At 40.4% G+C, this 72,089-nt stretch overlaps 2 protein-coding genes and 1 pseudogene across 2 annotated transcripts; 1 reads left to right on the top strand and 2 right to left on the bottom strand.

Annotated features, from left to right (window-relative positions):
* The first annotated feature begins 28,137 nt into the window (after positions 1-28,137).
* On the top strand, positions 28,138-31,142 carry LOC121974985 (probable inactive purple acid phosphatase 2). The gene is made up of 2 exons (XM_042526311.1): positions 28,138-28,913; positions 29,626-31,142. Exons 1-2 carry the CDS (start codon positions 28,206-28,208, stop codon positions 30,931-30,933), a joined length of 2,016 nt encoding a protein of 671 aa, XP_042382245.1. The 5' UTR covers positions 28,138-28,205; the 3' UTR covers positions 30,934-31,142.
* Positions 31,143-34,050: 2,908 nt separating this feature from the next.
* LOC121974984 lies at positions 34,051-53,088 on the bottom strand. Its single transcript, XM_042526310.1, has 13 exons — positions 52,791-53,088; positions 52,665-52,703; positions 52,482-52,586; positions 51,610-51,705; positions 51,378-51,496; positions 50,133-50,234; positions 49,312-49,431; positions 49,162-49,227; positions 46,404-46,470; positions 45,512-45,565; positions 45,195-45,278; positions 34,857-34,892; positions 34,051-34,674 (listed from the first exon to the last, which is right to left on the bottom strand). The coding sequence occupies exons 1-13, from the start codon at positions 52,878-52,880 to the stop codon at positions 34,558-34,560; spliced, it is 1,095 nt and encodes a 364-aa protein (XP_042382244.1). The 5' UTR covers positions 52,881-53,088; the 3' UTR covers positions 34,051-34,557.
* A 17,438-nt stretch (positions 53,089-70,526) lies between these two features.
* Positions 70,527-70,705, bottom strand: LOC121978819 (annotated as a pseudogene).
* Between the last annotated feature and the right edge of the window lie 1,384 nt (positions 70,706-72,089).

Genomic DNA, 72,089 nt, shown 5'->3' with positions numbered 1-72,089 from the left:
CAAAAATGTGTTAAATTTAATATACCCAAACCATAATGTTCAATTAAGGGGGAGTAATAAATTCAGAGAAAGATAAATTAAGGGAGAGTAATAAATTAAGGGAATATCAAATTTAGGAGGAGGTTCAAATTTTTAATATACTTAAAAAATTATGTCAGGTTGAGGGGGAGAATTAATGGTTTTCATACTTATTTTCCCTTTATTTTGAAATTAGTTTTTGGAAAATATTTTCTTAAAAATATTTTCAATGTGTTTGAAAAATCTAACTTATTTTTGCAAATCTAATTTGATAAACCTATATTTGAAAACTAACTCATATAAAACTAAGTTGTTTTTAAGAATTGAATCCAACTTAGTTTTGAAAATTGATTTTGAAAATTAGATTTTACTTAGTTTTGAAAATTTGATCTTTCAAACATGTTTTGAAAAAGTAATAAAATTAGTTTTGAAATTTGGAACTTACAAAGTTAGGTTTGAAAATTAGTTTTATTTTTGAACTCTAAACCTTTTCAAACCTAATTTTGAAATGCATACTTTTTAAACTTAGTTTTGAAAAATAAATTTTATCTGGGTTTGTAACTTAGATGTTTCATTTTAAAAATTATATTCTACTTAGTTTTCAAAACATATTTTTGGAAATATTTAAAACAAATTTGGGTTTGAAAATAGATTTTACTTAGTTGGATTTTACAAACTAAGTCTTGAGAAACAAAATTTTATTTAGTTTTGAAAACTTGATTTGAAAATTGGACTTAACCCTAATTTTTTTTTTGTAAAAATTCTATATTTGAAAATTATGTTTTCAATTTGCAAAACTCATTTCGGAATTTTAAGTTAAAATTACAAATTTTAAAGATAACTATTTTTTGAAAAAGATAAAAGCTTAAGTTATCTTTCTATATTTCTAGCTTAAAATCTTCCAAGATAATCTGACTTACAGTTCTAGATTTCCTTGTATTTTTTATTCTATGATGATTTTTTGATGAATGTCAAAGGGGGAGGCTTAAGTGATTTAAATTAGTTAAACAACCAACAAAAATAACAAAATTTAAAAGCTAACTTAACAACCTTATGCTTGTTTTTACTTGCATATTTGTTACTAACTTAACTAGGTTGTCATTGCATCAAAAAGGGGGAGATTGTTGGTGCGGTTAGCACTAACGGTGTAACTCAAGTTTTGATGAATGAAAAAAATAGGTTAAGTTAGTTTCGTTGTTATCTAACACTCTGACCAAGTGTGAAGGAGAAGCCTAGACATGTCGATGGGATGACCTGATGTCTGGCACGAAGCTCAGCTAGGTCGACGGGTCGACCGGATAGCTGGCACAAAGTCCAAATGGGTCGACGGGCTGACCGGACGTTTGACACGAAGTCCAACTAGGTCGACGGGCTGACCGAATAGCTAGCACGAAGTCTAGATGGGTCGAAGGGTTGACCGGACGTCTGACAGGTAAGTGAAGGTAAGTTACTGGAGGGGAGTGACTGTGAGGACGTATTCCCGGGAAGGGAACATTAGGCGTCGATCCGACTTAGATCTATTTTGGATATCTAAGTCGAGATCGTGACTAGATTCTGGTCTCGAGGAGACGAAATCTAATTAATATTTTATTTGATGATAAACTGTGCTAACATTCTGTAACAACCCAAATTCTCTTATCACGAGTCCTAATAATGCTTATAAATACTTAGAAATGCTTTTGAAATATTCTAGAGATTTTTAGAAATTGTTAGAGTATTTTTATAGAATTTTTGGAGGTCGTTTGGTATTTTTACCAAAAGAAACAAAGTTGAGGCAAAAAGAGGTTAGGCCGAGGATTGAACCGGAAACCTCTATTTAAGCAAAGTCTTAAGTTGTTTCGAATGACCAAGAACCCAGCAGGGTCGTGCTGATCAAATGACGGGCGAAAGTAAACTTAAGCGGTAGTAGATAACAGAAATATCTTAAGTATAAAGAGGGATAAGTTAAGAGAGAAGTTTAGGTTTTATTCTCTCGTGACTTAAACTTCTCCTCCCCCAAGTTCGTGCGGCGTCCCCTGCTTGGGCGAAAACCAAAGAGGAAGCTAGGGCTTCTCTCCGGCGACCGACCCAGGGTGATCTCCGAGAGCCTTCCACACCATCGCGATCACCTTATCGAGGAGAACGCGTAGACGTGAAGAAGTTGCCAAAATTTGCAAGTCTCTGAAACCCTAGAAGCCGATTTTCGGTTGTAAGTCCAAGAGCAAAGGTAAGCGTTACTCACCTGCAGTAAGGGTAGTTTCGAACTTCGATTTTCTTTTCTTTACTTTCGGATTATGTTGTACAGAATTGAGGTTGATAGGGATTTAGTTTTCCTCCTTGGCTTTCGGAATATGCTGTACAGAATTGAGGTTGTTAGAGGGTTAAGAGTAGTTCCGAGATTTGCCTTCTCCTTATCATCTCTGTTGTAGCATGCTTGAAGAATTCTGCCGCTCTATAAAAAAAAAGCAAAAAAAACCTAGGATCTGTTTGTATGTGGAAAATAGGTGTTCTATTAAACTAATTAGAGGATTATGAGTAGCTATAATAAAGAGAGGCCAAGGTCTTGATGGGATCCCCAAATTCCAGAATTTGGGATCAGCAGCACGCCAAGTGCTCAAAGAAATGCCGAGGCATTTCGTGTTAAGAGTATTAACAAATAATGAGTATTTTATTTTAAGAGTCTAGTACCCGACTTTCGAGGTTGTCGTTAAACAAATCCAGGTGACCGATTCCGAGGTCTTGGCCCTGGTAAGACCAAGGTCTTCACCCTCGTAGGACTGGCGGCTCGCCACCCCAGCCTCTATTGTTGAGACCGAAAAATAGCTAGAGGGGGGGCGGGTGAATAGCTCGTCGCGTGCTAGGTGCTCGTCGTTGCTTGTTTCTTCAGAGATATGCAGCGGAAATACAAGAAACAAAAACACGCAACGCTAACAAGGATGGTTTACTTGGTATCCACCTCACAAGAGGTGACTAGTCCAAGGATCCATACCTACTCACGCACCCTCCACTATGAAACACTCCTTTATGGTAACTACCAAAGGTGGAGAAGCCCTACAAGACTCTCAATACAAGAAGAAAGGGAAAGGTGATGGAATACAAGCTCAAGCTTACAATGAGTACAAAAGACCTAACCCTAGCTTCTTCTTCTTGCTTGTGATCCGCCTCTTGACTTGGAAGAACCTCCAAGAACCTTCAAGAACTGGCGATCTGGAGCTTAGTGAGAGCTGTGGAGTTGCTGGTGAAGATCGTGATTGAACAGTAGAAGTTCTGCCGAAGAAGACGCACGCCAACGACCTTTATCTGCGCCAACGGTCGGATCCCGATCGATTGGATTGCTCCCAATCGATCGGGGAGGCTTTGGATCGATCCACGGATCGATCCAGAGTGCCTCTGTGCTCTGGAAATTCGCCTGGATCGATCGGCTGATCGATCCAGGGCTTATCGCGACATACAACACCTTCCCAATCGATCCACTGATCGATTGGGACCTCTGGATCGATCGGATGATCGATCCAGAGGCATTCTGTGCGCTCGCGACTTTCTCCCAATCAATCCACTGATCGATTGGGACGAAGGTTTCTCGCAGAGACACCCCAATCGATCCACTGATCGATTTGGCTCCAGCCAATCGATCAGCTGATAGATTCGGCTTCTGGTTTTTGCCCAAAACCAAGTCCCAAGCCTCCCAAAAAAATATCCAGTCAACCTTGACATGTTGGTCCATCATGCCTAGCATCCGGTCACCCTTGACCTGCTAGGACTCCCTCACCAAGTGTCCGGTCAACCCCTTTGACCCACTTGGACTTTTCTTCATCTTGCCAAGTATCCGGTCACTACCTTGACATACTTGGACTTTCACCAGATGTCTGGTCAACCTTGACCCATCTGGATCTCTCCGTGCCAAGTATCCAGTCAATCCTTTGACCTACTTGGACTTTCACCAGATGTCTGGTCAACCTTGACCCATCTGGATTTCCCCGTGCCTGGCTTCACTCACCAGGACTTCCAATCTGCCTAGCTTCACTCACTAGGGCTTCTCTTCTGCCTGGCTTCACTCACCAGGTCTTTCACCTAGCTTCACTCACTAGGATTTTCACCTGGCTTCACTCACCAGGACTTTCACCTAGCTTCACTCACTAGGATTTTCACCTGGCTTCACTCACTAGGATTTTCTTCTGCCTAGCTTCACTCCCCAGGACTTTCACCTAGCTTCACTTACTAGGATTTTCATCACTGCCTAGCTTCACTCACTAGGTCTTTTCTTATGCCTAACATCCCAGTTAGGACTTCCCAGTCAAGTATCTGATCATCCTTGACCTACTTGACTCTTCTTCAATCAACCTTGTATTGTCAAACATCGAAACTCAAACCAAGACTCAAGCTTGGTTAACCAGGTCAACCTTGACCTGAGGGATGTTGCACCAACAATCTCCCCCTTTTTGATGTTTGACAATACCAACATCATCACTTACAATACCACATGTAAGTTAGGCTAATCCCATAGCCTAAACCTTCTTCATGTCACTAGGTAATGAATACATAAGTTAAACCCTTCATTCTCCCCCTAAGAGGGCAAACTCCCTCTAGGTAATGAAAGTCTAACTTACTCCCTTTCATTCTCCCCCTATTGGCACACATCAAACCATGCCCCATTTTTGGGCACACATCAACAAATTCACTTGTTGAAAACTCTCCCCCTGAAGAGTTGCTCATCGTTGTTCACAACTTCACTCGTTGTGATCAACACGATAATGAAGGTCCCATACCCTTCATTATCCTTAACCCTACATTCTCCCCCAATGTAGGCAAATGACCATCCTTGAGTATTATCCACTTGAAACCACTTGAACAATGAGGATATCCACTCCCCATTAAAGTTCAAACGCTCAACCTTGAGCATGTTCTTAACGGAAGGTTAACCACCTTCCAAGGTTCATGAAAAATAATTTTCATGTCTTTAAAGAGTCCCTCCCCCTAAAGACATGGTGGTAACTTCTGTCATTGCACCAACAATGACTTGGAATCCCTAAAACTTTAGGAAACCCAATTTTAGAAGTTTTGAGGTTCAAATATTCAAAATTTGAAACAAACCTCAACCTAAACTTCAACTTAGCCTTCCTTAACCAATCCATCCATGTTTTCCACATGAAAACACCCTTTTTATGTATACAAATGTATTTTCAGGGGTTTAGAATGGTTACCTAGACTAAAATAGATTCAAAAATGCTGAAATCAGGCCTTCCCAGCCAAACTCAGCAACTTGGATCGATTGGAGTTGGGTTCCAATCGATTGAACCTTTCTGAATCGATCCACTGATCGATTCAGGAGGACTGGATCGATCGGTGGATCGATCCAGGAAGCTTCTGTTCGCGAGAATCTTGCTCTCAATCGATCGCCCGATCGATTGAGACCCTTCAATCGATCGGGTGATCGATTGAGGTCTGATAGTTGCTGAAATTCACTTTCTGTGAATTTCAGAAGCCCCTAGAAAAATCTACAAAATTCCAAAAATCGTAAAAATTTATGTAGACATTATTTAGGGTATATACTATTAAGGGAAAAATAGTTTTCTAAGGAAATACTTCATATTTTCAAAGATTGACACAAACTTGAAACCTTGCAAAAACTTTAGTGTTTTCTTCAAGTTTGTGTCTAACTATTCAATGGTGATTACTCTCAAAAGATAGCCTTCACCAAGGTTTTCCAAAATTATTTTAAAAACATTTTCAAAACCAATATCCCACCATATTCCTTGGGCTTAATGCACATGACTTGTACATTAGCTTTCCCAATGATGGGAAAACACATAACTATGTGTTTTGATGAACTTAAAACTCAAAAGAATGCACTAAATCAATATCTTGAGTTTTGTTCATCATCCTAACATCTCACTTGTATCTAATGTGCACTAAAACACATACAAGTCATCTTATTGGTCTTTGTGAGATGTAAAGTTTTGTTTTTGCCCTAATCTAGGGATCATGCATATCTATCTGTTGGTGCGGGGAGTATCCGACGATCGAACCTGAGTTTTGATAATGGCAAAGGATTCAAAGTTAAGGTTTGTGGTGATCTAACGTGCTGAATAAGTGTTTCAGGAAAGTCCTAGCTGCGGTTAGGCAAAGGAAAAATCCTAAGGGGTGGTAACCTTAGGTCCTAGGGGGCGGTAACCCTAGGTGGAGGAAAACCCTAAGGGGCGGCAACCTTAGGTCCTAGGGGGCGGTAACCCTAGGTGGAGGAAAACCCTAAGGGGCGGCAACCTTAGGTCCTAGGGGGTGGTAACCCTAGGTGAGGGAAAATCCTAAGGGGCGGCAACCTTAGGTCCTAGGGGGTGGTAACCCTAGGTGGAGAAAAACCCTAGGGGGCGGTAACCCTAGGTCCTAGGGGGTGGTAACCCTAGGCAGAAAGTCCAGTCGGTCTGGCATCAGGTAATCTCTCCTGAGGGGAGTAGGTGAGGACGCGTTCCCCGTAGAGGGAACAGTAGGCGTCGGGTCGACCTAGGGTTTCCGGTTGGGAATCCGAAGTCAGACTCGGACAGTCCGAAGACTGTCAGTTATTCCTTACTGTGTTTTATCAGATTCTAACACTGTCTTACAGGGTATTTTCTCAGACTAACCTTATTTTACAGGTGAGGAACCTGTTGGAAAAAGGAGGTCCGGGCGCCCGGGACCAAACTTTATCTCCTGTGCGACTTCACCACGTGGAGCAACCTAGTTAGCTGGCCACGTTACACTCCAGGCGCCCGGAAAGGCCCCAGGCGCCCGGAACCTCATATAAAAGGAGGGTTGAGGTGCAGCTTTAACAACAACACATTCTAAGCTTTCTTCTGTGAAGTGCTGCCAACGAGACGACCTTGAAGTGCTACTACTCGACGTCGACAACCCGAAGCTCAGACTCTTCAATCTTTTGTTGTCGGTATTAGTTTACTTATTGCATTAATTGTAATTCAAATTGTAATCTTTCCGATATATAGTTGTTGCCCACCGAAAGCGGTCAAGGACCGCGGGCCTTCGAGTAGGAGTCGCCATAGGCTCCGAACGAAGTAAAACACCTGCGTCTCTGTGTGTTTGATTTTACTTTCCGCTGCATTTCTATTCTGTGTTTTAAATCGTTAAAATAGCCACGAGCGCTATTCACCCCCCCCCCCCCCTTCTAGCGCTTTCGATCCATCACTATCTAGGCATTTTGTGGATATTGAACATCCACTTAGGATGTTACTTGTTAATACCACTTGTTGACAACACTTGTTGAAAACACTTATTGATAAATACCATTTGTCCTTCCTTTTAAGGAATTAAACATAATGCATGATAATGTTATGGCATACATCAAAATGAAATAGCTTTCAAAAGAAGGATTCCTATAATTACATGATGTATGTATGACATAACATGGTATTTTTATATTTTCCATAATAAGTCATGAAAAAAAATACAAAACTAAATATGGTGTCATGGCATGTGATGGGCAAACATAACATGACAAGGTTTAGCATAAATAAAATTACCTAGATTACCTATCTAAGTATCCTTAATCTTAGCTAACTTAAAAATTAAACCTAGATTGCCCAAAAGTGCTTCAAGAAAATGCCAAAACCTATATTGGCATTTCTAATTCTCTTGATTAATTTTTGCCAATTGAAATTAAGCGTATTCCTCAAATATTGGAAAATTTCACTTTTCCACAAGAGTAGCACTTTAAATTAAGGCTTAGCTTGCCTTTAATTTCCTAAGAACATACCAAAATCCCAACTTGGTAGTTCTTATGTTTTCTCAAATTTTGCCAATTTAAAATAAAATCAATACTTCTCCAATTTGGCACATTTTACTCATTCAAAGAGTAAATCATAAATCCATTTCATTTTTAAAGGTTAATAATAACCTTGAAAATGCTCCTTGAGTGTCAATTTCTTCAAAGTTGGGTTAACTACCATTCTTCTTAGAGTTGACACTCTCTAGCCCATCTATGGGGTAGAGAAGATGCTCCTAGGAACCCAAAACATATTGGTGCTCCTTGGATGCTCTAGGTATTCATTAGGGATAACTTCCCTAGATACCTTCCTAGTGACCTTGTTTGGCTTCTTAGAAGCCTTGGTCACTTTTTCTAGGTCAACTCTAGGGATTGCTTCCCTTGTGACCTTGTTTGTGACTTTCTTAGACTTCTTAGAAGCTTTAGTCACATTTATTGCAAAAATACTCTTAGGGATGACCTCCCTAGTATTTTTGACTTGACCACTAGACCTAGGGTTGGTTCCATAGCTATATGGAACCCTATGGTACGAAATTTCATCCTTCTTAGCCTTAGGTTTGTATCCCAAACCTCTATGGCCATTGGATGACTTTGATACTCCTAGACCTAGATTTTTGCTCTTGGACCCTTGTGTCATATTTGTGATTTTTCTAAGGGTCTTCTCTAAATTATCAAGTCTTGACCTCAAGACTTGATTTTCCTTCCATAATTCTTCAACCTTAGGTTTTTCACTACAACCTTGATTTTTCTTCTTTTTAGGCAAATACCTAGAATCCCTAGGGTTCTTGCCTAAATTTCTATCTACCTTTCTAAACATAAGTTGAGAGGTTTTAGCATGATAAGCTATATGTTTTTCATTAATGCTATCATGCTTCCTATTTTCATGGTAAATAGCATTGAAGTGATATAAATTTGACCTAGCATGATTTTTACCATTATGCAAGGGAATAGGCTCAATAAAAGATACCTTCTTTTTTACCTTGGAGGCTCCCCCTTGAGCCTTGACCGTCTTCTTCCTCTTAGAGCATTGACTTTCGTAATGCCCCTTTTGATTGCAAGAGAAGCATATAATATGCTCCTTACTCTTCTTTGTTCCGGGGACAGTCTCCTTGAGCTTTTCCTTGCCCTTTTGTGCCACTTGGCCCTTTTTCTTGGCCAATTTAGGGCACTTGCTCTTGTAGTGCCCTTTTTCCCTACACTTAAAGCAAATAATATGATCTTTATTATTTATTGAGATGTTTATACCTTTTTGTATAGGGTTGGCACTTTCTTCTTTGGATCCGGAGGTAGAAGCTTCCTCTTGATCCGATAATGATGCTCCTCCATTTGATTTTGCTTGACTTGTGGAGATGGAAATCTCTTATTCCTCTTCTTCTCTTGACCCGGATGTAGAAGCTTCTCCTTCTTCTTGATCCGACATCACCAAGGATTGCTCCCCCTCAATCCTAGAGGTGGAGGCTTCATCATCTTGTACATGGAACAAGGAGTATGCGGTTGTTCCCTTCATTGCATTCCCTCGAAGATGAAGCTTCTTCTTGGACTTCTTCTTCGGAAGTTGAGCATCTCTCAATCTCGGAGTCCTCCTCTTGGTCTTGCTCCAATGAGTCACCTTCTTTGGATTCCTCTTGATTCGGTACAGTGGAGGGGATCTCATGTATCTTTGCCAACTTGCTCCAAAGCTCCTTGGCGTCTTCAAACTCTCCAATTTGAGCCAAAATGTTGCTTGGTAATAAATTGACCAAAAACTTGGTCACTTTATCGTTTGCCTTGCTCCTTTGAACTTGCTCTTGACTCCATTTGCTTTTCTTGAGATGCTTGCCCTTGGAGTTTGTTGGAGCTTCAAATCCTTCCATGAGAGCAAACCATTGCTCTATCTCCATCATCAAAAAAATTTCGATTCTTGATCTCCAAGAATCGAAGCTTGTGGATGTGTACGGTGGAGCCACCCTTGTGTCAAATCCAAGTCCATCTTGGAATTGCATCTTGAAGTTGAGCCTTTTGATGAAGTCTTCGACTTGTAGAATTTCTTCAACTTCTTCACCCTCTAGCTTTGCTTGTTTTGTTTGCCCCTTCCGGCGATGATTCCGGTGAAGAGCGACCTCGCTCTGATACCACTTGTTGGGACCGAAAAGTAGCTAGAGGGGGAGTGAATAGCTCGTCGCGTGCTAGGTGCTCGTCTTGCTTGTTTCTTCAGAGATATGCAGTGAAAATACAAAAAACAAAAACACGCAACGCTAACAAGGATGGTTTACTTGGTATCCACCTCACAAGAGGTGACTAGTCCAAGGAACACCTACTCACGCACCCTCCACTATGAAACACTCCTTTATGGTAACTACCAAAGGCGGAGAAGCCCTACAAGACTCTCAATACAAGAAGAAAGGGAAAGGTAATGGAATACAAGCTCAAGCTTACAATGAGTACAAAAGACCTAACCCTAGCTTCTTCTTCTTGCTTTTGATCCGCCTCTTGACTTGGAAGAACCTCCAAGAACCTTCAAGAACTGGCGATCTGGAGCTTAGTGAGAGCTGTGGAGTTGCTCGTGAAGATCGTGATTGAACAGTAGAAGTTCTGCCGAAGAAGACGCACGCCAACTGCCTTTATCTGTGCCAACGGTCGGATCCCGATCGATTGGATTGCTCCCAATCGATCGGGGAGGCTTTGGATCGATCCACGGATCGATCCAGAGCGCCTCTGTGCTCTGGAAATTCGCCTGGATCGATCGGCTGATCGATCCAGGGCTTATCGCGACATACAGCACCTTCCCAATCGATCCACTGATCGATTGGGACCTCTGGATCGATCGGATGATCGATCCAGAGGCATTCTGTGCGCTCGCGACTTCCTCCCAATCGATCCACTGATCGATTGGGACGAAGGCTTCTCGCAGAGACACCCCAATCGATCCACTGATCGATTTGGCTCCAGCCAATCGATCAGCTGATCGATTCGGCTTCTGGTTTTTGCCCAAAACCAAGTCCCAAGCCTCCCAAACAAATATCAGGTCAACCTTGACATGTTGGTCCATCATGCCTAGCATCCGGTCACCCTTGACCTGCTAGGACTCCCTCACCAAGTGTCCGGTCAACCCCTTTGACCCACTTGGACTTTTCTTCATCTTGCCAAGTATCCGGTCACTACCTTGACATACTTGGACTTTCACCAGATGTCTAGTCAACCTTGACCCATCTGGATCTCTCCGTGCCAAGTATCCAGTCAATACTTTGACCTACTTGGATTTTCACCAGATGTCTGGTCAACCTTGACCCATCTGGATTTTCCCGTGCCTGGCTTCACTCACCAGGACTTCCAATCTGCCTAGCTTCACTCACTAGGACTTCTCTTCTGCCTGGCTTCACTCACCAGGTCTTTCACCTAGCTTCACTCACTAGGATTTTCACCTGGCTTCACTCACTAGGATTTTCTTCTGCCTAGCTTCACTCACCAGGACTTTCACCTAGCTTTACTTACTAGGAGTTTCCTCACTGCCTAGCTTCACTCACTAGGTCTTTCCTTCTGCCTAACATCCCAGTTAGGACTTCCCAGTCAAGTATCTGGTCATCCTTGACCTACTTGACTCTTCTTCAATCAACCTTGTATTGTCAAACATCGAAACTCAAATCAAGACTCAAGCTTGGTCAACCAGGTCAACCTTGACCTGAGGAATGTTGCACCAACATCTATTAGGGAGCGCGCTTTGGTACTACGCCTGGGCCCAAGAGGATAATTTATTATTATTTTGAAGTATAAAAGTATAAGCTTTGAACAAATGAAATAAACTTTACATAGGTTTCTAACTCCGACAAGTTTTAGTTTCGGTTTGTGCTATGCAATGGGTATGAACAACTTTAATTATGGGAGCGTTCAGTTAGATTTTTAGTAGCTTATTTAGACATGAAGTGTTGATTCCTGTGGAACTCTTTAGTAGGAACAACTGGTGTGTTCACCATGCTGTTAGACCCTTTTTTTTTGTTAATTCTTTAACGTGCAGATTTTTGTTAAGCATTGTGTGCAAATTTTTGTTAAATATTGCAGTGCAGATTTTTGTTAAGCATTGTGTGCAGGTTTTTGTTAAGTAATGCAGTGCAGGTTTTTGTTAATTCTTTAACGTACATATTTTTGTTAAGCATTGTGTGCAGATTTTTGTTAAGCATTGTGTGCAGATTTTTGTTAAGTAATGCAGTGCAGGTTTTTGTTAAATATTGCAGTGCAGATTTTTGTTAAGCATTATGTGCCGATTTTTGTTAAGTATTGTAGTGCAGATTTTATTACGCATTGCAGTGCAAGTTTTCATTAAGTATTACAGTACAGATTTTTATCTAGCATTTCAGTGCAGATTATCATTAAGCATTTCAGTTCCAGATTTTATTTTAGCATTTAGTTTTTAGTTCTGTTATATATATATAATTTCCTCTTATTGCAGATAAAGGAAAAGGAAAGCTATAGTGAAAGAAGGCGACAAGGAAGTGTGAGATGGATGTGTGATGTCTGGACTATGGAAGCCTTGGGACATTTCGCTAAAAGTTATTAAGATGCTATCTTTGGAGTGTTAGGAAAACTTTAGATAGATTAATTCCCTTTTTGCATTGTTGGAATTCTTTTGTATTGCTAGTTTTGTTCATAGAACTCTCTCGTTTAAATTGCTATACACATTAGCCCCATTATTTGAGTTGTATAGCTGTAGTATGCATGTGCAGATTTGTATTCAGTTGCTCTCTTTGGTTTTTTTATCAGAGTATTGAGATGAACTATCTACATCTTTATGTTTCAGCTACTACTTAATTGCATGCCTAATCAATATTTAGCAAATTTCTGAAAGTTCTAAGTATTATTATCAACATGTGAGTAACACTAGTTTAGTAAAGTTTATAGTTAAGTAACGACCACTCCCACAGACTAGTAGGAGGAGGGTGGGGTCGTTACACATTCTATTTTGCAGGATATATATTTTCCTCGGACTAACGTTTTCTTGCAGGAAGAAAACCGCTGGAAAACAAGGGTCCGGGCACCCGGAGGTCCGAGCGCCCGGAGGTGAATTTTATCCCCAAACATCACTTCATCGCATGGAGATCCCTAGTTGGCTCGGCTACGTCATATTCAGGGCTCCCGAAAGGATCCAGGCGCCCCGAACCTCCTATATATGGAGGGTAGAGGCTGGAGTCACAACAACAACTCAAGATCAACTCTTCTGTGCTCCTGCGACGCTGCGAAGGCTCTCCGACAAAGTGTTATTTCTGTTCCTGTCTTTTCTTATTGTCGGCTTCTTTTTATTCACTAATTAATTCCTGTACTTAAATTGTAATAACTGTTCAAATTATTAGTGATTATCCGTCGAAAGCACCCTTGCGTGTGAGCCTTGGAGTAGGAGTCGCCAAAGGCTCCGAACCAAGTAAATCTTTGTGTTTGCTTTGGCTTACTTATTTTTCAATGCTTACTCTCAAATCTTTTTTTAATCTCTATTCACCCCCCCCCTCTAGTTAAACTCACGATCTAACAAATGGCCCCTTGAGGAGCTCATAAGGATTGTCATGTAAACCCTGTAGGTGGACTTAGTCCGACATGACAATGAAGTTGAGTGGTATTACTCTTGGAGCTAGATATTAATTAAGTGAGTTGTCAGTAACTCATTTAATTAATGGACATTCGATATCTTAAACACATGGAGATTAATGCACTCATGATAAGAAGGAGCCCATAATGTAATATGAGATTGGTGCGGTAGTTCAATAATAACTCTTTAGTGGTATGAGTTATTATTGATGAACTTGAGTTAGGTGTTTGGGTCGAACATAGGAAGCTCAAGCTCATTGGGAGGTCAAGACCAATTCCTCCTCTCGGTCCCTGTTGTAGCCTCTATAAAGCCTCGCATTCACCCGTTTTGTTTTTCCTTCTTACCCAAATGAGGGGCCAGCCACATCCTTGCTTGGTGCCCAAGCAAGGGGTCGGCCAAGCCCTCTTGGTGCCCAAGATGTGGGTCAGCCAAGCCATACTTGGTGCCCAAGCATGGGTCGACCATTCAAGAAGAGAAAAGGAAGTTTGTTGAAAACAAAATTTTGTTAAAATCTTTCCTTTTATAGCTTTCTATAATGGATTAAAAGAGAGATTTTAATTTTGTTAAAATCTTTTCTTTTTTGTAGTTATCTACAATGGTTAAAAGAGATATTTTAATTTTGTTAAAATCTTTCCTTTTTTGTAGTTATCTACAATGGTTAGGAGGGAGATTTTAATTTTGTTAAAATCTTTCCTTTTTTGTAACCAGCCATTATAGGAATAAAAGGAAGATTTTGTTTAAAATAAAATTTTGTTATAATCTTTCCTTTTATAACTATTTACAATGGTTTAAAAGAGAGATTTTAATTTTGTTAAAATCTTTCCTTTTTGTAACCATTTATAATAGCAAATAAAAGGAAATTTTATTAAAACTTTCCTTATTAGCCGCTAGCAAAGATTATAAAAGAGGAGGAGGGGGCGCTCCTTAAAAACAACCTAAGGCTCCTCTTCTAATTTCTTGTGGCCGGCTCTTCCCTCTTTTCCCTTTCCTCTTCATAAGGGTCGGCAACACTTGGAGAAGGACCTTCACCTTGTGGTCGGTTGCTTGGAGGAGAAGAAGAAGGAGGAGGAGGCCTCTTCACTTTGTATTCTTTGGTGGCCGAAAGCTTGGAAAAGAAGGAGAAGGTCGGACGTCTTCGTCTTGGTAGATCGTCGCCCACACGATGTCCAAGAGGAGGAGAGGAATACAGCAGAAGATCAAAAGGTCTTTAGATACAAAGAAAGGTATAACTAGTTCTTTATTCCGCACCTCAACTAGTTTAGTTTTTCTTTGTATGGATCTTGAAATTCCAACACAAGGCTAGCGATTTTGTGTTTCAATCTTGTACTTCGATTGAGGTCTCTTTAGTTAAACCTAGGATTTACTGTGAGGAGTTTAAATATTTAATTTCTTTGAAAGGCTTGGTCTAAGAAGTGGTGGATGATCCTATAACCAAGAAGGTCGAGTGCCTCGCCAATGACCTGAAAGTCAATCCTTGAAATAAATATTTAATCAACTTCTGTAATATGGTTTAACTTCTGAAGAACTCATGGATTGAACTTGGATTAATAATGTTAAGTTTTGTTTTGTAATCTAAGTTTAACCTTTTGAAGAACACATGAGTTGAACTTGGATTAATAATGTTAAGTTTCGTTTGCAATCCAAGTTTAACTTTTGAAGAACACATGGGTTGCTAGGAAAAGTTCTGTACTTGTATAAATTTTTGTACAGGGGAAACAGAACGGATTCCAAGTAGCACCCAACAGAGTCGTGGGCTTAGGTGCATCTGGGGGATCAAGGCTAAGGAAGAGGGTTTCAAAGGAAACTCCGGAAAGGATGAGTGTGAGTGAATGTAAGGTACCAGACGACTAGTAGTAAAACCAGTCGACTAGTCTAAATTCACAAAAGCACAGTATGGTCTGTGCTCGACGGTTGTGAAGACTAGTCGACTGGTAATGACATCAGTCAACTGGTAGATATCCGTTAACAGGATCACGGATTCTGCAGAGTCCCGTTGGCTGTGTCCAACGGTTACACCAGTCGACTGGTGCAGACCAGTCGACTGGTGCCGAGATGAGTTAGTTTGTTGTTCAACTCTCTCCTCTTATTTATAGGAAGCTTGGGGCATTGAAGGTGGTTACTGGTTTAATTGAAACTCTCCTAGTCTTTGCCTCCAAGCTTCCAAGGCCTACTCTCTTCCTCCTCAACCTAAACTTCATCTTGTAAAGAGGAAGAGAGCTTTGTGAGAGGTTTGTTCCACTGAGAAGGAGAAAACTCTAGCCGGAGATTGCGGGGGACTAATCCACTGAAGGATTAAGGGATTGTCCACCTCAAGGAAAAGCTGTGGAGTAGGAGCAAGCAATCTCTGAACCACGTTACATCGAGCTTGTTAGTGTTTGTGTTCTTTCTTTATTGTTTTCATTATTTTAGTATATTCCGCTATACACTAACCTTCTTGTAAAGAAGTAATCGACTTTGGGGTGACCTAGCCTATTCAACACCCCTTCTAGCCGACCACAAGATCTCCAACAAGTGGTATCAGAGCGAGAAATGCCCTTCAACAGACTAATCCTTGAGAAGAGTACTTCATCAAAATAGCCGGTTCAAGCATCCATCCACCCATATTTGAAGGAGAATTCTCTTGCTGGAAAAAGAGAATGGAGGTATTTTTCGATATCGATTTTGATATTATGCTAATTATGGAAAACAGTGTCGAGATACCTAGGGATGAAAACAACATGATAATCAACAAAGCAAGATGGAACAAGAAGCAAAAGGAAGTGCACTTAGCAAATTCAAAGGCCTTGCATCATCTACTAAACGTTCTTCCTCAATAAGAAATAACAAGGATTGGAAACTATATAAGTGCCAAGAATTTGTGGTAAAAACTAGTAGAGCTTCATGAAGGCATATTGGAAGCAAAGTTGGCAAGAAGAGATCTCCTCCGAACTCAACTCAACAATGTGAAACTTGGAAAAGGAGATAAGGTATCTATACTTCATTCTAAAATTAAGAAAATTTTGAATGGACTAACAAGTGTAGGTGAGAGTCTCTCCAACCATGACAAAATAATGAAAGCCATCAATGCTTTCCCAAGAACCACAACTTGGAGTCCAATTGTAGATTCATTCTACATCTCAAGGGATCTAGAGAAATCTTCTCTAGATGAATTCTTCTCAACAATAGAGCTCCACGAAACTAGAGTTGAAGGGCTAGATGGAGAAGCCCATAGATCAAAAGGAGTAGCACTTATGACAAACAAGGAAAAAGGAAAGAAGAAGAAATATCCATCTCCACCATCTTTCGATTATGAGGAGTCAAGTGCTTCAATGGATAGCGATCAAGAGGCATATATGGTAAGGAAGATAAGAAAAGCGTTTAAGAATTTTAATTCTAACAAATCACATGCTAGGAGGAGTTCAAAGGGCAAGAGTAGAAGAAGGAAGGTAAAGTGCTACAATTGCTAAGGAGAAGGACACATAAGAGATGAATGCCCTCTCTTGAAGAAGAAGGAAGGAAAGAAGAAGGAAGAGGAGGAGAAGACAAAAGAAAAAGGGAAGAAGGTAAAAAGTCTATTCGTAACATGGGATGATCCATCATCATCGGAGGAAGAAGAGCACCATGTATCCCACTTTGCTCTAATAGGAATTGATGGCATTGCATCCACTTCATCCGAAAGAGAAGAAGAAAGGAGCTTAAGTGAAGAAGAAGGGAGCTTAAGTGAAGGGGGAAGTCAAACTTCGGATTCAGATGTCTCGATAAGTGAGGTACACAATCTTCCTCCTCATGTTTTAATTAAAATTATTTCAAGTATAAATGAAGATTTGTTTAAAGCAAAAAAGGAAAAACAAGTCTTTGAAACATGATATTAGCATGCTTGAGGAAAAATTAGAATCCATGTCCTCTAAGGTTGATAACTCTAATATGCATGCATCTAGTTTAAATGATTCATGTTTGGAAGAAGAAAATAGGAAATTAAGGGAAAAGGTAGAATACTTTAGCAAAGCTCTTGAAAAATTTGAAATTGGCTCTAAAACCCTAAATATGATTATTGAGAGCCAAAGGACAAGTTTCAATAAAAAGGTTTTAGGATATAAGAAATCCAACAATGAAAAATCCTATCATTGTCTAATTGCTAGGGGCAATCAAAGACAAAGACCATATATAGGAAATGAATCCCTAAGGAGTACTTAGTTAACCCAATTAAGAAGAACTTCTATTGGGTGTCAAAATCAATCCTCAAGGGTTAGAGGATTTTGGGTTAGTCAACCATGAAAGTCATAATTCAAAATTTTCTATCTGGTTGACTTTAGACTTAAAGGGGGAGCACTTAGCCTTGATAGAAATTCATGATAAAGAAGGCTAAATAGAGGTTACCTTTATTTCATCTCACAAGGACTTACATCGTATTTCTAAACATAGATGTGAGATGATAGGATGATACTAATAATTCACTTATGCTTATAGCATTTTGATGAGTTATGAAATGTATCAAACTTTAGTAATCATAAACCAACTATGGGGAAAGTAAATGTTTAATTAATGGACATCTTGCCATACATCATAGTTGGATATTTCAAAATTTCTGAAAACAATTCTATGTTCTATTACAATGGTATAGCTATTTTGAAACATATGATTGCAAAACTAGGTTTCAAATTGATACACAATTGCATATTTTCAAAAATTTTGAGATTAGGTCAAATTTTAAAAATATATTAAATTTTCATGAAAACATATTTTTTTTTAGTTAAAGGACATTAAAAGAAATATATTTTCAAAATTTCATGATTTTTTGAATTCTTTAAAAAAATTTATGCATTTCTGAAGTTGTCTTCAGAATACTGAAATTCGAACTGTATGTGTACCAGTCGACTGGTACATGTTTTCCAGCACTTTCAGAAGCTGGTCTTTGTTAACTTACGCTAAAATTTGATGTCATGGTTATGTAATTGTTTGGTATAATCTTTTTGATGGTGTCAAAGGGGGAGAAATGGGAAAATTTAAGTTAGAAACTTAATTCTCCATATTTGTGCAAAACTTGAAAATTGAATGATAAAGCATATGTTAAGGGGGAGCTTGGATGTTATGCTTCATAGTTTTACTATGCTTGTAATTTTCAAAGTTGGTATTTATGCCTAACTTAAACATATTACCACACATCAAAAAGGGGGAGATTGTTGGTGTACTCGACCTAGGATTGATCGGTACAATTATGGTTTTGATGTGTATGTCAAAGAGTTTAAGTTAGACTTTCATATATATTTGATATGTGTTTGAGTCATGCAGGACTTGGTGAAACACATGAGAAACTTGGTGTGGCCGAGTTTGGGAAGCTCATCCTAAGCTTGGATCCTTGAGTCGGTGAAGGATGGTGTGGAAGACATCCGAGGGACCGCCAGACTAGGAGCAACAGAGTGGAGCCGAGGGAAGAGGACTTCAAGGCAACGTGAAAGATGGTACGGAGAGGAGCCACGGGCTCAGGTGCATCTGAGAGACGAAAGCCGAGGAAGAGGGCTTCAAAGCAACTCCAGAAAGGATGAGTATGAGTGAATGTAAGGTACTAGTCGATTGGTACTAGGACCAGTCGACTGGTCCAAATTCACGAAAGTACAGTATGGTTCAATGCTCGACGGTTGCGAAGATGACACCAGTCGATTGGTAGATAGCTGTTAGTAGAATCATGGATTCTGCAGAGTGTCGTTGGCTGTGTCCAATAGCTACATCAGTCGACTGGTGCATGGACCAGTCGACTGGTGTCAAGATGAGTTGATTTGTTGTTCAACTCTCTCCTCTTATTTATAGGAAGCTTGGGGCATTGAAGAAGGTTACTGATTTGATTGAAACTCTCCTAGTCATTACCTCCAAGCTTCCAAAGCCTACTCTCTTCCTCCTCAACCTAAACTTCATTATGTAAATAGGAAGAGAGCTTTGTCAGAGGTTTGCTCCACCGAGAAGGAGAAAGCTCTAGTCGGATATTGCCAGGGACTAATCCACCGAAGGATTAAGGGATCACCCACCTTAAGGACAAGCCGTGGAGTATGAGCAAGCAATCTTGAAACCATGTTACATCGAGCTTGTTAGCATTTGTGTTCTTTCTTTATTGTTTTCATTGTTTTAGTATATTCCACTACGCACTAATCTTCTTGTAGAGAAGCAATCGATTTTAGAGTAACCTAGCCTATTTAATTAACCCTCCTTCTAGCTAACCATAAGATCCCCGAACAGTAGTCACTATTCCAAAGGCTAGTAGCCGCCCGTGATTTACCTCCTCCGTGTTGGCCTTGGGACGGGTTGGCGGGGGCGCTGGGGGCGAGCGTATTCATTTTTTTTTTTTTTTGTCACAATAAGATCCCCAACAGACCTTATATAGGTGTAGAAGGTCTCTTCCCCTTCATTGATGAAGGAAGGTGAATGGATTGGAAGAGGAAGAGGAGGGTACACCTTCTCACCTTCCTAACTCTAACATTTCATGTACCTATTCTTTGTGAATATATATGCATATGTAATATAAACGTTGATTCATCTTACTTATCTATCCTTGAGTTGGATATAAGTTTAAAAAGTTGGAGAAACTAACAAATAAACCATCTTCAAATTGATGATTCAGAAATATTTATATTTTCATCTTAACTATTTTTTTTTGTATGTTTTTTTTATGATGCAAGAAAAGAAGAAGAAAATCAAGAAAAAAAAATAGAGGAACTATGTTACATGTTATGGGATTTATATATGTTACATTGTCTAATTTGACTGGAACAATATATGTGATGAGTGTTGAATTTTGTTTCAAAAAAAAATTATTTTCTTTTGAAAATTCAAATTATTTCTTTGTTTTTGGTAATGCATATGTGTATGCATTTAGTCCCACATTGCTAAGCAAAGAAGGTTGGAACGACCTTATATATGGAGTCATTCCATCCTTGCTTAGCAAAGTTGGGTGGACCTACACGCATGTGCGAGTCAAGCCCAAATCAAATGGGTTTGGGGGGTTCGAGCCGGAAATCCATAAACCGGGCGCGACGCACGCGATTATCGCGCGCAAGGGGGGTGCAAATCCCCAACTCGTGGGCCTCGCACTTGTAGGCGGCCCGGTCCGTTTTTGCCAATCTATGGTATGGTTCGGTCTGAACCAAACTAGTTGGTTTGATTCTCCGGTTCTGTTCGTTTTTTGCTAGCCTTCGGACTCAGAAGGCGAAGCGACACTCCCGCATGAGGAAAGGACGCAGGAGGCGAAACAGCGACGCATTTGTTCGCTGGCGAAGTAGTGCTTCGATTCTCTTCATAGTGAATAAAAGGGGAGGCGTTGTGCCTCTCTTAATTACTCAAGCTATTCCTACTTTCTTCTCCTCTCTTCTCTGCGATCTGAGTTCTTTTCTGGTTCCCGAGTTTTATAGTCCTGAGGCTTGGTCTGTGCGATCTGAGGTTGGGTTCAAGTGTGACGATCGTTTTGGAGTGCACCTACGATCGTCACGAGTGGTTGTCGGATCTTGGGAAGATTTTTCCGGAGAGCCTTTGCACCGTGGGGCGGCGATAAATTCTCTAAGGACAGTCGGCAGGCCGACGCTTCAACCCCGGATAACTATTTTCTAACCCTGCTCTTTTATTTATCTGTTTATTGCATGCTAGCTGTTTTTGTGCAAATACATTACTGTATTATTGCTTGTAGAATACAACATTCTTAGAGAATTTATCGCCTAGCATCGATAGACATGATGAACGATAGGGTAACGAGACCTGATGAGGCTAGTGCCAGACTCGAGAGATTTTTCAGGCAAAACTTCAGACGTTGGCAACAACGGATGAAATTTTGGCTTACTACGCTAGGGCTATTCTCCGTTATAGAAACAGACCCTCCTTCACCTAATGAAGAGGAACCTGCCCGTAGTGCTGCCCTAGAGAGGTCTAAGCAAAGGGATTATCTCTGTCATGGGAGAATCCTGTCTGCCCTCTCAGACGTACTATTTGATGTGTACTGCTCAACATCTTCGGCTAAAGAGTTGTGGAAATCTTTGGATAAAAAAATATAACTCCGAAGATTCTGGATTAGAAAAGTACACTGTGGCAAAATTCCTAAACTTCAAAATGGTTGAAGGCAAATCAGTGGTCGAGCAAACACATGAATTCCAAGTTCAAATTCATGGTCTTGCTGAAGGAGATATGCCATTACCCAAAAAATTTCAGGTCTTGTCTATCATCAAAAAATTGCCTCAGAGTTGGGAAGATTTTGGCATGACTCTTAAACATCGGAGAGGTAAAATCTCTCTAGAAGATTTGATGATTGCCTTAAATATCGAAGAAAAACATCGAAAGCAACATAAAAATGATGATACAAGAATGCCTATGGACTTATTCCAAAGGCAAATGTAGTAGTCTCATCTGACAAGAAGAAATTCAAAAATCAGAAAATGAAGAACAAGATGAAACCCAAGCCAAAGGTTCAAAAGAAAAATGGAACCAAGCCGTGCTGGGCATGTGGGCAAATTGGACATTATGCCAAATTCTACCCTAAGAAGAAAAACCAAAGCAATACGTCCAACACCAAGACACAAGTAAATGTCGTGACTGCTAGTGACGACACCAGCAATAGGTTTGTTACCTTCAAACCCGAACTAAACTTGATCTATCAACCTAATGAATGGTTAGTTGATACAGGTGCTAATGTGCAATGTTGTGCTGATCGCTCTGCCTTCCTTACTTGTCAGGTAATTGAAGGCACTTCCGTGACCATGGGGAACCATTATGCAGTCAGGGTATTTGGGATAGGACAAGTTGACCTGAGGTTCACCTCTGGAAAAGTCCTGTCACTGCATGAGGTGCATCATGTTCTAGCGGTCCGTCGGAATTTGATTAGTCGGTCAAAGTTAGTCCATGCTGGTTATGAGCTGAACTTTAAATGTAATAAAGTTGTAATATTACATTTAGGAACCTTTATTGGAAAAGGTTACCTTAATGAAGGTTTATTTAAACTCAATGTAGAAAATGCTACCTTAAATAAATCTACTGATATTGGTTGTTCATATAACATTGAGTCTTATGATATATGGCATGACAGATTAGGACATGCCAATTTTAATACCGTGAAAAGAATGATGAACCTTGACATGATTCCTAAGTATGCTATAAATGATAAGAAAAAATGTGAAGTTTGTGTGCAATATAAACAAACCCGAAAACCCTTCAAATCAGTTGATAGAAATTCTGATATTTTAGAATTGATCCATACTGATTGTTGTGAGTTTAACGGTGTAATAACGAGAGATCATAAAAGGTATTTCATTACCTTCATTAATGATTACTCTCGTTATTGTTATGTTTATTTGCTTAAAACTAAGGATGAAGCTTTAGATAAATTTATGATTTTTAAATCTGAAGCTGAGAATCAAACAAATAAAACTATTAAGAGGTTAAGGTCTGATAGGGGTGGAGAGTTTACCTCGAACCTGTTTCAAAAATTTTGTCTAAATACAGGTATAATTCATGAAGTAACTGCTCCATATAGTCCTCAATCTAACGGTATAGCAAAACGAAAAAATCAAACTCTTGAAGATATGATTAATTCCATGTTAGGCAGTTCTGGGTTACCCAACTTCATGTGGGGGGAGGCTCTATATACTGCATGCCATGTGTTAAATAGAGTCCCCATGAAGTCAAAGGATAAAAATTCATATGAGCTTTGGAAAGGCCGAAGGACAAGTTTGAAATACCTTAAAATGTGGGGGTGCCTTGCAAAGGTACTAGTACCTGAACACAGAAGGAAAAAACTTGGTCTAAAGACCGTAGATGGTATATTCTTGGGTTATGCTCAAAATAGTATTGCATATAGGTGTCTAATTATTAAATCTGAAATTTCTGGAATAGATGCAAATACTATTGTAGAACTTCGTGATGCTACATTTTTTGAGGATATATTTCCTATGAAGATGAGAACACCTCGGTCTATATCTGGTAATCCAACTAGAGATATACCTACTTCCGTAGAGGCCCCATTATCCGTAAAAGGTACACCGTCCTCAAGTCACTCTAGACTAGATGAATCTAGTAAGTATACAGAACTGAGAATGAGCAAGAGGCAACGTGTGTCTACGGATTTAGGCCAGGACTTTATCACCTATAATATAGAAGATGACCCTGTGACATATAGAGATGCTATGGCTTCTCCTGAAGCTAAACACTGGAAAGAGGCCATTAAAAGTGAAATGAACTCTATTATCTCTAATGTCACTTGGGAGTTGGTAGATTTACCTCCTGGGTGTAACACCATAGGATGTAAATGGGTGTTTAAGAGAAAACTAAAACCTGATGGGTCAGTAGATAAATTTAAAGCCCGCCTAGTTGCTAAGGGATTCAAACAGAAAGAAGGGATTGATTATTTTGACACTTATTCTCCTGTTACCAGAATTACTACAATCCAAGTGTTAATAGCATTGGCATCCATATATCATCTTGAGGTCCATCAAATGGATGTCAAAACGGCATTCCTTAATGGAGATCTTGAAGAAGATATATATATGGATCAACATGAGGGACATGTAGTTTCTGGAAATGAGAATAAAGTCTGTAGGTTAGTTAAATCTCTTTATAGTTTGAAGCAAGCCCCAAAGCAGTGGCATGAAAAATTTGATAGAGCTATGCTATCGTTTGGCTTTGAAATGAATGACTCTGATAAATGTGTTTATGCTAAAATGAAAGGTGATAATTGTATTATCTTATACTTATATATAGATGATATTCTACTTTTTTGTTCTAACCTTTCTATTATTAATGAGACTAAGGCCCTCTTAAGTGGTAAGTTTGATATGAAGGATATGGGTTGTGCTGACATGATTTTAGGGCTAAAGTTGACTCGTTCAACTGATGGAATAGAAATTTCTCAGTCACTCTATGTTGAGAGAGTATTAGAGAAATATGGTTATAGCCAAGTTAAATATGTAGTCACACCCTATGATCCTTCAAAAACTCTCCACAAGAATAAGAGTGGTGTGGCAGTATCTCAATTAAGATACTCACAAATAATAGGTAGTCTAATGTATTTAGCAAATTGTTCTAGACTTGATATTTCTTTTGCTATATCGAAATTGAGCAGGTTTACCAGCTGTCCGGACAAAACGCATTGGGATGCATTAGACAGAGTACTCAGATACCTAAAAGGCACTATATCCTTGGGCTTATGGTATGGGAGATTCCCTGCAGTCCTGGAGGGATATAGTTATGCTAGTTGGATAGCTGACACTGCTGAGTGTAAAGGCATTACTGGTTATGTCTTTACACTTAGAGGCGGTGCAGTTACTTGGAGGTTTGTTAAACAGACGATTATAACCCGTTCTACATCTGATGCAGAATTGTGTGCTTTGGATACCACAGTAACTGAAGTTGATTGGCTTAAGGGTCTTCTTTCTGAAATTCCCTTGATGGTGAAGCAAATACCTTCTATTTCAGTACACTGTGATAATCAAACAACAATAGCTCAGATTAGAAGCTCAAAGTATAACCAGAAACAGAAGAGACATGTACGAATAAGATTAAAGTCTATTCGTGAGCTAGTGTCTCTTGGAGTGGTGTCATTGGACTTTGTAAGTTCAAAAGACAATATTACTGATCCACTCACTAAAGCACTTGATTCTGAGAAAATCAAGAGATACAGTAGGGGAATGGGACTGAGGTCTGTCCTGGTTTCATCTATAACGGCAACCCAACCTATCTGATTGGAGATCCCAAGAAGTAGGTTCAATGTGGTATAAACAAGTTATAAGGGTGAAACGTAAGCATCAAATTGATTGAGATGTAATCTCATAGTCTTTTCCCTGGATAGATGCTTGACTGCTAGTAAGGATGAGCTTAGAAGCTCTTAATGAGTTCAAGGTCTTAATGACAGGATGCTCGCAGTACATCCTTAGAGAACTCACCTATGTAAGTGTAACTGTGTGGCCGCAGTGTGGGGGGTCTAGGCAACTCTCCTTAGCACTTATGAAACAAGATTCGGTGGCATGACCGTAATGCACCAACCCAGAAGAATTCAACCGTCGCCCATAATGAGTTGTTACCAATTGACTTTCACATATAAAAGGTTTAAGTTCAAGACTTAGTTCACTTCAAGCCTATGTGAATAAGATTGGTGTACTTAGGTGAAAATTCAAACCGGAAGATATTTTCACTAAAAGCTCATTGCAACCAAGCTTCAGGACATATTTTTGTTTTCGACCGAAATGATTTGAATTTGTGGGGGATTATTGAATTTTGTTTCAAAAAAAAATTGTATTCTTTTGAAAATTCAAATTATTTCTTTGTTTTTGGTAATGCATATGTGTATGCATTTAGTCCCACATTGCTAAGCAAAGAAGGTTGGAATGACCTTATATATGGAGTCATTCCATCCTTGCTTAGCAAAGTTGGGTGGACCTACACGCATGCGCGGGTCAAGCCCAAATCAAATGGGTTCGGGGGGTTCGAGCCAGAAATTCATAAACCGGGTGCGACGCACGCGATTATCGCGCGCAAGGGGGGGTGCAAATCCCCATCTCGTGGGCCTCGCACTTGCAGGCGGCCCGGTTCATTTTTGCCAGTCTATGGTATGGTTCGGTCTGAACCAAACCAGTTGGTTTGATTCTCTGATTCTGTTCGTTTTTTGCTAGCCTCTGGACTCAGAAGGCGAAGCGACACTCCCGCGTGAGGAAAGGACGCAGGAGGCGAAACAGCGACGCATTTGTTCGCTAGCGAAGCAGTGCTTTGAGTCTCTTCATAGTGAATAAAAGGGGAGGCGCTGTGCCTCTCTTATTCACTCAAGCTATTCCTGCTTTCTTCTCCTCTCTTCTCTGCGATCTGAGTTCTTTTCTGGTTCCCGAGCTGAGGTTGGGTTCGTGTGTGACGATCGTCTTGGAGTGCACCTACGATCGTCACGAGTGGTTGTCGGATCTTGGGAGGATTTTGCCGGAGAGCCTTTGCACCGTGGGGCGGCGATAAATTCTCTAAGGACAGTCGGCACGCCGATGTTTCAACCCCGGATAACTATTTTCTAACTCTGCTCTTTTATTTATCTGTTTATCGCATGCTAGCTGTTTTTGTGCAAATACATTACTGTATTATTGCTTGTAGAATACAACAATGAGTAGATTGACTTTATTTTGGATTTTATGTGTAAGATGTATCTTTTACATTAGATCTTTGGTGGGATGTTTGCTTTGCTATGTGGATCTCTATGTTGTTTATGGTGATGGTATATATGTATGAACAACGAAACAGATTTGCAATCTGTGATTCTAATTATGATTTTATGATAAATTTTACAACAAAATAATTTGTTACAAAATATATCAAATCAATGATGGATATTCATCCTTAATCAACGACGAATAAGGGATGAAAACAATTTATCCCTGATCAATAACATCAGGGATGAAAAATGATTTCGTCTCTAATTTACGATGAATTAAATTTTTATTACAAAATTTTTGACAAATTTTAATTATTCATTGTAAAATTTTGAGACGAACTATTTACAAAGAAAATAATTTCATCGCAAATCATAGGTTGTTTTTTTTGGTAGAGGAAGAAATCTGACGAAGAGGACCTACATTGGTAAAAAGAGAAGAAAACATCAACGAAATCAAAGATAAAGAGGAGAAAATTACAAAGAAATTAAATATGAAGAGGAGAATTTTAAAAAATATATATGAATAAAAAATGCCATTAAATGAAGGACAAAATAACGCTATGAGAGAAGAACTAGGTTAGAGTAGATGGCCCTTCGATGTGGTTGAGTTGGTTACTATAGAATAAATATTATATAATAGATAAGGGGTCAAAGCAGAGACAAATACTCTCTCCTAGCACCAATTATAACTTCTAAAAATAATTGTATGAAATTATTGGGATGTCAGATTTCATCTCTGCCATAATAGATTAGAGTAGATGGTTTCAATGGTTGTATTGCTTGCTTAATTACAATGGGAGGATTGTAGCAAGTAGCATGGTACATATAAGGAGTATAAAGATGTTTAAGGAAACTATTTTTCCTTCAAATGAATTAGTTTTTTCAAATAAACTATTTTTTTAATAATTTTTTTCTTAATTTGTTTGTATAAATTATCATGTTGATCACTCGGCCGCTTTTAAATCATTTTTTAATAAATATTATGTATTTAATAAAAATAATAATTAAAATTTAAATAAATTAATAAAATAAAATTTATTTATAAATTAATAAAATAAAATTTATTTATAAATTATTCATAAACTTTATTATAAATATTAAAGAATCAAATTTACTAGTTAAGATTTATATATATATATATATATATATATATATATATATATATATATATATATATATATATATATATATATATATATATATATATATATATGTCATGCTTGTTCAGGTTGAAGCACTGGTCTAATTTTTTATTAGGCCAGTTGAAAGCTAAACACTTGAATTCCAATTAATATCCATCATCCTTCTAGATTATTCCATCTTTATCAACTTCTTTTTCTTTTTCTTTTTTTTCCCACTTAATTGATTCCAAATTATCCTTGTCATTTGCATCTAAAGCAACATCCATTATTAGGTTTTAGCCTTCCTCTTTCCGTCTTACGGTTGACAAGCCCTCCTCCCTCTCCCACCAATATTAGGTGCCTATTGAGTGTGATATTTCTCCGACTTTTCCCCGGAAACGTACCCTCTGTTATATAGGAACGATGCGATTGCCCCACTATGACTACGGCCGAAATATGAAACTTTACTCGATTCGGGACTCAAATAGGACCCACAAATTGTTGATGTTTTATCCAATCATCAAGTGGGTAGTTGCTAAAACTAATGGAGGATAAATAATTAAATACCAGAGCGTCATCTCGTTTCCGCTGGCCTGGTCTATTAAGACGGGCGGGCTGGCTCTGGCGTTTTCCCTTCGCCCTTCCAGGTATCGCAAAATGGATTCTTCCCGCAAAACCCCCTTTCTCGTTCTCCTCCTCCTCCTCCTCTTCTGCTGTCACGTTTCTCCTTCTTCCTCCCGCGCCTCTCTCACCGTTTCCCCGACGACCCTCACCCGCACCAGCCGCACCGTCACTGTGCGATGGTCCGGCGTCGAATCTCCTTCGGAACTCGATTGGCTCGGCATCTACTCACCGCCCAACTCCCGCAACGAGGATTTCATCGGATACATCTTCCTTCGAAACTCCAGTAGCTGGCCTAATGGCGCCGGCTCCGTCGAAATCCCTCTCGTGAACCTCCGCGCTAATTACGTCTTCCGCGTCTTCCGATGGACCAGCGACGAGGTCAACCCCAACCACCACGACCACGATAAAAACCCTCTACCTGGCACCCACCACCGCCTCGCCGTCTCGGAGGAAGTCATGTTCGAGGCTGCCGCGTTGCCGGATCAGATCCACCTCTCGTTTACGGACCAGGAGGACGAGATGCGTGTGATGTTTGTTACGGCGGATGGGGCCGAGAGCTTCGTGAGCTATGGGCTAGATGCGGAGCGGCTGGATCAGATCGTGGAAACGGCGGTGAGGAGATACGAGAGAAAGGACATGTGCGACTTTCAGGCGAATTCGAGCATTGGGTGGAGGGATCCTGGGTTCATACATGATGGCGTGATGAAAAATTTGGAGAAGGGGAAGAAGTATTTTTACACGGTAAGGTGGCTTAATTTGTAGTTCAAAGTCAATTTATTTCAACATTTCCTTGCATATTTCATGCTATTTTACAGTGATTTTACCCATCAATTTGTTTATCATTGGAGAGGATGGACTCAAATACTCCAATCTACCATTCCGTTGACAACCTCCTTCAATTAGCCAATTTATTTCAATTAGTTTTACTCTGAGTATACCACGATGATTGTCTTAAGAAGTATTCATATTTTTGAGTCTTGATCCTGAGTTGGATTGTGGTCGATCCCTTCATCACCAATAATTTCTTTCAATGGTGCATGCTGTTTAATTATTTTCTCCGTCTCTGCCACTGCAATACTGTTCCTCTTAGTTTTACTTTGAGTATAATGGGATGATCGTCTTAAGTGTTCCTATTTTGAGTCTTGATTCTTAATCGGATTGTGGATTGCCCTTTCATCACAATGAAGATGTGACTAACCAACCAATAACTTCTTTATGCTCCCATGGAAGCATGAAAGAACTTTTTCTCATTGTATATAAAACCTGGCATAAACTTATTGATTTGTTTTTCTTGAAGAATGTTTCTCTGTTTTTAATTTTCTTTTTCCGGATCTCATTATGTTAAGATGATGCTATATGTTCCTAGGCAACTGCATATGGCGTGTAAATTTAACTAGTGCAAATGAATCTCTATCAATATAGGCTGTAACTAAAATTGTGTTTATGCTCCTAGGTTGGCAATGATGCAGGAGGTTGGAGTCCTATCCATAATTTCATATCCCGTGACAGTGATTCAAATGAGACAATAGCCTTCCTATTTGGAGACATGGGAACTTATACTCCATACGCGACCTTCTATAGGATACAAGAGGAGAGCAGATCTACTGTCAAGTGGATACTTCGTGACATGGAAGCCTTAGGTGACAAACCTATGTTTGTTTCTCACATTGGGGACATCAGTTATGCCAGAGGTTTTTCCTGGATATGGGATGAGTTCTTCAATCAAATTGAACCTATTGCCTCCCACATACCTTACCATGTCTGCATAGGTAACCATGAGTATGATTGGCCATCACAACCTTGGAGACCAGATTGGTCCTACAGCATCTACGGGAAGGATGGCGGTGGGGAATGTGGTGTTCCGTACAGCCTCAGATTCAAAATGCCTGGCAATTCATCATTTCCAACATCGACTGGATCTCCAAACACTCAAAATCTCTACTATTCTTTTGATGCTGGTGTTGTGCATTTCCTCTACATGTCAACTGAAACTAATTTCCTCCAAGGCAGTTCCCAGTATAACTTCATAAAGGGAGATTTGGAGAGGGTTGACAGAAATAAAACGCCATTTGTTGTTATACAAGGCCATCGCCCCATGTACACTACAAGTAATGAAGTAAGGGATGCTCCAATAAGGCAGAAAATGCTGGAGCACCTGGAACCACTATTGGTGCAGAACAACGTAACTCTTGCTTTATGGGGTCATGTCCATAGGTATGAAAGGTTTTGCCCTATGAGAAATTTCAGATGTGTAGATGTTTCCTCAAACTTCACATCCACAGGTGGTGCACCTGTACATGTAGTTATTGGGATGGGAGGACAAGATTGGCAGCCTATCTGGGAGCCAAGGCCTGACCATACGGATGCTCCAGTTTTTCCTCAACCTGAAAGATCAATGTATCGGGGAGGCGAATTTGGTTACACACGCCTTGTTGCTACGAGGGAGAAGTTGACCCTGAGCTACATTGGAAACCACGATGGGCAAGTACATGATGTCTTGGAGATTCTATCTGGTCAAACTTTGAAGGGGGGTACCACTGACAGCAATGAAAAAACTCTAAAGTATAGTGATGATGACCAGAAAACACCAAGCAGTGATAAAGTTGCGTCAGTTGAGTCGATTTTCCCGTGGTATATGAAAATCGTTGTTGCACTGGTTGCTGCCATCCTTCTGGGTTTTGCTCTTGGTTTTTTGACACGCTACAGGAGGGATACTTTAGAACGGGCACAGTGGACTCCGGTGAAAATCGTGGAGTTGTAATACTCGTCCAAAGGATTAGCAGGAATCTTGGTAAACAAGGCAATGAAAGGTTATGATCCTGTACTCATATATAAACTGCCACGCTTGTTTAGCGCGGTGCCCAAATGAAGAGCGGTTTCTTTCTGCCTTTTGGACGTTGTCATGTATACAGGTTGGTAAGATGTTTTTAAGCCAAGTAAGCTAATGATCAGTTAGGATCGCGTGAATAATTATTTATTCTTTATAGATTACTATAAAATAATTATTTGTATCTTTGATTGTCAAATAATTAGAAATAATTATTTTAAATTATAAAAATAATTCTTTACTAATTTTTTAGAAATTTTAGAAATGATGATCATTTTACCCATTATATCTCTCAAATTATACAATTTGATTGGCCTAATCAGGCGGATTGATTATATCAAATGGAGTCAAGCATGTTGGATGGATAGGTCGAGTTCTCTATTTGGGTTGGTCGAAGTGAGTAGAATGGTTGGTCCAATTGGTTGATTGAGTCATTTGATCGTGAGTCAATTAGGTCAATCATCCAATTTAGTGGTCTAGTGGGTTTGTGTGTGTGTGTGTGGTCAGTTTTAGGTCAAGGTAATTTGTTTAGGTAGATCCATCAATCCTCTCGAGTTGGGTGGGTGATGTTTTTTGGTTGGGTCCGGTGGACTTTCCTTCACGTTAAGATTCACACTTAATGCTCCATTAATGCTTTTACTGCTCGGTCGACCGAACCTCATTTTTGGTCGACCGATCATGCTGTGATGCCATATTTGCGATCCTGATCTGCTTTTCCATTTTTGCATGTTCGGTCGACTGATAAAAAGCCTTTTTCGGTCGACTGAACCTCCTGTTCAGTCGACCGAACCCTTGGTCAAATGAAGCTTTCTGAGTGCTGGTCGCGTGGCCGCTGACAGAGCCTAATTATGAGTTCTGAGTCAAAAGTTATGACCATTTGAAGTTCAAGGAGTCATATGATTCTGCAACACAAAGTTAGTTCGATATAACAATAATATTCCTGCAAAACAAAGTTAGCACAGTTATAATATATGAGTAGTAATATGCATGAGTATAACAGTTAGGACTGTCTTGATCTCAACTTGGAAACCTTTCCTGTTTCTTTAGTTGGATCAGCGACCTTAGGTTGTTCCCTTCAGGAACCCGACCTCACTGTCGCTCCTCCAGTTATTTACCTCAACCTACCTACCAAACGTTGGGTCCTCCAGACCTGTTTGGACATTACTGTCTGGTCATGACTAGGACTTCCTCGATTGAGTAAATAGTATACACACTTAGCCAAATTATCATATCATAACAAGACTTAACTTGAACCTTTGACAACATCAAAACTCAGGTTTGATTCTGGTGCACCTTGCACCAACAAAAACCAATCCGGATATGCAAGTGATGGAAGAGGGGCTTTGGTTGAAACTTCATATATGATGTGCTGTGGAAGAAGGATCACCGCTAGTAGGAGAAGGAGATAGCTAGATCGAATTGTTGATCAGTGGTAGAGCCTTGGATCCAAGATCTCCCAATCGGAATAAGATGAAGAAGGTGGTGGCCTAAAGATGTTGACGATGAAGCTCCTGGCATCGAATGTGAAGGGATGAAGAGAATGTGGCAGAACCTCTCCCAATTGGGAGAAGGTGAGGATAGTGGGGGAAGAAAGGAAAGGATGGTCGGCGACAACAGCGATGAAAGAGGAAGTCACCGACCTTGGTGAATTACCGATGGAGAAGGGTGGCGTCGGGAGGTGGAGCGACAATCACATGAGAGAGCTCTGTTTTTGACGAAGGCTCCCTTTTATACTGTAGCTTCTCTTTTGAAGTTGATCTTAGATCTGAACGGATGGTCAAAAACTCTCAAGATCTTGATCAATGACTGGATCAGATCTAGATCAAAAGCTCTAAATCTTGATCAATGGTGATGATCTACTTTCCCTTGAGCTTGGATGGATCAGATCATGATGGATGTCTCAAATCTCCTCAGATCTTGGATGGGCGGTCTAAATTGCTCCAGAGCTTGATGAGAACTCATTTAAACACAAAATTAAACTCAATTTGGATTGATCCGGCTTGAATCCATTGCCCTTTTGATCACCTACAAAGAATATATCCAAATATACAAATACCGTAAATATGATATAATTTACAATTAAGACCAAAAATACATATAACTCGTGAAATATGATATAATCGTAAATTTATCACACAAAAAGGTCAAAAGGTATGGATATAGGAGTCAAAATATTATGATGAAATGATAGTTATCATAGTCCGATCAGAGCCGAACTTTCCTGTTCTGATACCAATTGTAGGATCGATGTGCATCGATAGAGGGAGTGAATATCGACTTGTCGCTTTCTTAATTTCGTTATTTGTTCTTTCGTTCATTCTATCAAAGTTATTAGTATGTAGCGAAATAATAATAAATAAACATAGAAAGACGCAGATGATTTTTATTTGATTCCTTATCCCTCAGAATCAGTACGTCCAAGGTCTACCCACTCAAGCACAAATTCGATCTCCTTTTCAGAAGTTATTTATTTATTTATTTATTGTTTTCGATTTTGTTGATGTTATTTTTTTTTTTACTAAGCATTTTAAGAAAGAAGTATACCTTTTAGTAAAATATAAAGTATGAGTAATACCCTTTAATAAAATAACAAAGTATGATGCATAATTTTTTTAAAAAAATTAAACATGCTTTTTTGATAAATTACCATTTTAAAATTCTAGATGGTAATATATAATTTATTAAACTATAAGTTAAATGAAAAACTTTTCTCAACTTTCAGAGGTAAATTTTAATTTTTCACAAAATTATAATATCTAAAAATACTTAAATGTAAAAATATTATATCTAAGGAACCTTCAACGCCTATTCGGATGTTAATGCATGATAAATAGCATAAATTTTACAGATGAATGTCCAGTAAACGGATCAAGATGAAGGAATGAAATTTTAAAAAAAATATATATACTACTTTTTTAAGTTTATGCTAAGTATCCAAAGTTTCGAACCAATTAATATTAGAAGTGACCAATCCGATCTTAAAAAATTTCTCACAAATCATCATAATAAATCAAAAAAACACTCGTAGAAACTCATCCAAACTGTCAACCTTCTAAGCCCATTTCTCAGGGAAAGAAATATACTGTTTGAATTATACGACTGTCTACAGCAGCTCAAAATCAGATAGAATTCTACACGGTTATGTAAAAGGTAGAAGGTACATGGTAGAATGAAGGTAAATACAATGGAAGTCGATTAATGGGACAACAACAACAGCATCTCATATTTCCTTTCACCTCTTAACTATGTTATATAGCATTAGAAGAAACTAAAACTATCAATAAAGAATTAGTGTGAATTTCTTGCTTTGCTAGACATCTGTGCCTCCACTCAGTCAATGTTACGCAACCTCTTCTATATGCTCTTCTATGTAATCAACTCTGGAAAAAACAAAATCTGCATCGTTGTGTAACAGAAGAACTGGCTGATAACTGACTAGGGGCGGAGCTATTGTAACTGTTTGTATACTCGCCTAATGAAATTACCCTCACGCATTATAGAGAAATAATGGCGACTCTTTAAACTTGAGGCCTTGAATGGAGGTGAGAAATCCACTTGTCATTTTTTCCTTTTTGTTAAACTTCGTACGCGATGTTCCCATTCTCGATCTTCCTTGACAGCTTTATTCCAGCGTGCCTTGAAGGTTTCAAGCTCAGATGTTGACTGCCTTCTGATCTGCAATTTTCACAACAATAGCAAGAAAATGTCAGGCAAGATTATTTAGTCTGATTATGTGGAGTTGGTTCCATTATAGAACTTTTCTAAGCAAGGTTACATCACTAGTAATTTCCACAATTCACTTAGAGAAGAAATTAACATCCAGTATTCTAGCTCATGACAACCAGAAGAATTCTTACATGGGTTCGTAAGTCCAAGGATCTTGGGTTTTTCACCTGGAAAGAAGGGAGGATCAGTGACTTCCATAAATTGACATATTGCATGAAAATAAAATATCTAGGTTTCAATTTTCAAAATTGAACTTTAGCAAACATTCTAGATGGTATGGAAAGATAAGATTTTCTATAGTTTCTTTATTCAATTTACGTAAAAAAAACGATTACTTTGACAAGCAATGTCTTACTCGATCTTTCAGCAGGTAAGCATGACCAGAATAGCTTGACGCATTCTCCTTTTTAAACTACTAAGCTCACCGAATTATCAGCAATCATTCAGAATGTTTCATATTTAACTATTTTCCATCTTGAGTGACCAAGCTTCTGTATGGTTGCAAGAAATTATGAGAAATTCTAGCACTAGGGACCTTTACAGTAAAAAAAGGTAATTACTTTTGTACTTGTTTGATCTCTCATATTTCTTCATTCTCTAGATGCGTCCTTCTATGTACAATGTATCTTCGAATTAGAGATGAAGAATATTTTGTTGGTTTCTGGATTATGTAAGCATCACATCACAGTAGGCCAATCTGTGGGTTGTGGGCCCAATTGGCATAGCTATGAACCAATTGCAGAAAAATCCTATTCTAAGTTTTTCCCGACATGATTTCGGGTGGTGACGGCTAGAAAAGGAATTGGTGTAATTTTTCTTCAGTAGCAATGTTCTAGATGAGGTTGTGATAAACCATATTTCTTGTGGAAAGAAGGTTTTCTGCTTAAGAAGATCTTTCGATATCTCAGAAGTGCTAAATGTGAGGCTTGCATTATTTTATACATCAATATTGACAGAGAAGTCTAGGGTTATGATATCCTAGGCAATAATTCCGCTATGGTTGTTTGGCATCTATTTTAGACATTTCACGAGCATATTTGCATATAGTTCTAGCGTATTCATCCATTTTTATCACTTTAGTTCGAGAGATTGCTCTTTTGTGTTTATTGTTGACAGGGCACAAAGATCTTGGTTGGACGCATTTGGAGACGAAAAGTCTCGGTCCAACATCTAGCACAGGCTACCCATGGTCCATACCATGGCCGAGCACCATACATAGAGGCAAGGCACGAAAATGAAACGAAAGTGGAGTGTCCAGGGGCTGACACGGGCAAGTCGTGCCACCCAACACGAGCATACCATGCCACCAAGCACGACCGTGCCAACCACTGCTTTCCTGGAGTTAGGTTTAGGAGCCAACACGGCCACTCTAACACAGTCATGGCACACCGACTCGAATTTGCCCTAAATGTTTGGACTTCGTTAAAGACTGAATCACCTTCAAAATCTATAAAAGGAACCCAAGGCCTCCAGCCAAAGGATCATCGAAGACACGAGGGTTTGTGACAGAAACCCAAGTTGGGAGAGTTGTCGTACAAGGAGTGGAGACTTCGTCACCACCCAGAGTAATTGGAGTTTAACCGAAGATGACTTTTTGCTCTTTTCTAAACTCAACTCTTATGTCTTCATTTTGTAACTCCATCATGGAGTAGTCTCCCTAATTTTAGGATTAGAGTCACTTGATGATTTGTTGGATGAGTTTAATGCATTGATCCTCATTTTGTCTATGACGTGTTTATCGATTGGTTTTAGGTCGTTTCACTCCATCCATCGTTTGTTGATGGATTCAACTGGATAGTAACCTCGCCAGAATAGGCCTAGAGGTGAACCCAAGCTGTTATCATTGCATACAAGCAAACGATCGGATCAATAGAAAGAGGGGGTCATACTTATTAGTGAACCCTAATGTCCACCTCTAAAACCAACTTGAGAGCTCGTTTACGAGTAGTAGGTACGAGATCAAGCCTGGATCTCCGGAGTGATAGAAGAAGGTCGGTAAGGGTTGCCTACGAAAGTAGATTGAGTATCACAAAGTAGGGTAGCATCTAGAAGTTTGTGTAGCTCTAATGATTCAAGAATTCCCTAAAAGTTATCTCTAGCACGACTATCTCGAAAGTGATTCTCTCTTGAGACTTTCACGATTTGTCAGAGCTTAAAGAGTCTACCATAATCCATTTTCTGAGTTGCGCTTAGGAAGGACACATCGATGTCTTCGTTCTTTACTTTACCTAATAGACACATCAATTATCCTAGGATGAATCCCTTCATAATCATACGTTGAGATAAGAGGACTTACATTCACCGACATTCATCATAGTGAAACCAAAAACCTAGAATTACTTTCCTAAACAGTTTTCTCAACCGTTTCTCTCAATCACTTTTGGTTTTTTGCCACAACACATTCAATTTTTGATTCTCTAGATAATATGTTTCACGAGCATTGTGTTACTCAACACGCAATCCCAGTGGACGATAATTTTTATTACTTGGCAAAACCGTGCACCTGTGGTATAACACGCATCAAGTTCTTGACATCATTACCGAGATTGAGCCTTTGTTGATATCGAATCTTATTCGCAACTTCATTAATCTCGATCTTTTCTTCTCTTCTTTTACTATGTTTACTGTGATTTTCTGTTTCTTCCTTTTACAGGTGGGTGATCTCTTTTATGTGAAAATCTGCTAGATCAAACGTCGTTCTTGATCTAGACCCTGAGATAGAGAGGACTTACCGCACTAGAAGGAACCTGCAGAAACAGTTGGAGGCACAACCGACACCAATCATGATCACCAACAACAACCTACCTCTAAAGGACTATGTCGCACCTAATGGGAGAGGATTGAGGTCCAACATCAAGTAGCCTCCAATAGAAGCAAATAGCTTCGAACTAAAGCCTTCACTGATAAACATGGTCCAACAACATCAATTTGGAGGCTTGCCCACTAATAATCGGAATCTGCATCTTCAGGTATTTCTAGAATTTTATGACTTTTAAATCTAATGGAGCTTCTGCAGACAGCACCGAATTGCAATTGTTCCCATTCACACTGAAAGACAAGACGAGGGCATGGCTACATTTCATGCCCACAGGGAGCATTACAACATGGGAGCAGATGGAGCAGCGTTTTCTCGACAAGTTCTTCCCTCCCAGCAAGATCGCACACCTTAGGAACCTGATCACAAGTTTTGCACAGGACAGATGGTCTTTGTTCGAGACATGAGACAGATTCAAGGGACTCCTACAACCGAACGGTACCCTCACCACGGACTAGAGAAATGGTTAATGATACACACGTTTTATAATAGAATAACCTATTCTGTCAGGGTTTCATTAGACTCAGCTACTGGGGCAACAAGACACTTGACGAGGCCTACGACATCATCGAGAAGGTAACAATGAATCGTCATCAATGGGTCAACGAAAGAGGTAATCCAATAGAGTACAAGTACGGGGTTAGTGCTCTTGACCTAATTTCTACAAAGATGGACTCTCTTGAAAATGTTAGATTTTCTTACTGTTAATGTCGTAAACATTGCTGAGATTTGTGGCACAGCAGGGCACATGGCCGTGAACTGTCAAGTGGGGATCGCACCTTCATGGAGAATTTAGATGGAGCATGTGGACGCAATCAATAGCTATAACCAAAGGATGAACAATCCATACTCCAACACCTACCACCCTGGTTGGAGAAATCATACTAACTTCTCCTATAGAAACAATCAAGAGAACAATGAACAAGGAAATTACTGAGCACCGCCTGGATTCCAGCAACCACAGAAGTCCAACTCGAAGATATTAGTGGAGAACTTCGTCACGACTCATTAAGTAAAACGAGAAATTCAAGCAAATGCACCTAGACACATGGAGAGTCCTCGAACACATGAGTAGTAAGATAAACGATTTGTGGATTCATACTAAATTTTTGGAAACTTAATTTGCGCAAATCACAAGCACCTCTTCAAAAGCCCCAAAGATAATATCAAAACAAGCATAGATGAATCCTGTAGAACATTGCAACACCCTTACCTTAAGGAGCAGTAAAACATTGGACGGCCAAAAGGAAAACAATAAGGGAGATACTGTGAATAAAGGAACCCGCACTTTGTCCATCATTGAGGAACACGAAGATTACCGTGGTTCCTCCTTTCTTAGAAACAACATGAGGGTTTGTGACACAAACCCAAGCTGGGAGAGCCGTCGTATAAGGAGTGGAGACTTTGCCGCCGCCCAAAGCGATTGGAGTTCAACTGAAGACGACTTTCTGTTCTTTTGCAAACTAACTCTTATGTCTTCGTTTGGTAACTCCATCACGGAGTAGTCTCTCTCTTTTAGGATTAGGGAGTAACTTGAGAGTAACTTGATGATTTGATGGATGAGTTTAATGTATTGATCCTCATTTTGTCGATGACCCATGTGTTTATTAATTGGTTTTAGTTCGTTTCACTCTATCCATCATTTGTTGTTGGATTCGACTAGATAGTAACTTAGACCGAGAGGTGAACCCAAGTCGTTGGCATTGCATATAAATATACGATAGAATCAATAGAGAGGGGGGCGTACTTATCAACGAATCCTAATCTCCGACCTCTAAAACCAACTTGAGAGCTCATCTACGAGTATTAGGTAGGCATCCCGTGTAACGGACAGTATCGAGCCCGGATCACCGTAGTGACGAAAGAAGGTTGATAAGGGTCTCACGAAATAAGGTAGTGTCTAGAAGTTCGTGGAGCTCTAGTGATAGGAATATTCCCTAAAAGCGATCTCTAGCATGACTACCTCGAAAGTAATTTTCTCTCTCACGATTTGTCACATTGCTTAAAGGGTCTACCTAATCCACTTTATGAGTTGCGATTAGGGAGGACACATTGGTGTCTTCGTTCTTTTCTTTACCTCATAGAGACATCAATTACCCTAGGACAAATCCCTTCATAATCATACGTTGAGATAAGAGGACTTACATTCGTCGGCATTCATCATAGTGAAACTAAAACTCTAGAATTGCCTTCCTAAATATTTTTTCTCAACCGTTTTCGATCACTTTCGGTTCTTCGCAACAACGCATTCAATTTTTGATTATCTAGATAATTTGTTTCACATGCATTTTGGTACTCAACACGTAGTCCCGAACAATAACTTGTATTACTTGACGACACCATGAACTTGCAGTATGACACACATCAACAGAATAGCTAAACTGAGAAAGAGGAAGATAAGAGATATTATCCAAATAAAATGTATTAAAGATAAATATAATAGAATACTATTAACTAATGAGGGGATACAAGAACAATAAAGATATATTTTCATCAACTTTTTAATGAAGGTTTAAGTAATCAACTTAATTTAGGTAATTCAAGTAGGTCAAATGAGTATAAAAAATTATATTTTTATTATAAAATTATAACTTTAGAAATAGAACAAGTTTTAAATCAATAGAGGTATGAAAGTGTCTAGAGAAATAAGGTATTGAATGACTTATAAAATTATTCAACCTAATATTGAAAATGAAAAAAATGTTTGATGAATGGAGAGTAAGTACTGTAGTTCTCTTATATAAAAAGAAAGGAGATGTACAAAATTGTGCAAACTATAAGGTTATTAAACTAATAGTTCATATTATGAAACTTTTGAAAAGAGTAATAGAAAAAAGATTAAGATAGAAGATCACGGTGACCTAAAATTAATTTAAATTCCTATTTGGAAGGTCGACAATAGAAGTTATACATCTTCTTAGGCAATTAATTGAAAACTATCGGAAATAAAAGCAAGACTTAGTATTCGTCAACCTAGAAAAAGTTTATAATAAAATTATATAGAGTATTCTAGAAAAGAAAGTATTAGCATATTGAACTAATTAAGAATATATATAAGGATATAATGAAAAGAGCGAATACTTAAAGTGTATTAACTGAAGTATTTCCCTATAAAGATATGATTACATTAAGGATCAACTCTAAATCCTTACCTTTTTAAACTGATCATGGACAAACTCCCTATACACATCTAAGACACGGTACCATGGTGCATGTTATTTGCAGATGATATTATTTTACCAGATACACGAAGGAGTAAATGTTAAACTCAAACCTTAATGAAAAAACTAGAAGTAAAAAGTTTTAGACTTAACAGAATAAAGACAAGATATATAGAAATTAAGTTTAACAATATTAGATATAATGAGATAATTGTTAAGATAGAAAATGATGAATTGTCTGTAAATGAGAGTTTTAAGTATTTATGATTAATTTTGCGAAAGGATAAAGGGATTGAGAAACATGTATTATATAGAATACAAGCAGATGATTAAAATATAGGACAGCGTTAAGTTTTTTTTTTAATCATAAAGTACTTGAAGGAAAGTTCTACAAAACGACGATTAGACATGCTATGTTTTATGGAGTTGAATATTGAATTATGACTAAAGTACAAGTAGAAGATGAGAGTTGAAAAGATAATGATGTTATACTATATGTGCGTACATACGAGGATAGACAGGATAAAAAATAAGAATATTAGAGAGAAAGTTGGGGTTACACCTTGAGGAAAACTTCCAAAGACAAGTTTAAGATAATACGCGCATGTACTTAGACGATAAATAAATGCTCTATTTAGATAATGAGAAACTATGATAAATATGCATATCAAATAGGGAAAAGAAACACTAAAAAAAAAATTAGTTAGCAACAATTAAACAAGATAAAATTTATTTAAATATAAATGATAAGGGTGTAAATGAACCAAGCCGCTCGCGAGCTATTCGAAGCTCGATTCGATAAAAGCTCGTTTGAGCTCGTTTAATGAGGCTCGTTAAGATAAACAAACCAAGCTCAGGCTTCGCAATATTCGGCTCGTTAGCTCGTGAACACGTTCGTTAAGCTCATTAAGCAACTTTTAAATAAAAAAAATAATAGTTTTGATATTGAATTTATAGATTTTACACTCTACTTATGAAAAATATAGACAAATATATTAAATTTATTTATTAGAATAAAATTATAAATTTTAATAATATTATTATAATTTTCTCTAAATATATAATTTAGTTTTTAATGAATATTTAAATTTATGATTTATATTTATTAAGCTTGTTTAGACTCGATAAAAGCTCGAATAAGCTCGTGAGCCATGAATATATTCGTTAAATAAAGCTCGAGTTCGGCTCGATTATAAACGAGTCAAACTCAAACATTCAAGAGTTTGGCTCGACTCGGCTCGATTACACCCCTAATAAATGATGAAATAGTATGAGATAAAACTCAATGGTATAAAAGAATCCATATAGTCAACCCCACCTAGTGGGATCAGGTTTAGTTGTTGTTGGTATTAGTAGTATATTTTATAAAATTAAGAAGTATATTATATTAAATTTTTTATCTTTCTTAATAATCTATGAAGGGGAGCCTTAGTATAATAGTAAAGTTGTTGTCGTGTGATATAGAAGTCACGAATTCAAATCTCGAAAAATAGCCTTTTGTAAAGCAAGATTGCGTACAATAAATCCTTTCCCGGAACCCCGAATTGACTGAAGCTTCGTGCACCCAGCTATCCTTTTATCTTTCTTAATAATGTGTCTCCTACATCTTTAAAAAAAAAATTCTCCATTTTTACCTCGTGGATGAATAAAGAGGGGAAAAAGATAGTCATTCTTAAAGAAGTTAAGTGATTTTTTCCCTCTATTTACCTTAGAAAAGATAAAGGAGAGAAAATTAATCAGGATCAACGAGGTATTTTTGTCCCTATTTATCTTTGTGGATGGATGGATGGAGGGAAAAAAAAATTAATAGAGGTGAAACATTAACGAGGAAAAAAATTAATGAATGAAAGTAGAGAAAATTAAGAAGGGAAAAAATTAACAGGAGAAAGGAATTATTTTTTAAAGAATAAATTTGTCTAAAATCAAAGAAAAAAGGAAATAGTAAAAAAAACATTAAAAATAAATAAAAACTACAAGGTCGCGACTGCCTCTATGACCTCGCGGAGGCGGCCTGACGATGCCAAATGGAATGGAAAAATTCACTCATACTAGCCAACATAGCTCGGTATTTAAATCCTTAGGTCGGGCAGTGTTTGGTTAGTTTCCATTGTAATTTTATCACATTTATAAAGACATGGATCTTTTCCCAAGTAGAGTAGGCTTGCATTAGATCATGATAAATTGCATTTGTCTTTTTCATGTGATTGTGTTATTCTACCATATAAGCATTCTACCATAAAAGGAAATCCGGTGCACGGAGCTCTTAGCCAATGCGAAGTCTGGTGAAAGGTACCCAAACTTACTTGCATTGCAAAAGGTTATTCCACGACTCAAACTCGTGAGCACTAGGTGACAAAGTAATAACTTTACTGTTACGCCAAATTTTCCCTTCAAAATAAGCATTATACCATATAGCATTATAATAGAGGTGATTCCGCATTTTAAAACATACATGATTTGAGTTTGTGTATCGTCTAAGACAACAACTTCTAATCTCAAAGGCCATGCTAGAATGGTCTCCAATGCCGATAAGTGAGAACCTCAATAAGTAATATTAAAGTCGAGGCTGACAGATTGGAGTAATGCATCTAGGACTTCAGAATGGAAGGAGTGGTCACACATAAAATAAACAGATAATCAAAAATGGAAGTGACTTCAATAAACACTAATGGTTGTCTATCCAGAAGTTTGATGGGAGGACCAGTTTATCTTTGTAGTGATTGAGGATATCAAATATGCTAATGCAACAAAGCTTATGGGACACTTGACAAAGAGAAGGGCAACACCAGAGAGTGATTAATAGACAATGAAGGCAAAAAAAAATTAGTGTCAGATTATGTCTTTCCAATAACTTTGTTCAATAGTAACCAGTGGGACTATATGACTATAGGACAGGTTGTCATACAGAGATTGAAGGACCATTACATGCCTAACAATGTTATCATCTGAATCCATCTTAAGACTACATATAACATATGATAGAAATTTGATGGAGCATTTGAATATATTCCAATGCCTGAATGAAGGAGCTGACAAAGATTAGGGAGAAGATCTAAGATGATGACTTGGTGCAGACATTCATAGTTGTGCAGCTCATTCAATCCCTTTGTAGGCAAGAGAGGCTGCATGAGGTGATGAACAAAGATAATGTTGGTCGAAGGAAATAAAAATTATAGTGTCAAATTTGAATGAAAGTGCACTAGTCACTTGTGCACATCATATCACAATAGCCCAGTTTGTGAGTCAATGAGGCCTAATTACCCAGCTATCTCCAAGCCAAAAATTTTATATTAGGGGTTTTTCAAACATGGTTTTCTGTCATGACAGCAAGAGAAGGGCTTCTACACAACGTTTGGAAGCCTAAGAGATGTCTTGGGATGTTTAGAGGTTGTGAGAGGCCATATTTCTAGTATAAACTAGGGTTTTCTTCACAGACAGCTTTTGATTTCTCCTTGGTGTTAAAGGTAAGGTTTTCATTGGTTTTTCTATTAAGAGAAGGATCTGGTGAAGCTTGAGAAGGCTTTTGTAGAAGGTGACAAAGTGTATTTCATGTACTCATCTCTTATGCCTAACCACATTGATGTGTTCTTGTTCTTTTTGTGTTTTTATGCTACTCTACTGTGGAGATGATTCGACATTTTAGGACTAGATTAGGATCTATAAGTTTTGATTTGAGGTTGTGAACTCTAGCAAGTAGTGCTTTCCAAACCCAACAAGTGGTATCTAGGAACTTATGATCCAACATATTCCATAGCACCAAATATTCTTTTAAAAAATAATACAGTAAAACTTTGTCTAAATCTAGAGTACATCTATCTGAAGAACAGGCGTGTTTTGTACACATTTCTCAAAATCACATCTTGCAACTCTAAAGAAATATTTTATTCCTAATCTACTTCAGTTATCACTCATCATGGAATGGATTGATCTGTCAAAGAGACTTCTTTTCCGATTCCTATTTCAATAACTTCCACTTTGTGTGTGTTTTTATTTTCAGCATTTCTATCTGTTGTTGGGTATTTATTTATTTTATTATTAAATTTATTTTGAAGAGGGTATGGTGATGTTTAGTTTCTTTGATTGTCACTGGCATAGGACAATTCTCCTATCTCAGCTAGTTAATCTAACACTTATTTGCAGGTTTGAAAACAGTCAATGCTTCTCTAACCAAGTTGCAAAGAAATGAATCTACATGGTGGTAAATTTCTTTGTTTTTGAATAAATGTTCCCCCCATGAAGGATCCATATGCCTGAGCAAACTGGTGGTGAAATAAGAATGCGAGCTCAGCTGATTAATAATAAAAGTGGGAGTTCAACCTTTAGCTATATGCAGCAACTTAACATAAATTTGAGGATCCATAAGTAGATAATATAAATATTTCAAGCACAATGATTAAAAAGAGTGGCACATAACTTTTGCACAAATCAATTGTTAGTATGTTGACCAATATGTTTTAAATAAAACTGAAAGTATGTCGTGCAAGGCTTAGCACCTTTGAAGATCCTCCCAAAGTGGGAATTCCCTTGTGAACAATGAACTCGGTGTCAATTACCCCAACTTTCTTGGTTCGGTCACCCTGAAATTCATAAATCAAATCAACTAAGATCATTTTAGAGTCAGAACCTCAGTAAACTCCATCTCATAGTTCTGTATCAAAATGAAAGAATACAGGATGAGTAGTTAATTTATTCAAACAAACAGATCTGTAAATAATTAAGGAACTAACTTGTTCATACATTAAAGAAAATGAAGTATGAAATGATTATTCAACTAGTGAAGTAAAGAAGAAACCACTCTCTGTTCATTTACCTGAGCACAATAACCCAGCTTCATGTCCAAACCCCACCCATGTACCAAATCATTCTGTCAGAACAAATAATACTTCAATACATGCTACAGATCTTAGAAGTGACTTGTCTTCAAGTATCAACCATGATGCCAAATAATTGGGAAAAAAAGTATAAAAATAGTACAGAGGTAGGACCACATCTAATAAGACAATTAACAACTCAATTAACCTTTCTACTAATCTTTTTTCCATTACATTATTTTCAACACAGCAAAAAATCAACAATAGATTCAAGAGGAAAATCAACCTTTCAATTAGTATTTTGTTTTAAAAAAGATATTTTTCTTGATAATATTGATTACGGAAGTATTCAAAAATCTCCTGGCGTGGATGACCATAAAGAAGACAATATAGGTCAATAAGGCAAATTTTATGTGAAAGGCCCATATTACAAAGACAAGGGATGCTGAAAAATTAGGCAGGCCACATAACACCCAAATGAAAATTTTAGATAATTTTGTGATTTCTTTAAAGGTATTGAAAAACATGATAGACCATCTTTAAATGTAATCAAATTAAGGGAATTTGAATCACCAAGACTACATGGAATTCCCAGCTATGTTTGGTGGAGAGGTATTCTTATAAATGCCTAGGATCCATTGAAATTTCAATAAAGAGCAGTCGAAACAACTTATATTGAACAACTTTCTATGTCTGACATCTCAAAAGTTTTGTTAGTATATAGTTAGAATTATATTTAAAAAAAAAAAGCCGGGGATTGTCTTTTAGACATACAATAACAACAACAATCAAGCCTTATCCCACTAAGTGGGGCCGGTAGTTGTCTTATAGACATAATGCAAACAAAATGACCATAGTATCTAAGTCCAAATCAAAATGTGAATGTATTACCTGAATGAGATGCCACACACATTTCCATGCAGCTCGAGAAAAGACAGGAGCCATCCCTTCAATCCATCTGACATGCATAGGATAACCAAATAAGTATAGTACAAACTCAACTTGAGAACAACCCAAGATTCTCTACGCCTGGGCAAGTTACCAATCTTCCTAAAAGAGCAATTCGCAATCATGGTGCTTATTTCCAAGAATAAATACGAGAGGGAGTAATTATTACAAAAGAAGAGGAGCATGGAATAGGTTAGTAATCCAAAAGTATTTTACTTGACTTTTACAGGCAAGAACATTCACATGTAAAGAGTGTTCTAAAGAAAAGTTTTCCTATTTCTAATTAAAGATAATTTAACAAGGAAAGTGGTTATGAATGGACAAACAGTTTTAACTTGCAAATTAAATGGCTTATTGATATTAGATATGGATCTTGCTCCAGCTCAGCCATGCCTACGTGGCTTTATTCTAGGTCAACTGTTTATGTATCTGAAGATCTCTAGTTCAAGGACCAACCATACAGACCAGGTCAGCAAGTCGGCATGTTTGAGAGCCGAGTGGATGGCATCTGTCAAGCTACCTGAGCTCTCCTTTGACTACTTAGAACTCCCCGAGTCTCCCCTCCAAATGCATGAGACTCCCCAAGATCTCAAAACTCTCCAACTTCTCCTCTGTCGAGCTCCTCTCTGATTTCCCCAAACTCTGCTCTGAGTTCTTGAGGGTGCTTTGGTCATGATTAGTATGACCTTCCATTTTGTCTAGACAATGGCCCCTATTCCGATCATTGTAGGCCAAGACTATACAGCAACATGATCCCTAGCAGATATGGCTCATCCCTAGATATGGTCTCTCATCTACCTCCGCCTATAAAAACCCATGTATATTTACAGGAAAACATGATCGCAATTCACACACTAGATATGGTCTCTCATCTACCTCCGCCTCTACCTCGGAGGGGTTTTGTCGGACAACTTTGGAGCCCTCTAACGCTTTTTCTAATGTGCACAGGTAGGGCATCTTCGACCTTTGTGGGACACCCTCCGCCTTAATAGCATCTACATCACCCAGCCTCTGTGTCATTATCTGCCAGTTCTACATCCAACCTTAGCAGTGGATTTCTACCGCATCACTTATGATTCATATACTAAGATTCAGTTAACATGGTGATGGTACTCCCTGAAATTCCTTACAATCCTTAGGATATTATATTCTTTCATGCACAATACATTGCTGGACAATGCAGAAGTATAGGTATAGGTATACATAGAGCCAAGGTCAAAAAAGTTGAGTCATGCTGAATTTTCAATTTATGACTGGAACGATATTGTTTTGATACCATATCACGTCATGCCAATACAATATCAATACTTTTTTAAATATAAAATATATTAATTAAAACATATTTTTATTAGTATTTGATTGTTATAGATGTTTTTTCTAATAATTTGTCTCCACTTTCATCCATACAGAGATTTTGATCAATGTAACAACCCTTAGTCCTTGTTATTTATTTTGTGAAAAGATGGAGCAAAAGAAAACCACGAAAGATAGAAATTATCGGAGGAAAAAGCATTAATTCTCAAAAAATTAAAATAATGAAAGAGGGGAAAATTAACACTCTAAACCCTATAAATATCCTAAATGATAAAATAAAAGAAAAGAACCTAACCCCAAAAAGTAAATTTAAAAGAAAAAAGAAAAAAAAAATCAGGCCATGGCTAAGCGAGGTTGTGGCAACCTCACAAATGTCTTCGCGAGGCCACTTCCCCTCATGGCTTTGCTAGTGCCAAAAAGGTATTGGTGTCAGTCCCATGCCTAAACAGTTAAAATCATTCATTTCGGATGGCACAAGTAGGTGCCTAAATTGTTGCATAGAACATTTGATCATTCGATTAACAATAATGCAAGTTAGTTTCTTGATTCATATAATTTCAATATTTTTCAAGAAGCATCACATATAATATGATACAATTAAATGCATAAACTAATCACCTTAATTGGAAATCTCCATCAAAGACAACCACTCAAGTTCACATTTGTGCAGGATTCCTCATTGCAAAATGGCTATATCTTTATAACCAAGGGAATCACGGATAACAAAGTTTGTAACACACAGCAATATCAATGTTACCATGTCAGCGCATATAGAATCCTAAATACAAATGCACACAAATGATACCAAGACTTCTTGAAACAAAGTTTAACATATCTTTTAGATAGCTGAAATTATCCTTTAGTCAAGTTGCTCGACATTAAAATTCTATTATTCTAAGTTGAGTTTAATTTAAACTTCATCTTATTGCAAAGAAAGTTGACAACACATATATCTTTCTCACTATGAAAAAAACAACCGTAACTTTAAAAAACACAAGGTACCAACCACTTTATTCTAATTCTAACCAAAGCACTATCTTTCTTATTGTTACTTGTTAGCATAACATGTAACAAGTATTCATTTTGGGAGATTGAAATGATATATGAGGAGATTATGTTCATTACTTATTGCAGCAACTTCATCTCCCTAGAATCAAAGGCATGAGGAAAATAAGAACCAAACCACAATTTCAATAAGAGAAAATGCTTGTATGTTAAATATGAGAACGTCTTTGAGTTTTTGAAAAAGAAATATGGAATGCAGCAAACTTCATCACCAGAATGGAATCTAAAGGAACTAGGAAAAGGTACAACACAAAGCTGCAGTTGATGAGTTCAGATTTTGAGTATGTAACAAACATTATGATGCCCATGACACATAGATTACCCGGTGCATGGAGGTCCCTGGCTTTCATCAGAGCACTTTAGACTTCCACGATGGTCGTAAACCCGTCTATGCAAAAAGGGAAAAAAAATGATACTGCAACCACAACAATGAAGTCTCTTAAAAAATAAGGTAGATCACTGTATAAATAACCTGTGAACCTTTGTCATTCTATTTCGGACTGTAATCCGGTGGTGTATATCAACTGAGCGACGAGGATCCAAAGCTGGTTGAGATATTTCCAGACCTTCAGAAGACATTAAATGCAAGTACCTGCATAAGCAATGAAGAGGATAAGTAAATGCATTGTCTTCTGCAAGGAAAAAACATGTAGAAGAAAATTTGAATAGGAGTAGCAATCAGCGTTTCTTAGGTTTCAAAATACACCAGAAACAGAAGAATCTAAAAGCTGACAACAAATAGTAGATATACATTAAAAAGCCAACAAACGATCAATAGTCAGTCTACTGTATTCTTCTACGAATTGTCAAATTCTACTTGAACTATAATCTTAGATTATATGCATGCAACTTCATTTTCAAGTAGTTATCTGCAATGTGAGATCAAGAACCACCATAAAGAAAAGTCAGCTAGAGAGAATTCTCTAGCATCTAGAATAACCTAATCCACTTTTCCACCTATTGCATATCCTATTAGTTACTGTTTGATTGAATTTTCTTTTCCTTTTAGAAAATTTAACTTTGCGGTGAGATTGCTTGGCATCAGTGGGAGTATGCCTTAGTTTGCCTTTGACAACTTGGTTGCCAGTGGTATTAATATACAACCCTATTCAAGTGTAGTTCATTCATTTTTCTGAGGTTCAAGCTATCAGAATGGTAATACAAGGTTGCACCGATGGCTAGAACAAAAAATCATCTCATGAATACCAAAACTTTAATGTTTAGAATAATCTAACAAACTGAAAAACTTAAATCCTGCTTTAATTCCATCAAGAAATATGGAGCTTAATTTACCTATCAAGGTGGAAATTATCCACTCCTAGGTCTTCATCCCATAAAAAGATGTAGTCATAGACAGATACAACATCTGGATGAAGAAACCTCTTGGCAAACCACCTGCATATACAAAGGGAAATAACATAAATGTTCTTAGGACCTGTTGTTCAGTGAGTCTCACAGGAAATCATCATTTACGAACAAAAACTGAGAAGAAGTCTGTATATTAAGTTGATGTGCAGGTTGAGCACCAAAGATAAATTAAATTATATTGCATAGGAGGAAACAGACATCCTCTTTCTTCAGTGTAACAATAACAATGAGGGCATTACAATATAAAACAAGGAAAAAAAATAGCAAATTAATTAGCTGTGGTAACAATTTTATCATCAACTTTAAGTTGTAATAATTTCATACAATTGTAACAATTTTATCCTACTGTCAAATTTTTCTCTAATTAATCCAGTGGGATTCCAAAACGTTGCAAAAATTAAAATTGTAACAAATGTATAAGTGATATTATTTGAAATCTTGTGACAAAGAGAACAACACTCATACTCTACAAATTATCACACCTTGATACTAGTCAGATCAGGAAATCTCTCATGTCATTGGTGTCATTCATGCCAATGAGTATCCTGCTTTAACAGACATCAAGATAAATTCAAGTAACATTTCCTATTGTTGATAGCTTATTTCCCTAAAATTTTAATTCAATTAACTAAGTTATATAGTGTTATTCTTAATAATAAATAAGATATGTAGAAGAAGATTATAAGATTATATCCATTTTGATATGCATTGAAGTAAAAATAAAAAATAAACATAAATCATTATTAATTCAACTAGCTAATTGATATAAATTTATAAGAAGTAGAAAATATATGTGAAAAATGATCAAGTGAGTATACCAACTTAAATTCACCTCGGCACTCTTTTGTACACTTCAATGTGTACCAAAGTATACCTAGCATCTACACAACATAGTGTTGAAACCGTATTACTTCAATAAAGGGCAAATACTCCAGCATGGAATGATACTTTTAAACTTTGGTATTAATACAACTCAAAGTTGCTAACAAAATTGATACGAATCCCATCATTTAGGGGGAAAAAGTAATTTTTCCTAAAATAAACATGGCAAAGAAAAGAAACTACAAATTAGAGAGGAACTATGTTTCGGAGAAACTACACAACACACAAAAGCCATTGTTTCTTAGTTGCATTTTTCATAAAAAGGAAAAAAAAAAGAACAATTCATACCATTTTGTCTGGTTACGAGCAACTATGTGTAATGCTTTGTCATTCCACTCAAGATCACACCAACCATCCGTATTTCCATCATAGTGGAAGAGTATTATGGAGCAATTTCCTAGTAAAAACTGAGAAATAAAACATTCAAAAATAATACTAGAGTTGTATCAATCAAGAAACAAAGCATTCTATTACATCCCTCTTTTAGATTAAACAAAAATGTTCTGCATTGGATGCTTACTCTACGAACAGTGGCATCCACATTTTTTTTCTGTGAAATCCCAACAGCCATTGCCAAGAGTGTTGAATAGCTGTGATTAGTGTTCTCCACTGCTATCTAATGCAATCCACTTGGTTAAAATAGTAAGTATAAGAAAATGAAAGTATTTGAAAGAAAAATAACATCACTGAAATGAGCAACATGAAGAAAAATAATCTTCATTTAAATAATAACATATTCATGATTAAAATATAAAGTATAGTTGCTTCTAGTTATCATATAAGCTAGGCATATCTAGAAGCCAACAGGGATGTCAGCGTAAAAGAGACTAAATCACAGTAATTTGCTGATAAAATTGGCTTAGAAACAGTATTCCCATGCACAAATATCAAAATATCTTTAATAGGAAAGTCAATGTGTCAATTAACATATTTCCAAGAGCCAACTAAACAGAAGATGGATTATGAACACTTTGCATGGTAGAAACAGAGGTAGTGGTTAGTAACTTTTACAGATCCATAACTCATGGACGATACTTGAGGCAAATATGGACCAAAATTACAAAGTCACGTGTCGCAACCAAACAGGGAAGTGCATGTCCAGATTGTTTCACTATAAACTGTTTATATGCTCATGCTGGCAGTCCTGCTTAGTATGAGGCACAGCAACTCTTACAAATATAGATCATTCATTGTGTGTCCCCATCAATACACGACAAACTCAACTGAGTGCAACCAAAATCTCATAACCGCCTACTGGACATAGAACTGTTCGTAGAATTAATGGAAGGTTCTTTAATATGAAAAATAAAGAAAAGAGGTAAAGAATCAGATCTAAAAGTCACAAAAAAAAAAAAAACTCTAACAGCCATAAAAGAGATACAGTGAAATTACTCTAGAATCAGAAGAGGAACTCTGCCACAGAGATTTGAACTCCAAATCAGAGGAGGATTCGACGATGCCGTGGGGCAAGCCCTGGAGCACGCTCCTCCACGAACTCTGCCACCCATACCAACACCATCAAGATGCTGAAACGCCAAAACACACGAAACAAAAGAGAGCGTATGACGTTCATACCTTGGAGGCCACGACAGGCTGGGCACGCTGCGCATCCATCTGAGAAGTGAAGAGAAGAGAAAGAAACGGCGCCACCGACATGAGCAGGGGAGGAAGGAGCAAAGCAATGGGGAGTGCAAGCCATACCTTGATGCGCTCGAATTCGAGATTGATGGTGACGACGAGGGCGAGGGCGGTGAACAGGGCGACGAGGCCGAGGTAGGTCCTCCTCTTCATGATCAACGTCAGCGGTGGTCGACGGAGATCAAGCTCTTCTCTTCTGACTTCTGTTTAGGGTTCGTCCCTTCACCGCCATCATCGTCATGCTCCTTTGCCGAGTTTTTTTATTATTATTATTATTTTCTGTTTTATTTTGATTTTTGGGAGGCGGGGGAGGAGGAGGCGGCGATCGGTCCTCGTGTAGCGGGGGGAGGCGCATTGGCTTCGGAATAAGAGAGAGAAGAGAAAAAGAATGAAAAACAAAGCGCCATACCAGATACGACGTCCGTCGCGATTTGGCTTACGAACGGTCGCTGAACCTTGGTCGTGTGTTAGGTCGTGTGCTCAATCGTGAAAGAAACTAGTGGGAAGTGCGTACGTCATGAATGAAATGGAATGGAAATACAGGGGTGCTGTACCCGAGTAGGTTACTGGGATTTGAAAGGGGCCCACGGGATAACAGTAGTGCTGATTTCAAATGATGCGGTGGGTGGGTGGAGGGGTGGGTAAATGTTCGGTTCGATTTGCGGGTTATTACCAAAATAAAGCGGGAGGTTGGCGTGCGTTACGCAGCTAAATAGGCCACGTATTATTCCGTGGATTGAGTGCGTTTCTGGCGGAAATAACGAGGGATTGAGATCCTGCAGCGTCAAAGTGGCGGTCGATGTCTGGATCAAGCACCGCCGGACATTCGTCATTAAAAAAAAACGAACAACTTATGTGGCGTTTGGTTTGGCGCAGAACTAAAAACAGAACTAGAAGTAAATTTGATAGTAGATTTAAATGGAAATGAGAATAGATTTAATTATTTTAATATTATTATTTTATTTATAAACTCTGATTAAATATGATTGTCAATATCACCATTTAATTTGCCAAAGATTTAAAAATATAAATATAATAAATATCATATTTATCCTTAAAATAAATCATAATATTCCTATAAGATAATTATTTTATTTGCCTTTAAAATACACTGGAGTTATTATTTACTATTCTTAATAACTAGAGGTCCCTTTAAAATTTATATAGACCATAATTGCGTTAATACCATTGCTTAGTATTATTAACTTACCATTTGAAATGACAGCACAGTAAATATATGATTGCCCTTAAATACTTTCTCTAATGCGAACGGCCATTATGTTGAGAATTATTATCAGCATGAGATAGAGCAATTTTTAGTCAATTTATTTACAGCGGTTTCTTATACACCTATATACAGCCATAGTGAAACAATATTGTAGTGTATCAAAATTAGCAAGCAATATGGATATTTGCATTCATAGGCATGTAATCAAATCACATTTTCTTAAAATAATTGTTATTTCAAAAGTGGTTTACTTCTATAAGCAATCATAATTTTATGCCCAAATGAATGTAATTAAATGACAAAATGCTCAACATTCTTCAAATCACAAATTAAATGAGGTATAAGCAACCAACCGTTTTATTTTCTCAAGCAAGAGACACAAACTATATAATGATAATTCTTTAATAGCTTTCGCAAAACAACACTGCCATCATAAAATCCAATATAATAACTATCACAAAATTATCACAAAATCTAGCATAATAGATATCCCTGAGATAGTTTTTACAAAATCCAACAAGATCATCTCAAAACTCAACAATGCTATCACAAAATTCAGCATAATAGCCATCGTCAAAGTAATTTCCACAAAATCCAACATCATTATCTATATATTTAGGGAGGGTACGAGTAGGCTAAACACATAGTTCCTTTGCAACTCTGAAGGAAAATTGAATAACACATTAATCCTGTCCTTATCTACAGTGAATATATTAGCTGTTTTGAATATATCACCACTATGAAGGCTAAGGTTTATTAGCTCAACAATCACATCTTTCATTTTTTCTAAAGTCATTTTCCCCACAAATCTCTTCTACCATGATATTTGCAATGGTTGCAAAATTTACATTAAATCATCCCTAAAAGCATGAAATTCACTATTCATATCTTGTAGTTGTGTCCCAATATCCAAGTGTGTAAAATGTCAAAAAAAAATGGTGAATAATGATAAGGGAATTTTTGAAAATTTTTCGGGAATTTTTCGGAGCTCGTATGGACGAGTTAACCGGGATAAAAATGGGGCCCGGGAAGACTGTTTAGGCTACCCCATTTAAGCGAGGAAAAGTTATTTTTTTTCTTTTCCTTTTTATTCTATTTTTCTTTTATTCTTATTTCCTTTTCCCTGTGCTTCTTCCCCCGCGTGCCGAGCCCGCCCGTGCCTTCTCCTCGCGTGCCCTAACCGGCGCCGCGACGGTTCCATTTTGCCTCGCGATTAAAGCCGTGCCCATCTCTTTTCTCCTTCTTCCTCCCCTGAGCCTACCTCTCATTCCTCATCCTTTTCTTATTAGCACCACTGTGCCCTAGCTAGCCACCGTCGCCCCTCGCCCCTCGCAGTGGTGATCTTTAGCGTCGGCGCCCTACCGCAGACGCCTCGTCGAAGTGTTTCCTCCTCTGTGCCCAAGCCCTAGCGCCGATCGCCGAGCATAGCTCCTTCCCTCTGCCCTAGCAACGAGAGCCAACTGTAATCCGCTGTGCGCTCTCCGACCATCGCTGGCCATCTCTTCTCTCTTCCCTTACTGTGTCGTGCCCTAGTTTTGGGTTACAGTCGCTGCCGCAACTCTGCACCTCACTGTCGCCGGCCACCAGGTTCTGCCGAGCCTTTCCTCTGTGTCCTAGGTCCCTGTTGAGGTAAGATTAGGTTATTGTTGTTGCATTTGTGATCTCTATCTTAACTTCACCTTGAACTGAACCGTAGGGAAGGATTTGCAGCAGGGTGTTGTGTACTGTTCATCAACATTCAGGGGATGTGAGGGAGAGGAAGGCTTTGCTGTGAAGTATTCCAACAGCAAACCTTGGATTCCGGTACAAAGCACGACTGCGAATCGAGGTAAGGGGGTAGGGATTTGATATGTTTTGTAGTTAGATGATCATGTATAGCTTGATTAGAGGTATGGATTGAATTAGGTATTATTTGGATTTAATTTAGGCAGGTGGAGGAGGTTGGTTTAGGGTTTTGCCCTAAATAGTTCTTAAGAATTTTATTTAGCTATTTATGTAAATTGTAGCTAAAGAAAATATATTTATATTGGTGACACAGGACTTTGACGCGAGACGAGTATCTTGACGTCATATTTGGACCAGATTAGACTTTTCTATTAGAGGCAGGTACTTTGACTTTATGTCATTTGATATGCATAGTAATATTTTTAACAAATAACAATGATTGTGTTTCTTATTTGCTTCGGTTGATCACTACCCGATCTGTTACATGCTTGTTTGTTTATTTGTTATGCACATCATGTTAGTATTTACCTGATTATACATGCTTATAGAGGTAGTGACACAATCATGTTATTTATTATGTTCAGGACCTAGGGTTTTTGATACCTTATCTGATCTGTGTACCTTTGATTTGGTTCATTGTCATATGGTACACATTTTATATTTATATATGGATATTGCTATGCTGTTCAGGATATTGCCATGTTTAGTGTCATGCATCATCTCGTATGATTACATGCTGTGCGATAGTCTGCTCCATTATTGTCGAGCACATCGCCAGTTACATGTATCTGCACACACCACCACTCATGGGTTAGTGGTATATCAGACAGGTGTATGACAGTTCTGCTGTTTGGCTTCGTTGGTCTAGTGACTCAGCGTGGTAGCCGGCAAACAGTTCTGCCCCATTTGGCTCCGCTGGTTTAGTGTAGCAGTGTGGTAGCCGGCAGGCGGTTAGACTTTGTTTGGCTCCGTTGGTCCGCTCATGGGTAGTGTAACGCAGCGTGATAGCCGGCAGAGATTCCTCCCCGTCATCGTGTACCAGGAGATGAGAGTATTGAGCTCCCCCATTTATGATTTGGGGTAGGAGGATAGGTGTACTCCGACAGCATCCCGTCCACTCGGTCACTCATCAGGAGTAGTGATGGCAGAGTGCACGGTTGTCACAGCCCTGCCCACTTGGTCTCACCATTGTATGTGAGATGGCTGACTAGCGTCAGGGGTGACCATGACATTGGCATCATATGCATGATGCATTTATTGCTTGTGTTTGCTGCATTTACTTGCTGCATTTATATGGATGCATATGATTGACATGCATACAGGATTTTGATACTTCTCGGTCTAACGACCCTATTATACTTATACCCTGGTCCTGGTTAGTATAGTTTTCTCCTGCTTATTTCAGTTACATTTATCCTTCTTGTATCAGGAGACTGTACGCATGATTAGTGCTGGTTGTTATTTTCTATATTATGCATATCAGTAGTTACCCGCTGAGGAGTTGACTCACCCCGTGGATATTTACTATTTTCAGGTTGAGGCTGTCCGGAGAGTTCCAGTCGCTAGTCCCCTGAAAATCCAAAGAGGATACATTTATTTAGTTTTTTTGTTATGTTTCTTATTGCACTATCTGGACTTGTATTACTTTATGGATATTGTCGATGAGTTTTATTTGGATTTATTTTACTACATACCTGCTGATCCGGTGATAAGGTGGGGGGCCCCCCTTTTTCCTTTTCATAGAGAAGTCAACACCATGTGAAGACCAAGGCCAGAGGCTGATTGGGGAATGGCGACCGACCGGGCGGTAGGGGCGGAACGGCCTAAGGGCATAAACAGAAGCATAGACCCGACGAGGGGTCGGGTTTCCGACGCTCATGATAAACAAGGACGCTGAGCCGACATGGAGGTCCGCTCGGCCAATGCATAAATCAATCAGACTGAATAGGCGTAGCCGAGCGCACGACCCAGATTCTCCCGAGCAGACTAGCATTTAAGTCTGGCTGGGCAGAATGGGATTGCCGATCGGTGGGACGTTCACCATAAACGTGAAGCAAGGGAACATCCTCTGACAGGAAGTATGGTCGAAGGACATGTTATGTACGAAGGCCTAGGACAGAATGTCCTCATGTCCCATCAGAAAGGTGGTCGAACTGTAGCAGTATGGCGTCAAGCAAGGTCACCTGACAAACCATACCCGGGTATGACCACAGTACACATGTACACCTCGATTGGTGTGCATGAGCTTCCTCCAGCTCTATATAAGAGCTCACAGACTTCGCCGGAGGGAGAGTGACTCTCATATTCGAAACCACCTTTTTGTTGCTTGCTTGCCTGACTTGAGCGTCGGAGGGTCGTCGCCGGGAACCCCTTCCCGGCCCGACTTCTTTGCAGGTTCGCCGGAGCTCCACACGGTCAGCAGGGGAGCCACGTCATCAACTAGGAGAGCACCACGTGCCCAGCGTCCGCTGGTTCAGCGATTCGGACAGGATCATTGGTCATCCGATCGGAAGCAATGGACGAAGCTGGACGACAGCACACGGTGACGCTTTCCACGGAAGAACTCGATGCTCTAATCGAGTCGAGGGCCGCTAAGCTTGTGGAACAAAAACAGAAGGCACCAGCCAAGCGGCCTGAGCAGCAAGTCACATCAGCATCTGGTGGCCGAGCGGAAGCACCCCCAGCCACAGTTCCATTCCATCGAGCTCTCTTCTGCACTCCTCCTGAAGCCGCGGTAGCTAATCGGGATAGAGGCTCTTCGTCAGAGGAGATGCCAATGCGGGATAACAGAAAAGGCAAAGCCCCCCGATCGGACGCCTCGCCCGAGCGGGTCAATCGTCAATTCTCAGAAGCCATCTTGAAGGATCCTCTGCCAAAGCACTATGTGCCCCCTGCGATCGGCGAATATAATGGGACCACCGATCCGGATGATCATTTGGGTAAATTCGACAACACTGCTACCCTTCACCAATATACGGATGGGGTGAAGTGTCGAGTTTTTCTAACCACCCTCTCTGGATCGGCTCAACGGTGGTTTCGGAGGCTGCCGGACGGGTCCATCACAAGCTTCAAGGAATTCCGAACGACCTTCCTCCATCATTTTGCAAGCAGTCGGCGTTATCAGAAGACGAGTGTCAGCTTGTTCGCCATCAAGCAAGAGCCAAGAGAGCCGCTCAGAGCTTATATCCAGCGGTTCAACCAGGTGGCCATGGACATTCCAACAGCCACCTCAGAGACAATGATGAACGCATTTACGCAAGGCCTCGTGGACGAGGACTTCTTCCGCTCGCTCGTTCGGAAGTCGCCCCGAGACTACGATCATATGCTGCACCGGGCCAACGAATACATCAACGTGGAGGAAGCCCAAGCGGCCCGGAAAAAAGAAACTCCAACCGAGCGGGCTCCTCCTACCGAACGGAAGTCGCACGTTGCCCATCAGCCACCCAGAGGACCAAGGTCCGAAGCCATCCGCTCCCCCCATGCTAGGTCCCATGTCCAAGAAGTTGCAGCCGAGCGGCCTAAGCCAAAAAAGAAGTGGACCCCCATGTTCTGCTCATTCCACCGGACGGACACGCACAATACCAGAGATTGTCGTAGTCTTCCCCTGATCGCCCATCCCGTTCCCCGGAGTAGTGGCCGTCGATCACCATCGTTCAACAGGCGACAGAGAACTCACGGAGCCAATCGGACTAGATCTGATCGCCGACAAAGACGGACTCCTGAACGACAGCATACTCTCAGACGTGAAGACAATCCTCGGATGTCCAGGGAGCGGTCCAGACCGTCCGCTCGGGAAGAAGAGAATAGAAACAACACCTGGTGGTCCGACCGGAGGCGACTCAAACCGAGCAAGGAAGGCTAGCGTCAGGCAGCTCCAAATCCATGCAGTCGGCTGTAGTCAGGAAAGGGCGAGCGGACCCGAGATAAGCTTCGGGCCCAGAGACTTGGAAGGAGTCGAAGTGTCGCATGACGACACTCTCCTCATCAAAGCGGTAATAGCCAATTATACTATTCACCGCGTTTTTATTGACACAAGGAGCTCGGTCAATATCATATTCAAAAAAACCTTCGACCAACTACAAATTGATCGAGCCGAGCTGCTGCCCATGACGACCCCCCTCTACGGGTTTACGGGGAACGAAGGAGAAGAGCCGCTCAGGAGGACGCGGACAGCAAACTTCGTGGTGGTCGACTCTCCCTCGTCATACAACGTCATTTTGGGACGACCGGCGCTCAGCGAGTTTCGCGCGGCCGTCTCCACCTTCCACCAGAAGATCAAGCTCCTTGTCGAGGACAAAGTGGGAGAAGTACGGGGAGATCAACTAGCAGCTCGGCGATGCTACATCGAGATGGTCTGAGCCGAAGCCAATTCCGCTCGGAAGACGCCCCGGATCGAGGTGAACGCTATAACTGAAAAGCCTCCCTCTTTAGTTTATGAAGAAAAAGAGGAAGTGCAGATTCACCCGACCCGATCGGAGGCCACAACGTTCGTTGCGGCCGATCTGGAGGAAAGCCGGAAACAGGAAGTGATCAAATGCCTCCAAAGAAACTGTGATGTCTTCGTCTGGTCGACGCACGAGCTGCCCGGAATTTCGCCGAGCATAGCGCAGCACGAGCTACATGTCCGACCGGACGCTCGGCCAGTGAAGCAAAGAAAAAGGGATTTCAGCGCTGAACAGAATGCCATCATCCGGGCGGAGGTTGAGAAGCTTCTGGAGGCCGGCCATATACGCGAGGTACAGTTCCCGAGCTGGCTGGCGAACGTAGTATTAGTATCCAAGCCGGGCAACAAGTGGAGAGTGTGCATAGATTTTCGGGATCTCAACAAAGCTTGCCCGAAAGACTTTTATCCTCTGCCTCGAATCGATCAATTGGTGGACTCCACAGCTGGCTGCGAGCTGATATGTATGCTCGACGCTTACCAAGGCTATCATCAAGTGCCGCTCGCCCGTGAAGACCAAGAAAAGGTTAGCTTCGTCACCGCCGACGACACATATTGCTATAATGTGATGTCGTTCAGATTGAAGAACGCAGGAGCCACATATCAGCGTCTGATGAACAAAGTGTTCAAGGAACAGATCGGGCGAAACCTGGAAGTATACGTGGACGACATTCTCATCAAGTCCGTCCGAGCGGCCGATCTCTTCGAAGACATGGAGGAGACTTTCCGAACGCTGAGGAGGTACGGCGTTAAACTAAATCCCCAGAAGTGTCTGTTCGGAGCAAAAGGAGGACGTTTCTTGGGTTACATAGTTACCGAGCGGGGTATCGAAGCAAATCCCAGCAAGGTGAAAGCGTTACAAAATATGCCGCCTCCAAGAAATCTAAGGGAAGTGCAGCGCTTGACCGGTCGGATAACTGCTTTGTCCAGATTCATCTCCAAGACAGCCGACCGGAGCCTTCCATTTTTCAAAATCTTGCGCAAAGCCACCAAGTATCATTGGGACGGAGAATGCGATCCGGCGTTCGAAGATTTGAAGACATATTTGAACTCTCTCCCGGTACTAGCCAAGCCCGCTGCGGGTGAGCCGCTTTGTATCTACTTGTCTTCAACCGAGCAAGCAGTCGGCTCGGCACTAGTGATAGCGAGTGGAGAAGAACCTGTATATTTTCTGAGTCATATTTTAAAAGATGCTGAATCTCGCTACACCGGGCTCGAGAAGTTGGCTTTCGCTCGCCCATATTTCTTGACTCATACCATCATCGTCCGGACGAATAGTCCACTGGGAAGAGTTCTGTTGAATCCAGAAGCGTCCGGACGGCTCATCAAATGGACTACAGAGTTAAGCGAATTCGACATTCAGTACCAACCCCGTTCGGCGATAAAAGCGCAGTCCTTGGCGGATTTTGTCACCGAAGTACAAAGGCCAGAGTCCGAAGCCATGTGGAAGATATTTGTAGACAGATCATCCACTCGGCTCGGGAGCGGTATTGGTGTATTATTGTTATCTCCCCAAGAAGAGAAGATGCATCTATCCGTCCGGCTTGATTATAGAGTCACGAATAATGAGGCAGAGTATGAAGCCCTTATAGCCGGCTTACAGGCCGCCCGGCATGTTGGAGCCGGTCGGGTAACGCTCCATTCGGATTCGCAATTGGCCGCTCAGCAGCTTTCTGGCACCTTTGAAATTAACAACGCTCGGCTCAAACTTTACGCAGAAGCCTTTGAAAAACTCAAAGCCGACTTCAGAGAGGTTATTATCCAAAAGATACCCCGAGCAGAGAATCAAGCAGCCGATGAGTTAGCCAAACTCGCGAGCTCAATAACGCCGGTCGCCATCCAACAGCCAATTGAGCAAGTATCTTTGGTGGCGCACGTCGACCGGATGGAGGGCCTCGCGTTTCCGAGCGACTGGAGGACACCCATCATGGAGTTTCTCCGCTCGGGAGCTACATCGTCCGATCGGGATGAAGCCCAGTTGCTAAGGAGGAGAGCCGGCCGGTTCACACTCATCGACGATCAACTCTACAAGAAGGCTTTCTCCCACCCACTTTTGAAATGCGTAAGTTCGGAAGACGCGGCGTACATCGATCATTAGCTAAGAAGATCCTGCTGGCCGGATACTTCTGGCCAACCTTACAAGCAGACGCCGCTCGAACCGTTTCGACGTGTCTGTCTTGTCAGAAGTATCATAATTTCTCACACCGACCGATAGAAGAAATGAAAGCAGCCACTGTGTCCTGTCCCTTCGACCAATGGGGAATGGATATTGTGGGTCCATTCCCTATGGCGACCGGGCAGCGGAAATTTTTACTAGTGGCAGTCGATTATTTTTCCAAATGGGTGGAAGTCGAGCCGCTAGCCAAGATCACCGAGCAGATGGTCAAGAAATTTATCTGGCAGAACATCATCTGTCGGTTCGGCATCCCTCGTCGACTTATTTCCGACGACGGGCGGCAGTTCACAGGAAAATTGCTCGAAGATTGGTGCAAAAGCTTTGGCATCGAACAACACTTCACGTCCGTGGCATATCCTCAAAGCAATGGTCAAGCCGAAGTAGCCAACCGGGAAATTCTTCACATTTTGCGTGCTCGGCTCGACCATTTGGGAGGAAGCTGGGTGGATGAAGTACCGGGCGTCTTATGGGCTATCCGCACGACCCCAAAGGAAGGAACGGGCGTCACGCCATTCCATTTGGTGTACGGTGGCGAGGCAGTCATCCCAGTTGAAGTCGGCGTTGAGTCCGTCCGAATCCAGAATTATGATTCTGATAACGCCGAGCGGAGGAACATGGAGCTGGATTTGGTCGACGAAGAGCGAGCCAAGGCGTCCGTCCAGCTGATGGCGTACCGGCAAAGAATGAAGCAGAACTACAACCGTCGCGTGATCCCTAGAGCCTTCCAGGTTGGCGACCTTGTTTGGAAGAAAGTAAAGCCGGTCGGCAACGTCGGCAAATTGGAGGCTCCTTGGGTAGGCCCCTTCAAAGTCATCGAAAAGCTCTGCTCGGGTGCCTACTATCTGGAAGATGAAGACGGACGGCAACTAGAGAGGCCGTGGAGCGCGAACCACCTCCAGCCTTACCGGGCGGGGTGAAAGGTGCGCCAATGTAAATCATCCTGTATACTTTTTTCAGCTGTATACTTGAAATGCATAAATGAAAAATCGCAAGACTAAAGCAAGTATAAAGCATCGTCAGCAAAAACGAAGGCCCCGTGCCGTTCGGCTGGAGGTAAATTATCCGAGCCAAGCGCTCAAAAACGAAGGCCCCGGACCGCTCGGACCGGAGGTATATTATACAAGCCAAAGGCTCGATGCCGAAACCCCTGCGCCGTTCGGCCAGGTAGACATCGTCCAAATTGGGCTTAAAAGACCGTCGAGCTCCGACGTTAAATATCGAGAGACGAGCCGGCATCTATAAACCCTCCGAGCGGAAGACCGTCGAGCTCCGACGTTAAATATCGAGAGACGAGCCGGCGTCTATAAACCCTCCGAGCGGAAGACCGTCGAGCTCCGACGTTAAATATCGAGAGAGCCGTCTATAAACCCTCCGGCGGAAGACCGTCGAGCTCGAGCGTTAAATATCGAGACGAGCCGGCATCTATAAACCCTCCGGCGGAAGACCGTCGAGCTCGACGTTAAATATCGAGAGACGGCGCCTATAAACCCTCCGGCGGAAGACCGCCGAGCTCGGACGTTAAAAATCGAGAGACGAGCCGGCGTCTATAAACCCTCCGAGCGGAAGACCGCCGAGCTCCGGCGTTAAAATCAAGACGAGCGGGCGTCTATAAACCCTCCGAGCGGAAGGCCGTAGAGCTCCGGCATTAAATATCGAGCAGGCGTCTATAAACCCTCCGAGCGGAAGACCATCGAGCTCCGGCGTTAAATATCGAGAGACGAGGCGTCTATAAACCCTCCGAAGAAGACCGCCGAGCTCGGCGTTAAATATCGAGACAAGCTATAAACCCTCGGCGGAAGACCGCCGAGCTCGAGCGTTAAATATCGAGAGACAAGCCGGCGTCTATAAACCCTCTGAGCGGAAGACCGTCGAGCCCCGACGTTAAATATCGAGAGACGAGCCGACGTCTATAAACCCTTCGAGCGGAATACCGTCGAGCTCCGACGTTAAATATCGAGAGACGAGCCGGCGTCTATAAACCCTCCTAGCGGAAGACCGTCGAGCTCCGACGTTAAATATCGAGAGACGAGCCGGCGTCTATAAACCCTCCGAGCGGAAGACCGTCGAGCTCCGACGTTAAAAATCGAGAGACGAGCCGGCGTCTATAAACCTCCCGGTCGGATAGCATGCAGCGTGGCATTGGCCAATGGTAAGAGTAGATCGACAACAGCTTGCTCTGTGAGGCCAATATACGGCTGAGCGGCACGCTCATCAGCAAGGCCTTCCAAGTAAGGAGGTAAAGTAAAATATGATTAATGAATAGAGAGCGAGGGAATGAACGAGGTTCGCACGCCGAACGGTAAGCGCACAGGCTCTTGGCGAAAAATACTTGCAAATAGTCGGCTCTAATCCGAGTTAGCATATCGAACCGAACGGATAACTCGCAGGGAATACTTGGCAAAAACAAATTTCATTTATACCCAGCGACGAACAGACAAAAGTTGATGACAAAAAATATTTTTGCCGAACGGCGAGGATACAAAAAAGTTGATAAAAAACACTCCTCACGCGTCAAAATCAAAAAGAGCATCAGGAATGGCGCCCATCACGATAGCCAGATCCTCTGGGGGGATGGTCAGCTCGGCGGGAAGGTGGCCTTTAGCCTTTAAGTAATCCACCGCCGCCTTGATCGCCTCTTCGAAAGTGAGGGAAATCTTGTCGGTGAATTTCTCTCCGAAGTCGTCCGAGCGGACAAATGCCTTCCTCACTTCGTCAGAGCGGGTTGACTCCCCATCCTGATACCCTTTGAGCGCGGCTCGGGAAGCATCGTTGGCGGCATGGAGATCCTTCGAGTCTCCTTCAAATTTGAGCAGATCGGCCGAGCGGCTCTCCCTCTCGGTGGCCAGAAGGGCATCCAGATCCTTGACGTGTTGCTCTAGCCCTCTGATCTCCACCTTCATTAGGTCCATGTCGTCGATGGCCTTGCGCTTCTGAGAGGTCGTCGTCTTGATCTGTTTATCCCGTTGTTTGACCACAGCTTCAAGCCGAGCGACCTCGCTCGCCAGATCGGAAGCTCGTTTCCGTTCGGATTCCAAAAGCTTTTTGCTTTTCTCTAGAGCAGCCGTGGATTGCCCTTGGTTTGCCTCCGAAAGTTTGAGTTTTTTCATTTCGTCCTCCAGCTCAGCCAGTCGATTGCTGACTGCGATCTGCTCTACCCAACTCTGCGAACAAAGGCAGTTAAGTTAAAAGCTAAAATAAAAAGTATCAGTAAAGCAAAAAGGCATACCCCGGTCGCCTGCTGCAGGTTACTGTCCCCTAGCTGACTGGGGGACATGAGCGCGATGCGTATGCGCGCGTCCTCCCAAACTTTGGCGAGTGGGCCGGTGAGGGTTATTTGTTGTTCAGGGACTGCAGGCCGATCAGCGGCCGATAGATACTCCTCCGAAGGAAATCAGAGAACTGTTTTGATCACCCTCGGGCCGCTCGGATCCTCCTGAGACGCGACAGCCTGGCCAGAAGGCTCGCCGGTTAAGGTAGGACGCTCGCCTAGTCGCTTGAGGCGACGCAGAGGCCGGGAGGTGGAAGGCTGCGTCTCAGAAACGGTCGGGGGTAATCCAACCTGCGTTGGAGTGTGCTCTGAAGAGACTGCCTCAGAGACCGCGTGAGCTACATCACTCCGCTCGGAAGGCTGCCCATCTGATGAGATCAGTTGAGGAGCTTGCTCCAGACGCCGGCACTTTCGAGTCGCCAAAGGTGCCTCATCAGCCGATCGGCCTTCCTCCTCGGCCTGGGCAGATGTTGTGATATTGGTCGCGGCCTCGTCAGTGAAGACGCGGGCGGCCGAAGCCTCGGGAGCAACTGGGGTTCCCTCGCTCCCTTCAGTTGTAGGGCCGGTCAGAACCAGCCCTCATTCGGCCACTTCCTTGTCCTTCACCGCCTCAATATTGGCGGCTTTTAGCTTGAGCTTTTCGGTTGCCTTAGCATGCCACATGACTTCAGCTGCAGAAACAAAGAATAAATCAGTTAAACAAAAGAAAAAGGGGGATAAGAATCGCTTACTCATGCTGCAAGGCAGATCGGCTTGGATGGGAGACAAGCCGAATATATACATTACTCCAGGAAGGAGCAACTTGTCGATATCGTAATGTTGGCCGACCAACTGGTTGGCCGCATGAAGATACGCCGAATGGCTCTTGAATTTGCCAAGACCCGGTTGATTCGGCACCGCCGTCTGCCACTTCCTTCGGAAGGTCGGCCGCTCGGGGAGACGCATAAAAAAGAAATGCTCCTTCCAATGCTTATTGGAGCTCGACATGTTGGTAAATAAGACGAAACCCGACCTAGATTGAAATATGAAGGTCCCCCACTCGGATTGTTTTGGGTAGAAGAAATAGTGGAAGATTTGGGGGTCCAAGGGGATATTGTTCAATTTGAAAAGGATTATCACCCCGCTCAGCAACCTAATTGAGTTCGGGACTAATTGGCCGAGCGGGAGGCGAAAGTGGTTGCATATGTTGAGGATGAACGAATGTGGAGGAAAGCGTAGCCCGGCCAAAAATTGATCACGGAAGAAGCAAATGGTGCCGGGCGGTGGATCATTAGGTCGATCGGAAGGAGTAGCTACAACTATCTCATGGTCGGCCGGAATTTCATACGCCCGAATTAGACGCAATGCATCTTCTTCATCGAATCGGCTCTCCATAGTCGTATACCAGAGACTAGGAGCGCCGACTATAGGCGTAGAAGTACTCGCCATGGTCGAAACAGAAGAGATATTGACAGAAAAACTAAAAGAAAATGCCGACAGAATGAAAAAGAAAGCAATACAGGAGGCGGGGAGCTGAAAAGAAAGGCTTACGGGTACAAGAAAGATCGAGGAAAGGAAGAAGATGGCGAACGCACCAAACAGGCGGAGAATAAGGATCGCCGGAGCAAAGAGAACAGTGGAAAGCCGAAGAACGAAGGAAGAAGAATGTGGCGAAGAGGAGAAGGTCCGGCTTTATAGGGTTGGGGCCGAACGGCCTCCACCGTTGGATCTAGGTCGTGAAGAACAAGGTGGTCATCGGGCCGTCCATTTCAAGCGGCGGCTGTCCCATCGACGGTAACGCCACCACTGTACACTGACGACTGCTGATCCACCACATGTCAGGCGGACACAGGGCGTATTTAAGGAAAGCGCGCTCAGTAAAAAAAAAAAAATTTGTAGGATATCGAAAGAGGCAGCATTAACCGCCTACCCATAAGGTATTGTCGAACAGGCGGCACAAAAAGGAATGGCCGAGCAGAAGAGCATTCCACGGGCCGGCTTAGCGATAATTATTCGGTTAGACTGACAGTCCAGTCAGTCGGACTTAGGAGCCTCCTTCGACTAGACTTGACGGGGAGGCAAGTGATCCGGTGATAAGGTGGTCCGGTGATAAGGTGGGCCCCCCTTTTTTCTTTTCATAGAGAAGTCAACACCATGTGAAGACCAAGGCTAGAGGCCGATTGGGGAATGGCGACCGACCGGGTGGTAGGGGCGGAACGGCCCAAGGGCATAAACAGAAGCATAGACCCGACGAGGGGTCGGGTTTTCGACGCTCATGATAAACAAGGACGCCGAGCCGACATGGAGGTCCGTTCGGCCAATGCATAAATCAATTAGACTGAATAGGCGTAGCTGAGCGCACGACCCAGATTCTCCCGAGCAGACTAGCATTTAAGTCTGGCTGGGCAGAATGGGATTGCCGATCGGCGGGACGTTCACCATAAACGTGAAGCAAGGGAACATCCTCTGACAGGAAGTATGGTCGAAGGACATGTTATGTACGAAGGCCTAGGACAGAATGTCCTCATGTCCCATCAGAAAGGTGGTCGAACTGTAGCAGTATGGCGTCAAGCAAGGTCACCTGACAAACCATACCCGGGTATGGCCACAGTACACGTGTACACCTCGATTGGTGTGCATGAGCTTCCTCCAGCTCTATATAAGAGCTCATAGACTTCGCCGGAGGGAGAGTGACTCTCATATTCGAAACCACTTTTTTGCTGCTTGCTTGCCTGACTTGAGCGTCGGAGGGTCGTCGCCGGGAACCCCTTCCCCGCCCGACTTCTTTGCAGGTTCGTCGGAGCTCCACACGGTCAGCAGGGGAGCCACGTCATCAACTAGGAGAGCACCACGTGCCCAGCGTCCGCTGGTTCAGCGATTCGGACAGGATCACCTGCCTAGACGGCAGAAGAGGTGAGTTGATTTTATCATCGGATTTGAGCTTTATGGGTGTAGTGGAGTAGGACATCAGTTTTGTACTTTATGGGTATAGTTGAGTAGGGTTGTTTTTAAGTCTTCTTATCACTGTTCTAGTTTTGTTATCTATTAAACTGCGTGGATGTCTATGTGTTATATTTTATTATTATTATTGTTTTGATCGTGTTGGCCGATGTATATGTGGCCCTGGAGACAATGTATAAAGTTTCAGATTGTCAGCCGTACAGGGGAGATGCTGCCGAAATTTCTTCGAACAGGGACTCCCCTGGGGCGTGACAAGTGCGTTGTTGTTGATTTTTTTTCCTTTGCAACTTTATATCCAGTTGTTAATGGTTGTTTTCATTTTGTAACTGACTTTGTCACATCAGTGTTGTGTGAAGTAGTTAGGGTTGATTCTGATTTAAAATACACATTATTATCTTCTTAATACACATTTGAAGAATGATAGAATGCACCTAGATTTTCACCTCCACTTTCATAATTTTGATCAACTTTCAATTTGTGAATAGCATCTACATACCCTTGAATAACAGCGTCAGTAGCTCTATCCCTTCCATAGACTAATTCAAGTTGATTTAAATATGGAAATTTGAAATCTCACATTCCTTTTGCCTCTTTGTGAGTTTATACAATATACAATATACATGATTGAAAAAAGCTTAAGGAAATATGAAATGAAAGATTTAATAGTGTAAAAAATTTTGGACACTAATATATAAAATTACCTGTAGTAGCTATCAAACCATTGCTTTTCACATGTTATTTTTTTCTCCACATCATTCCATTGACATCCACTTTGCCTACACATCATTAATAATATGAAATCTTGCCTTTAACCACTTGATCTTTGATTCAAGATGAGGTGTAACTTGTTTTGTAAGAGTAGGGATCTTGCTTAGCATTCTCCTATGTACCTCGGCCATATACTTGCATTTAAAACCATCATCCGGCTTCCATGAAGGATCATAAGTCATATCTTGAAGAGTTGCAATTAATACTTGGACCTCATTCTCTGTCTAAAAGCATTTATTTCTCTCAGGTCCTCGAACTCTTTGATCTTGCTCCATTCTAACTCATAATAATGTCAAATCATTAAAAGTTATAAGTAAAAAGGATCATTGTTACAAGAAATTGTAACATGTGATAAAAAATTATCAGGAAATAAAATTTATTCAATAATAAATAATATATAAACTAAAATAAAACAAGTACTGAAATAAATGAAAAATATCTTGAATTCAAGCCCAATCTCATTCATCTTGAATCTATCCATTATGTATAAGATAAAATTAGAAAAAAAAAAAATATAACCTGTAATGACAGTATCATAATAAAAAGTCAATCCATTTTCAAAAGATACTGTCATTATTAATTCAAGTTGATCTCTTTGTTTATTAATAAATAAAAGGAACGATGAGTATCCAAAATGTAAAACAAAAGAATGTTTTGTTTTAAAACAAAACTAATGGCTATTATACTTGAGTATCCAGAAGGATAGTTGCCATCATCGGCAACATATATAGATTTTGAAACCACTAAAAAAAAATCTTGAAACCATACACATCCTTAAACACCATGAAACCCCACTTAATCCAATCCCAAAAGATGAATAAAAAAATGACTAATCCTTGCCATTGCTGAAGAAGAGAACAAGGTAGTGACTACATCGCTGCTTGGTGGGGTAGTGATCGCTCGAGAGGTTGCCTCGCCGGCTCACCAACAGTGAGACCGTCAACCGATTGCGTCATCCCCCTTTTTCTGAGAGTTTAGTTTTCCTTGTCATGAGGCTGTGTTCCGCGATCTGAGGTTGAGTCCGAGTGCGACGTTCGTCTTGGAGTGCACCTACCCTACGAACGACGCGAGTGGTTGTCGAATATTGGGAGAATATTGCCGGAGAGCCTCTGCAACGTGGGAGAATATTGCCGGTTGCCGTGACGCTTCAACCGAAGGAGATAACAATTTATGGACTTTACTCTTTTATTTACCTGTTTATTGCATGCTTGCTATTTTGGTGCAAATATATTACCTGCGTATAGTGCTCTCAATTTTTCAACATCAAGTCCATGCAATAGTGCAATGCAAGGGTGACACTCGAAAACCCTAGCAACAAGCTACTATAACGAACTCTCTTTCATAAAAAATTGATTTAATTTTTTATATTATATATTAAACTGATAAGAATATATACTATACTTGATCTTAGCCAAAAGGCAGAGAAAGATATGCTTTCTAACATCGTTGACCCAAGATATTTATAGTAGAAGTGAGGAATCAATTTAAACTGAATGGATTGAACCAATTAAACCAAAAACCAAACTGACCGAACTTTTTCCAAACTATCCGAATCGATCAAACTTTAAAAAAAAAACTGAACCGACCAAAAAGATAAAACATTGGTTAATTCAATTTTTGACTGAAATAATTGAATTTTTCTATTTGTTTGATTTGATTAGGTTTGGTTCTGATTTGGTTCGGTTCAACTCATAATATCGGTTTGGTTCTGGTTTATAGGAATGGCAATAGGGTAGGGTGGGGGCGGATTTACCATTCCCATCCCTGCCCCCAAATTTTATCCCCACCCTCATCCTTGTCCCAATACCCAATTTTTTCTAATCGAGGAATCCCCAACCCCGACCCCAGCCCTACGGGGATTAAATCCCCATCCCCGTCCCCAATTTTTTTTATCGGATAGCTTAATGATTGAAAGGGATCAATGGTGATAGGTCCACAAGACAAGATTACATGATTTGCCCTCAATATTTTTTTAGCAATTGAAAAGGAAACAAAATAAGGTAATGTTAAAGATGAGTTTTTTTGAGGAACATACTTTTAAAGAAAAGTATAGTAGAACAAGGATTCTAACAACTCTGGCAAGCATATAAGCATCAAGGCATCCCAAAAGACACCAGCAAAACATCATTTGTATTTGAAAAGGAAACAAAACAAGGTAATATTGTTTTGAAGTAGAATTCATGAATCCAGGAAGAGAAAGAGAAGAGAGAAATTTGCACATACAAAAACTTGGAATATGGCTCGCCTTACTGATGATGGGAGCAAGCATTGATGACATACGAGGATCAAAGGATGTGTACGTCGACGACGTTGACAGGAGACTAGAGAGGTGTAGGGCAAAGATTGAACTTAGAAGGGAGGTAGGCAGGGAGTGATGACGGGAGACTAAAGAGGCCGGAGGCGTTACCACATCGAAGGGAGCGACATCGGCAGAGATCGACGTGATGAAAGGAGCGGTGGCACCGAAGGGAGCAACATCGAATGGGCGAATGGTAGAAGACGTAGGGTTTAGGAATTAGGGGTTTCATTTTTACCTCACTTATTATTATTATTATTATTATTATTATTATTAAAACTGGGGCGGGTTCGGGGATGGGGATAGAATACCGATACCCACCCCGATTTAATTTCAGGGATTTTAAAAATCCCTGAACCTGCACCCATACCCGAACTAACTCTCCGAACTCGCCCTCGTTTCAGGTTTTCTTCGCGGGGCCCCAAACCCGTAGGGAAAATTTCTTCCCCTACTAGTTTGGTTCGATTTGGTTTAGTTCTAGTTTGGTTTGGTTTAACTCATAATATCGGTTTAATTGGTT

The sequence above is a fragment of the Zingiber officinale genome, chromosome 4B (genome assembly GCF_018446385.1).
Source record: "Zingiber officinale cultivar Zhangliang chromosome 4B, Zo_v1.1, whole genome shotgun sequence".
Classification (NCBI taxonomy): domain Eukaryota; kingdom Viridiplantae; phylum Streptophyta; class Magnoliopsida; order Zingiberales; family Zingiberaceae; genus Zingiber; species Zingiber officinale.
Note: the sequence above shows the minus strand (reverse complement) of the source record. Positions and strands in the feature narration are given on the sequence as shown.

Coding starts and splice junctions, on each gene's coding strand:
- LOC121974985 (XM_042526311.1), top strand. CDS start 28,206: ATGGATTCTTCCCGCAAAACCCCCTTTCTCGTTCTCCTCCTCCTCCTC. Junction 28,914..29,625: donor GGAAGAAGTATTTTTACACG/GTAAGGTGGCTT, acceptor TTATGCTCCTAG/GTTGGCAATGATGCAGGAGG.
- LOC121974984 (XM_042526310.1), bottom strand. CDS start 52,880: ATGAAGAGGAGGACCTACCTCGGCCTCGTCGCCCTGTTCACCGCCCTC. Junction 52,587..52,664: donor AGCCTGTCGTGGCCTCCAAG/GTATGAACGTCA, acceptor TATGGGTGGCAG/AGTTCGTGGAGGAGCGTGCT. Junction 50,235..51,377: donor GCTCGTAACCAGACAAAATG/GTATGAATTGTT, acceptor TTGTATATGCAG/GTGGTTTGCCAAGAGGTTTC.